This window comes from Anomaloglossus baeobatrachus, chromosome 7 (assembly GCF_048569485.1).
Source record: "Anomaloglossus baeobatrachus isolate aAnoBae1 chromosome 7, aAnoBae1.hap1, whole genome shotgun sequence".
Classification (NCBI taxonomy): Eukaryota; Metazoa; Chordata; class Amphibia; order Anura; family Aromobatidae; genus Anomaloglossus; species Anomaloglossus baeobatrachus.
Window position 1 is genome coordinate 263,410,276 of NC_134359.1, and position 72,089 is coordinate 263,482,364.

Sequence of the window (72,089 nt, forward strand, 5' to 3'; positions counted from 1 at the left end):
AGGGCCCTGTGTAGGTGCGTAGAACCACAAGGCGCAGAATAACTCCACACAGGCAGAATGTCTTTCAGGGTTTTTACTCACTTCAGGTGGCAGGGTGAGTAACCCGGGCGTAGCTGGGATGAACCAGGCTGGAACCAGGTATCCTTCAGGCTGACTTCTGATGGTGACTACCAACTCGCCTTCCTTAGCCCTTGGTGGTTTGGGGTGACCCCGACTTTTAGTCCCTATGGGGGTCACCCAGGGAAGTTGCTGAAGCCTCACTCCCCTTCGTTTGCCGTTTGCTTGTGGCCTGGACCAGCTCACTCCAGCTGCTTGCCTCCTGTGAGCTATGGGCCCTAACTGTGGCTACGTGGCTGCGGCTTTTGTGGTGTTGTGGTGTGGGCTTTGAGGGCCCCACACCGGCAGGTTTAGCAGGGAAAGGTGGATCTATCCCCACTCCGGGATCTGCCGCCCGTTTGGGCCTGGTTCTCCCTAGCAGTCTCCTTACTTCCCACTCTGTGCTCTCTCTCTAGCTGGAGATGGGTTTCGGGTAGCACTCCTAGGTGACCGTTCTCCCCCGTCGGTAGCCACTGCGCGGACGCTGTCAGACTACAGCAGCCCAGGGGAAGGGGTCAGCTCTCCTCGGAGCTCCCTGGACTCTGCTCTGAACCGGCTCACATCTGGGACCTTCACTGCTGCTCCTGTCAGAGCTTCACTTTCCTGCTCCTCACTCCTCCACACTCTGCTGCAGACTGTTTACTCCTCCTTCTCTTTTCCCTTTGTGCCTGCCTACGCCACCTAGCAACCAGGCTCTCTTACCACACCCCTTGAGAGGAGATGGAGGCTTTTGGCCCCCTCCACTATTCCAGTGGAGGTGAAGGCTTTTCCCCCTCCTGGGATCCCCAGGGGTCCTCTCATAGGTACATGTGTGAGACCTGATCACTATGCGCCTGTGTAGTCACACCTCGGTCAGCCTTCTGGATTACCTGTATTGTACTGTCCCCAGCATGGGTGCAGTACTCAGTGGTGCCTGACCAGGTCAGGGGCGCCACACTGTCACCACAGTGGGGAGGAGGAGCCGGCAGAGACAAGGGGAGGATAACATCTGCATCACCACCACACTCTGCCCCACCAAGTCATCTCCTGTCCCCATAGTGACGGTGGAACCAGGGGTAAGCCTGATAGCAAGGGCCACGACTACCAGGCCGGAGGCACCCCTGGCACCCCGTTACATGTGGCGTAGTCGGCAGGATCCGAGTCCCCTGCCAGGGACCCAGGAGGCTGGAGATCGGGTCGTGCCTGAAGCACAGGATCCGGACCAGGATACAAGATTTCCAGTCCTGTGGTGGGAAGAGAACCCAGTACCCGTAGCGTTGGACCGGGTACAAGATGGCGGCAAGGAGGCCGTTATCTGTGAGGAAGAAAAGGCGCGGAAAGTTGGCGCCGAAAGAAGAGCCTGGGGCTGGCCGGTGCCGAAGAGAAAGCATGGAGTACTCCGCCCAAAGAGGGGAGGCGCCAGCTCCAGGGCATGGAAGAAGAAGAAAAAGAAGTACCTCAGCGGAGGAGTCGAGATGGTGCGTGGGGCTGGGGGTGGAGTCTGTTTAAGAGCGGGAAACGAGGACCCGTCTCCACTCTACCCAGTCTCAGCATTGACACCGCCGCCGTTACCAGCAAGATTGTCAGGGGCAGCGACGTCTTCACCACCGAGAGGAGCTGCAGCAGCTGCGCCCGTGGAGCCACCCTACGCCCCTGCGTCCTTCCAGAGGATCCGTCGGCAGCCGGGACAATCCCTGGGGGCATACATCCAGGCCCAAGCGGAGGAATGGAGAAGGGCCTGACCCCCAGAGTAAGTCACCACTGCTGATCTGTTGTTTAAGTCCGGCGCCGTTTAGCCGGCAGAAGTTCTTTTAAAGTTTCACGGGCCGTTGCCCCCTTCTGTGTGTTTGTATGGGCAGTCGCCCCATCTAAGACCGGGAGCGCTGTTGCCAAGCCTCCGGGCGCCCATCTAAGACCGGGAGCGCTGTTGAGCCTCCGGGCGCTAGTTGAAAGAAAGACCGGGAGCGCTGCAGAAACCGCCGGGCGCGGGAGTGGTGCTCTCTGTGTGGGTGCTGCGCCTATTGTGGACGGTATTGCAGACTTTACGTGCTTCTGTGTGTTTTAAGTAAGAGCCGTGCCGGGAGGCTCGGGTTTTAAGAGGGGAGGTATGCAGTGGGTGAGCAGACCCCCTGCAAAAGGGAGCATAGTTAACCCGGAAATGTTATTAATAAAAATGTTTTATTTGTATGTGCATGTGTATTGTGTTAGGGTACCCCTAGTGGCCGGGTGGGACGGCTGTCACCACAGTGGGGAGGAGGAGCCGGCAGAGACAAGGGGAGGAGATAGCAAGGGTGTGAGGAAAAGATTAGATCAAGGGAGCAGTCGTGTCGGGGACAGGAGCGGAGCAGCAGAGCCGGGGCAGAGTGTGGGAGCTGGAAATTAGGGAAGCCGGTGAGAAAAGGAGCGGGCGGAACCTCATAGTGTGAAGCAGTCCGGTGTGGGTCCAGGCTGTGGGTAGCCAGAAGTGGGAGCCGGGCGAAGTGGAGTAGTCAGGCACATCCCCACTGGAGGGGACGCAAGGACAGGCTTCCCCCAGCTAAGAAAGCGTATCATCACCTTTATTGCTTTGTTTGGGACTTTTGTGAAGAATAAAAGAATGTTTGTTCATTGCATCGAACCCTGCCTGAAGAGTGTTTGTGCGCCGGATAACATCTGCATCACCACCACACTCTGCCCCACCAAGTCATCTCCTGTCCCCATAGTGACGGTGGAACCAGGGGTAAGCCTGATAGCAAGGGCCATGACTACCAGGCCGGAGGCACCCCTGGCACCCCGTTACACATTTATTAGCACAAAATAAAATAAATGGGAATATGTGTGTATATATATATATATATATATATATATATATATATATATTCCGTATATATACTGCATATATATATATATATATATATATATATATATTTATTAAATAAAGATATATGAGGAAAATCATAGTAAAGATTTCTACCAGGTTTTCCGTTTCTCTCTAAAATTAAGAAATTTACGGAACCGAACTCCCCGACATGCTGACATGCCCCGGCTCACACCTCGTCTTGGGATCAGCGGTGACGAGCCGGCAGCTTTTGTAGGTTTTTCTACAGTAAAATAATTTTCGATTGAATTAAATGAATCCACCGGTGTACAATGTTATGGCAAATCACTTAAATGGCCATTAACCAGCGTTAATGACTTTCTCAATTTATCACCTAAGCCCCAGTGATTATGAAGCTCCATTTATTTTCTCAGATCATGAATTCTGGTGCCAATAGCCTCAAAAGTAAAAAAAAAAAAAAAAAAAAAGTGGAATCTATATAAAATTGTACAAAACAAATTTTCCTTAAAATTGAGGGTAGTTTTGGTATGAAGTGTTACTATCGGGAACTGAAGACACTGTAGAATTACTTAAAATGTTGGATTTAAAAGTAACTTCTGTGATAAAAAAAGTTATTTGTTCCCCTGAAAAAAAATTCCTTTCTCTGGCAACTCAGTGTAATCATAAGGATATTAGTCTACTTCGCCACCAATATAAAATACTTCATGATCACTTTCAGTGCTCCTACAGTTGTAATTTATGCTTTAAAGTGAATCTATCAGCAGGTTTTTATTATGTAATCTGAGAACAGCATGATGTAGGGGCAGTGTATTGCCCGTACCGGCGTCCCTGCGCTGTCCTGGCCCTCTTTCCCAGAGGTGATGCCGGCACTTTCGACTTCCCCACCACCCAGCGATGACTACTTTGTCCCTAGTTCATGCTTCTGTTTCTCAGTGCTGGGCACGCTGCAAAGGCCACCTAGGGTGCGCACACAGACATGCCTCTTTTCTTAAAGCCTCAGTAAGCCCTGACCTGGAAGTGTCACTCAGCATGGAAGGCTCAGGAAGCCCTGACCTGGAAGTGCCACTCAGCATGGAAGGCTCAGGAAGCCCTGACCTGGAAGTGCCACTCAGCATGGAAGGCTCAAGAAGCCCTGACCTGGAAGTGCCACTCAGCATGGAAGGCTCAGGAAGCCCTGACCTGGAAGTGTCACTCAGCATGGAAGGCTCAGGAAGCCCTGACCTGGAAGTGTCACTCAGCATGGAAGGCTCAGGAAGCCCTGACCTGGAAGTGCCACTCAGCATGGAAGGCTCAGGAAGCCCTGACCTGGAAGTGCCACTCAGCATGGAAGGCTCAAGAAGCCCTGACCTGGAAGTGCCACTCAGCATGGAAGGCTCAGGAAGCCCTGACCTGGAAGTGTCACTCAGCATGGAAGGCTCAGGAAGCCCTGACCTGGAAGTGCCACTCAGCATGGAAGGCTCAGGAAGCCCTGACCTGGAAGTGACTCGCCCACCCCAGGGCTATGGGACACCCGGTGCCGGGCCGGACTAGTCCGGTGGTAGTCAGTGGTGGCTGGGCCCGGCTCCGTGGCCCTGGTGGGTGTCAGTTGAATATGTGGCTTGCTTGTTAATGGTTGTGTTCGTGACGCCACCTGTGGCATGCGGCTATTAAGCCGCCGCTGCTGTGTGAGGCCTCCGGGATGATGATATAGCAGCTATGGTAGTACTGCTCCCCACAGGTGGAGCAATGCCCGGGGCACAGTGGGTGCTTGTGAAAGTCTATGGTGCTGTGTGACTAACACGGTGCAGGGCCGACAGGCGAGGAAAGAACCAGGCACAAACAACAGTCTCTTTACCTTTTCCTCTTTTACTCTGGGAACAGTCCAGTCCTGGGAGACCGTTACAGGTGGTGATGGGGATCCGGTCGGCCTGGAAGTACTTGGGGTGATCTTTCTGGCCAGCTGAGTATGAGGCCTACTCCTGTACCTTTCTTGGTGATGATAGGACCCTGCTTCTCTGAATCCAGCAATGGCCCTCTTCGCTGCTGGGACCAACAGCACGTCCCTTCCCTCTGTAGGTGGCTGCGCAGGCCCACTCTCTGGTGCTTCCCCGCTGGGGTCCACACCGGGCCCTGATGCTGCAGCTGTACCTTGGATGTGTCTGGGCCAGGGGCTTGCAGCTCCCCTGCCCTTCGGATTCGGCTACCAGGGACGGATTTTATACCCTGGCAACCACAGACTCCGATGTCCGAGTCTCTCTGCTACCTCTCAGCTACTCCTGCTTCTCTGGGCCAAACTGCTCCAGCTCTAGACCCCAGATTCACAGGACAGCTCACTCTGTGTCTGTTCACTTCTGCTGCTCCCTACAGACTAACTAACTCCTCCCCCAGGTCAGGCTTAAGGAAGCTCCCTGAAACTTCAGGTTCAGAGCTCCCCCTACTGGCCTGAGGGAGAAACTGCGGTGGATGTTAACTTACTGGCCAGTAGATTTCCCCATTACCTCCAGGCTCAGCATTAACCCTCAGGAGGGCAATGCCGTTGTGGCGACCAGGTCCTAGGGCGCCACACTCCCCCTTAGTTAAATTCAGTACTCCCGGACTGTAGAAACAAAACATAACATGTCATACATTTCATCCCAATATGGGAGGCACATTCTCTTTAACGTTACAATCTTAAACATTTCTATAAGAGTCCAGTGTGGCTCCCTGCCGGGTGTCCATTACACTGCTCCATGGGGGACCCGCCGCGATCAAACCCCCAACGTAGGCTCTGGGCGTGCGTCAGAGCATTGATGACCCCACTCTATGCACGCCGGACGGGTTTTTCTTCAGGGGTGTTTGAGCACACTGGGGCTAACTATGAACAATTTAGGTGTTGGCCACCCATAGTCCAGTGGCCCAATTGTCCATTTTCGCAATCAAAGAAAAAAGAAAACATTTTGTGCACAACATGACAGACATTTTGCATAACTATTTACACTCTAATAAGTACTCTTTACTTTATACAGTAGACTCCCTATACCTTAGAGGGGGTTGTCCCCGAGTGCTGCGCTGGGACCTACGTAGCTCTGGTGTTTGCCCCTGACTACGTGGTGCATCTTCTATCTCAGCACTACAGGTGGGCCTAACCCCAATAGGTAAGCGTGATGGTTGCCTTTGTGGTCTAGGAGTCGCCAAGGGTATGACAGGTTCACCACTGACAGGGGGTTGATCCTCCTGTTCCACTGCTGGCGTGTCATCTCGTGCTGGAGCGGACGATTCTTTAGGTGGATCCGGAACCTTTTCTGTTTCTGGCTCGACCAACTGCGGAAACGCCAAAACTGGTACCACTATGGCATTGTTGATTCGGGTCCAAGTTTTGGGGAACTTCCCAAGGATGGTTTGAATCATCTCCCCTTCTTTCTCTTGACTTTGGGGACTTCCTTGTACTCCTTCCATTTCTCTTTGGATTCGGCACCGTTCAGGGCACGCTTTCAGGCGGTCTCGGGAAATTGCTTGACAGGTCTTGCCTTCATCTTTGCTTATGAGGCATACCTTACTATTGTCAAAGTTGGAGGGGATAATGGTGTAGGGCTCGTTTTCCCACTGATCATCCAACTTATGCGTCTTCCGCTTCTTCTTGAGGACTTGTTCTCCAGGTGCTAAGGGAGTTGCTGGGGCTGTTTGATTGTAATGCTGTTCTTGTCTCGTTCTTGCTTGAGACAGGCTCCTTTCCACGCACTCCTGGACCTTACGGTACCGCTGCTGCCGTTCTGCATCCCAATCCTCTATTTCTTGAACCGCCTCAGGCGACACAGTCCCCATCTCAAAGTCTACAGGCAACTTGCCTGGTCTGGCTCGCATCAGGTAAGCGGGGCTGCAGTTGGTCGAATTCACTGGGATGTGGTTGTACAAGTCTACCAGATCTGGCAACTTTTCTGGCCATTGGTTCCTCTCTTCCAGCGGTAGGGTCTTCAGCATATCAATAACCACATGGTTCATTTTCTCGCACAGTCCATTGGTCTGGGGGTGGTACGGTGTGGTTCGAATTTTCTTACAACCGTACATGTTACAGAACTCTTGGAACACTTCAGCCTCGAATGCAGGACCCTGATCCGTCAGTACCCTTTCCGGATAGCCGTGCGGTCGACAAAAGGATGCCTGGAACGCTCTAGCTGCCGTCCTGGCTGTCTGGTCCTTCACAGGCACTACTACCAGGAAACGAGAGTAATGGTCCACAATGGTGAGGGCGTACACATAGCCTGACCGGCTTGGTGTTAACTTCACGTGGTCCAGGGCCACCAACTCCAGGGGCTGCTTCGTGACAATTGGCTGTAGGGGAGACCTTTGGCTGGCATCATCCTTCCGCCTCAAGTTACACGGGCCACAGTCTCGGCACCATTTCTCGATCATCTTTCTCATGTGCACCCAGTAGAACCGATCACGGAGTAAGGCCTCCAACTTCTTCCACCCGAAGTGCCCTGCGTTATCATGATACGCTGCTAGGACCATTGGAGCATCCCTCTGCGGAACCACTATCTGCCAGACAAGTTCATTTGTTCGATAGTTGACATATCTCTTGCAGAGCTTGCCCTGGTAGGTGAACAGTCGTCCCCTCTCCTTCCACAGCTGCTGGGCTTCCTCTGGAGCGTCTGGGCCAAGATGGGTCTCAGCTTGCGCTAGCTTCTCTTTGACCAATCGCACGGCCGGGTCACCATTCTGTGTTTCTTCCCAATTATGGTGGAGTAATGGATTGACCGAGACCTCGTGCTGGTTTAAGCGCTTCACTCCCACAGCATGCTCACACTGTGAAACACCCTGGTGATGGAAAGCCGGTAACTCTATCTCTTCGAGTTCATCCAGGTCTTCTCCAGACTCGGGTAAGTGAGGCATTCTGGACAGCGCATCAGCATTGTTATTCTTCTTGCCAGCCCGATACTTGATGGTAAAGTCAAAGTTAGACAGCCGGGCCATCCATCGCTGTTCCATCGCACCTAACTTGGCTGTTGCCAGGTGTGTCAACGGATTGTTGTCCGTGAAGATGGTAAACTTGGCCGATGCCAGATAGTGCTTGAAGCGTTCAGTCACTGCCCACACAATAGCGAGGAACTCCAGCTTGAAGGAACTGTAGTTTTCTGGATTCCTTTCCGTGGGCCGAAGCTTCCTACTGGCGTACGCTATTACCCTCTCTCTGCCTCCCTGTACCTGGGACAGAACTGCTCCCAGTCCCACGTTGCTGGCGTCTGTGTACAGTATAAACGGTTGGCTGTAGTCAGGGTAGGCCAGAATTTCTTCTCCCGTGAGAGCCCCTTTCAGCCGGACAAAGGATGTTTCCAGTTGGCTGCTCCATTCAAATGGAGGGCTCTGCTTCTTAGCCTGCTTCGGCTGGCCCACCAGGAGATCTTGAAGGGGCGCTGCTATCTTGGTGAACCCATCAATGAACCTTCGGTAGTAGCCCACCAGTCCAAGGAACTGCCGCACCTCCTTCACCGTGGTGGGTCTTGGCCAGTCCTTGATTACCGTGACTTTCTCCGGATCAGGTGCCACGCCTTCTGCGCTGACCACATGACCCAGGTACTGTACCTTTGGCTTCAAGAGGTGACATTTGGACGGCTTGATCTTCAGGCCATATTTCGACAAGGACTCAAACACTTCTGCTAAGTGCTTCAGGTGGTCCTCATAAGTCTTGGAGTAGACTATTACGTCATCCAGGTACAGCAGCACGGTTTCGAAGTTGTGGTGGCCCAAGCAGCACTCCATCAACCTTTGGAATGTCCCTGGGGCGTTGCAGAGCCCGAATGGCATACAATTGAACTCACAGAGACCCATTGGTGTCGTGAATGCAGTCTTCTCCTTGTCCGCCTCTGCCACGGGAACCTGCCAATACCCACTGGTGAGATCCAAGGTGGAGAAATAGTTAGCTGACTTTAAGGCTGTTAGTGACTCCTCTATTCTGGGTAGTGGATAGGCATCTTTATGTGTAATGCGGTTAATTTGCCTGTAATCTACACACATTCTCATTGTACCATCTTTTTTCTTTACGAGCACTAGTGGAGCTGCCCAGGGGCTACAACTATCTCTGATAACCCCAGCCTCCTTCATTTCCCGTAACATTTCCTTGGCACACTGATACTGTGCGGGGGGTACAGGGCGGTATCTTTCTTTAATGGGATGATGATCACCCGTGGGGATTTGATGTTGAACCCCTTTCACCTGCCCAAAATCTAGGGGGTGTTTGCTGAAGACCCGCTCGTACTCCTGTACCACCCGGTAAACCCCATGCTTTTGGTGTGAGGGGGTGGAGTCGGTGCCCACATGTAATTTTTGGCACCAGTCTTCCGGCTGCCCCTTGGAGCCATTGTCTTCCGCCTGGTCGGACGGGATCAAGGGTTCCACTGCTTTAATGGTATTGTTGCTGACAGTGTACAATTTTGCCACAGTGGCATACCGGGGCAATTTGGCCTCCTCCTCCCCACAATTCAGGACACGGACGGGCACTCTCCCCTTGCGGACGTCCGCTACCCCTCTGGCTATCAGGACTCCAGGCCTACTGTCTGAATACATTGGTTCTACCAAGGCATGGTAATCCTGACCCTTGAGGCCTATTGCTGCCCGACACCATATCAACATTTCACTTCTTGGGGGTATTACAATGGGGAGGGGGTCACTTACCCTCACACTGCCAATTTCTCCTCCGGCCAGCTCTACCTGCTGCCTCCTCATCAGGGCTCTGATCTCCCTCTGTAGGACACGCTGCTGCCCGGAGCTGGCAGTTTCAGACGCCTGTTGTAACAAAATTATCACTTCGGCAATACAATTTTCTATCACATTTGTACCAAGAGTTAGCAGTGGGTCAGATTCTTTGCGATCAATATCTACAATTATCATCCCCTGACATGGCAATTCCACCCGCCCCACTTTAATGGTTACTTCTTTGTACCCAATCTGAGGTAAGGGCTGACCATTACTGGCCACAATTGTTAAATCATCATCTGGGCCATGGTCAATGTCTGAATCGGCCCAATATCTTTTGTACAGTTTGTGGGGGATGGTTGTTACCTGGGACCCCGTATCCAGGAGGGCATTCAAAGGGATCCCATCCAGCACAATAGGAAGGACCGGTCGTCCTCCCACATACTTGCTGCGGCTGGGGGTTGAGCCGGGCTTCCTTACACCTGGGGGTCGGCTCCTGGCCCCAGGCTCGGCCCATTTAAAGGACAGCGTCGTGCAATGTGGCCCGCCTGGTTGCAGTTGCGGCAGATCGGTTGTCCTGTTGAATCGTACCGGTCTGTGTCTCTGCCTCGGGTCGGCGGAATCCTTCTCTGTCGCATCCATGGGACGTCCTCTGGGCTGGAGGCCAACTCGATTTTCGCAGGCGAGGGGGTCATTTGTAGAGACTGCACGGTCTTGGCAAGGGCAGCCACAGTCTTGGTCAGCTCCTGGACCTGTTGTCTGAGCTCCGCAGTGGGATCCTTATCCAGGGACTGCGCCTCAGCCCCTGCAGCGGATCGTGTTGCAGGCACCACCCCGGGGTACGTGATAGCAGGAGGCCGGAGGGGTACTGGGTCATTCGGCGTAGATTCTCTCAGTACCCTGATGGCCTGGTCCTTAAACTTGGCAAAGTCCAGAGCAGGGTTCTGCAGGACCAGGATACGCAGCTGGGTCCTGTGGGCATCTGACAGGAGCCCCTCTATGAACTGCTCAGTTAGGAGTTTGTCTTCTTCACGTACACTCTCTGGGTCCACCTGTTTAACTGCTTTCAGGGCCTCTTGCAGGTTTAGGGCATAGTCCCTTATGCTGTCTGTGGCCCGCTGCTTGCACCCAAAGAATCTCATCTTTATCTCTGCTGCGGTGCGAGTGTCAAACGTACTCTTTAGCTTGGCCAGTATCTGGGCTGCTGTCCCTTTATCTGTATCAGGCCATGACTTCGCTTCACGCTGGGCTGCGCCGGCTAGCTGTCCCATTAATATGCCCACCTTCTGGCTCTCAGTCAGCGGATACACCCGGAATAAGCTGTGCAGGCTTTCTCTGAAGTCACTCAAGGTATGGGACTCCCCGGAGTATTGCGGCAGCCATTCTGCTCCCGGTATGTATGGCATGGTGATCGGCATTACCGGCGCTACAGTGGGGGCCGGGGCGACGGCGACTGGGATTGCTTCTGCTGGTGCTGCGGCGTCTCGGGCTATGGCAGCCACCTGCCCTCCCTCTGAGTCGGACATCTTCCTCCCCCTTAGTGAACCTTACCAGGCTCCGTTCACTTTTCAAATTTTCTTCCGGGTCGCGCGGGGTTAACAGCGCTCTGCTCTGATGGCGCGCTCCCTTCGCGCTTTTTGTCAGGCACGCCCCCCTTCTTCCTGCGCTCGGCGAGGCTAATGGCGGCGGTGGTCTGCAGCCAGTACACAGTCTTTTAAGCACAATTCCGGCAGGCGCACAGTACCCGGTGGGACCGGGCACGAAATCCTGTTCGTGACGCCAAAGTTGACTCGCCCACCCCAGGGCTATGGGACACCCGGTGCCGGGCCGGACTAGTCCGGTGGTAGTCAGTGGTGGCTGGGCCCGGCTCCGTGGCCCTGGTGGGTGTCAGTTGAATATGTGGCTTGCTTGTTAATGGTTGTGTTCGTGACGCCACCTGTGGCATGCGGCTATTAAGCCGCCGCTGCTGTGTGAGGCCTCCGGGATGATGATATAGCAGCTATGGTAGTACTGCTCCCCACAGGTGGAGCAATGCCCGGGGCACAGTGGGTGCTTGTGAAAGTCTATGGTGCTGTGTGACTAACACGGTGCAGGGCCGACAGGCGAGGAAAGAACCAGGCACAAACAACAGTCTCTTTACCTTTTCCTCTTTTACTCTGGGAACAGTCCAGTCCTGGGAGACCGTTACAGGTGGTGATGGGGATCCGGTCGGCCTGGAAGTACTTGGGGTGATCTTTCTGGCCAGCTGAGTATGAGGCCTACTCCTGTACCTTTCTTGGTGATGATAGGACCCTGCTTCTCTGAATCCAGCAATGGCCCTCTTCGCTGCTGGGACCAACAGCACGTCCCTTCCCTCTGTAGGTGGCTGCGCAGGCCCACTCTCTGGTGCTTCCCCGCTGGGGTCCACACCGGGCCCTGATGCTGCAGCTGTACCTTGGATGTGTCTGGGCCAGGGGCTTGCAGCTCCCCTGCCCTTCGGATTCGGCTACCAGGGACGGATTTTATACCCTGGCAACCACAGACTCCGATGTCCGAGTCTCTCTGCTACCTCTCAGCTACTCCTGCTTCTCTGGGCCAAACTGCTCCAGCTCTAGACCCCAGATTCACAGGACAGCTCACTCTGTGTCTGTTCACTTCTGCTGCTCCCTACAGACTAACTAACTCCTCCCCCAGGTCAGGCTTAAGGAAGCTCCCTGAAACTTCAGGTTCAGAGCTCCCCCTACTGGCCTGAGGGAGAAACTGCGGTGGATGTTAACTTACTGGCCAGTAGATTTCCCCATTACCTCCAGGCTCAGCATTAACCCTCAGGAGGGCAATGCCGTTGTGGCGACCAGGTCCTAGGGCGCCACAGAAGTGCCACTCAGCATGGAAGGCTCAAGAAGCCCTGACCTGGAAGTGCCACTCAGCATGGCTGAGAATCATCAGGTATTTAAGGCACCTTCCCCTTTAGGGAGGTGCCTGGGCAATATGTTCTATACGTTGTTAGTTCTAAGGTCCTCAGTGCTGCTGCTGTTACTGTGCTGTTGCTGATTTCTATCTGTGTTTCAGTGCATGACCAGTCCGCTGCTGCTACTGCAAGTCTGTGAACGAAGGAAGCGGGCACTCCAGTGAAAGACTCCTAAAATTTCTGAATGGCTCTCATCGGGAAAAAAAATGCTAGTGTTTGGCTGCCGATTTCTTTAAATGTATGTTCACCTGGGTGTGAATACATATTTAATAGGGATACATTTGGGATCCATAAAAGTTGTCTCTTTTTGGTGAACGGAGTGAAATGTTCCAGATCACAAAAAAGAGCCAGAGTGCCTATTACTTCGGGAAATCCCATTCCATGGAAAGCTACACCCCAGAACATGAAACATCCAGGCAAGCAACACTGTCTAAATGGCCAAAGTGTCCCTTCACATCTCCTTACTTCGAACAGAGTATGAGGATAAAAGAAGAGACGTCGCAGTATTCTGTAATCGTGTTGAGCGTGTGATTATGGTGGGACCGGCCTTATTTACAACCATAAGACCACCGTAACACCCATGCTATGTGAACTCCATCAGACGTCCTTATTTTTTGTATTCATAGGACCATCAATCATACTCTACTTGTTAACTCTGCCTTTCTTTCGCCTGCCAGCTCAGGCTTCAGTTTCAGCCGGAACTTGATTCCCTGCAGGATTTTCCTCATTATACATCCCCCTTTCCCTCCAACCCTTTTCTTCCTGCCCGTCTCTCATCTTCATAATTTTTCATTTGCTCTGCACGCTCTACCTGGAATTCAAAAGGTTCTGTGCCATTTGGGGGCTCCATAATTGTCCATTTAAAAGAGGATGCCAAAGTAAAACACAAGCGGCTCGGCTTTGGATTTAATCAGCGTAGACCAGTTTACCGTGTTTTCACCGGGGGGTCCCCCTCTAAAATGAACCTTGATGTCATCATATTCATTTTCTTAATTTAATTTATATCTGAGAAAATCCGTCATAGCTAATAATTAAAATACTACAAATACCAATCATATAAAAGTAATTAGTGTTAAATTTCCCTATAGGAAAAAAGAGGCATTATAGATGCAAAAGAGGGAAATATCTCATCTGAATGTAGTCCAGTATATTTCACAAAGTAAAACATGGGCACTCCCATCAATAAGACATTTCAGTGATTGGTTGGTTATGGCAGCCTTATGTTAGAAGGTGGCATGAAATAATATACTGGCATCAGCGTATCAGATTATGTAAGGCCACCACTCCTTTGACAAATGGAATGATAACACCCAATTGTCTCTCTCTATATATATATATATACTAGAAGGTGGCCCGATTCTAACGCATCGGGTATTCTAGAATTTACGTATTGTGTAGTTAATCTATGATTTTTGTTATATATATATATATATATATATATATATATATATATATGTATATATATATATATATATATATATATATATATATATATATATATATATATATATATATATACAGTGCCTACAAGTAGTATTCAACCCCCTGCAGATTTAGCAGGTTTACACATTCGGAATTAACTTGGCATTGTGACATTTGGACTGTAGATCAGCCTGGAAGTGTGAAATGCACTGCAGCAAAAAAAAATGTTATTTCTTTTTTTTTTTCAAATTGTGAAAAGTTTATTCAGAGGGTCATTTATTATTCAACCCCTCAAACCACCAGAATTCTGTTTGGTTCCCCTAAAGTATTAAGAAGTATTTCAGGCACCAAGAACAATGAGCTTCACATGTTTGGATTAATTATCTCTTTTTCCAGCCTTTTCTGACTAATTAAGACCCTCCCCAAACTTGTGAACAGCACTCATACTTGGTCAACATGGGAAAGACAAAGGAGCATTCCAAGGCCATCAGAGACAAGATCGTGGAGGGTCACAAGGCTGGCAAGGGGTACAAAACCCTTTCCAAGGAGTTGGGCCTACCTGTCTCCACTGTTGGGAGCATCATCCGGAAGTGGGAGGCTTATGGAACTACTGTTAGCCTTCCACGGCCTGGACAGCCTTTGAAAGTTTCCACCCGTGCCGAGGCCAGGCTTGTCCGAAGAGTCAAGGCTAACCCAAGGACAACAAGGAAGGAGCTCCGGGAAGATCTCATGGCAGTGGGGACATTGGTTTCAGTCAATACCATAAGTAACGTACTCCACCGCAATGGTCTCCATTCCAGATGAGCCCGTAAGGTACCTTTACTTTCAAAGCGTCATGTCAAGGCTCGTCTACAGTTTGCTCATGATCACTTGGAGGACTCTGAGACAGACTGGTTCAAGGTTCTCTGGTCTGATGAGACCAAGATCGAGATCTTTGGTGCCAACCACACACGTGACGTTTGGAGACTGGATGGCACTGCATACGACCCCAAGAATACCATCCCTACAGTCAAGCATGGTGGTGGCAGCATCATGCTGTGGGGCTGTTTCTCAGCCAAGGGGCCTGGCCATCTGGTCCGCATCCATGGGAAGATGGATAGCACGGCCTACCTGGAGATTTTGGCCAAGAACCTCCGCTCCTCCATCAAGGATCTTAAGATGGGTCGTCATTTCATCTTCCAACAAGACAACGACCCAAAGCACACAGCCAAGAAAACCAAGGCCTGGCTCAAGAGGGAAAAAATCAAGGTGTTGCAGTGGCCTAGTCAGTCTCCTGACCTTAACCCAATTGAAAACTTGTGGAAGGAGCTCAAGATTAAAGTCCACATGAGACACCCAAAGAACCTAGATAACTTGGAGAAGATCTGCATGGAGGAGTGGGCCAAGATAACTCCAGAGACCTGTGCCGGCCTGATCAGGTCTTATAAAAGACGATTATTAGCTGTAATTGCAAACAAGGGTTATTCCACAAAATATTAAACCTAGGGGTTGAATAATAATTGACCCACACTTTTATGTTGAAAATGTATTAAAATTTAACTGAGCAACATAACTTGGTGGTTTGTAAGATTTATGCATCTGTTAATAAATCCTGCTCTTGTTTGAAGTTTGCAGGCTCTAACTTATTTGCATCTTATCAAACCTGGTAAATCTGCAGGGGGTTGAATACTACTTGTAGGCACTGTATATATATATATATATATATATATTGTTGTGTGTAGTTGCCAGTGTTTGTGTAGGGTGCTGTAAATGTTCTGGGTGTTGTCTGGGTGGGGGTGTGTGAGAGCGGTGTTGTATGTGTGTTGCGTTGTGTGTGTTGCGTTGTTTGTGGAGCGCTGTGTGTCTACAGAGTTCTGTGTGTGTGGTGCTGTGTGTGTTGCGCGGTTTGTGTGTGTGTGTGGTGTGTTTTGGGGGGAGGTATGTTTTGTGCAGTGTGTGTTGCGCGGTATGTGAGTATATTTATCTATGCCGCGGTGTTTGTGTGTTGGGTGTTGTGTGTGTGCGGCGTTGTCTGTGTGTGTGTGGGTGTCTGTGTAGGGCGGTGTTTGTGGTTCCCAGTGTGTGTGTGGTGTGTTGTGTGGGTGTGGCGGTGTGTGTGTTTTGGGGGGAGGTGTGCACCCCTCATCGTGCTCCATCCCCCATGCTGCGCACCCCTCATCGTGCTCCATCCCCCATGCTGCGCACCCCCCATCATGCTCCATCCCCCATGCTGCGCACCCCCCATCGTGCGCAGCTGCCCCCATCTCTCTCCCTGTCTGTGTCTCTCTCTTTGTCTTTCTCTGTTTCTCTCTCTGTCTCTCTCTGTCTTTGTTTCTCTCTTTGTCTCTCTCTGTCTGTCTTTCTCTATCCATCTCTCCACCGAAATCATATTACCCCAAGCTAGTATAAGCTTCTTATACTAAGAATGTCCCTCATTCCTATAGCAACCACTCACAGCTCAAATTAATGACCTGCAGCTTCCAGCTCCATTGGCTTTAATGTAAGCAGGTTTTTTGACGAATAACTGTAAAGCGCGGGGTTAAATTTTCACCTCAAAACATATCACGCTTCCCCTATGACGTTCCCTGAGTTAAGTGAGGTGTCTGTACAAAATTTTGTGATTGTAAATGCAACGGTGCGGATTCCTTTAGGGGACATACATGCACACACATACACACACACACATAAACACACACATATACACACATATGTCGCGGGCGGAGGAGGGGACGCTGCGCTCACCCACTGCTCGGGTCCGGCTGCTGCTGCTGCTCAGTGGTGGCTTGAGCGGTGGGCCGGATCCCGGGGTCTCGTGCGACGTTCCTCGCCCATGAGTGAAAGGGGGGATTGGTGTGTGGTTTGGGGGATATTGTCCGTGACGCCACCCACGGTTGTGGTGAAGCTGTGACACCACCGCTGCTCTGGACGGGGATCCCGGGAGCGATGACAGGGAGCAGCTTGGATGTTGGTTCTCCCCTCCGTGGGTAGGGGGTTGGTTGTCCTGGGGCCCCGGTGAGGGTTTGGGGATGACAGGCGGGTTACGGGGCTTGGTGAGGTGCATGGTCGCGCGGGCAGCGCTGTGCCGCACGGCACGGTGGTACTCACTCAGCCAGTAATCCACACAGAGTCTCTGGTCAAACAAACGGCTGGATGGACGGGTCCCACAGGCGGCTGCGGCTGCTCTCTTCCCGGCAGGTTGATGGTGACTGCCTTTCCCTGCACCTGTGTTGTGTTTACGGTTCCAATGGCTTCCCACCGGTAACCCGTTCCCCAGCTTGGATGGTTGCTGAGGGAGCCCCTTTTGCCCGCAGGCTCTGGCCCTGGGAACTGTAGCCTTGGCGGTGACTGTGTTTACCTCTACGGTGTGAGCTGTTGCCTTCAATCGGGTCTTGGCTGCTGGGAAACCCCGGAGGTTCCCTTCGCTAACGGATTTGACCGGTTTTACGGCGACTCCTAGCCTGGTCGGGGTCCGTAGGCCCTGCCGGATGGTGCTGGCTTCTCTTTGTTCCCCGGTCCGGTACCGGTGGGCCACCGCCCGACCCCGGTCCTTACGGTTCACTCCAATCGGCCTCGCCTGCAGACGGTCACCACCGTCTGCCAACCTTGCTGTATGTGCCCGGGCCACACACCCGGACATGGTCAGTCTCCTCTACTACCACTTTCCTCTCCACAACTCAACTCCTTCACTTCCTCACTCTCTCCTCTCCAAAACTGATCTGAACACTTTTCCCGCCTCCAGAACTCCTCGGTGGGTGGGACCAACCGCCTGGCCCACCCCCTGGTGTGGACATCAGCCCCTGGAGGAAGGCAACAAGGGTTTGTGTTTGGCTTCGGTGTGCCTAGCCGGGGTGTAGGGTGTGTTGGTGTAGTACCTGTGACGACCTGGCTTGTCCATGGCGCCACACATACGTACACACATACATAAATACACACACACACACACACACACACACACACACACACACACACACACACTCAGCTTCATATATTAAAATTCCAGGAGGAGTAACACAGGGATGGCAAAAAAGCAGAGAACTAAAAATAATAATTTTAATGTGACAACCAATTCATTTTTATCCTGATTTTTCTGCCGAGCATTTCTCTGTCCTCACGAGGCCCCGGTGGCATGAAGCAGCGAGCCGCCCTCCTAGAGAGAAAATATTCAGGTTCCTTCCATAAATCGGAGACCTTTCTTTTCAGCCGAGCAAATCACCTTCTGGAGTAACTATAGCATTCAGCGTTTTATTAACAAGACAGACGTTTTTACCATGTAATTCTACTTGCTCGGCAGCGAGTCACAAGTGGGAACAAGTCGACAGATCGAGCCATCTTTGTTAGAAATGGGGACGGATTGAACAAAAATATAGAGGGACGTTCAAAAGTTTTCATTACTGATCTCGCTACAAATCAATTCTGCTGCCCATTTACAAGAGGAAAAATATACAAGATGAACAGCACAATATGTAGAAATTGCCAAAAAACTATGAGAGTAGGAGTGGAAAATTAGGTGCAAAATTTATAGGACAAGGACTGCTTTAAAGTATTTGTCCAATGTAAAATTGGATTTGTATGATTGACTGTGTATGGAAAATTGCTTAAGCTATTCAAAATCATGGGGGATTGTAAGATAAGTGCTGTTTTCATGTTTCGTGTGTGCAAATTGGCTATTTTTTGGGGGCAAGAAAGCTGTCTCTCTCGAGCCACCATTTGGAGTCAAGTTTTCTCATGTTCTATCTTTAGGAGTTCACCGCCTCCCTTCTTCTTGTTATTCCACTCTCCAGAGGTTGGTGTGCACCTGGAGACTGACAACTCAGACGGGCAGGATGGTCGCGCTATTAGTCCAAAATGTGCGCTCTTCCATGGTTCACAATAAGCGTGGAGAGCGCGTTCCGACCAACAAATATCTGAATGCACAACAAAAACACACCACAACAACACCACAAACAGGGGAGACACCGGGAATACAATTGCAACGGTGGGCCCTGACTCTAGAGAGAAGGTAGATGGACACTCCTGCCCTTACCTGGCGGTGTACCCTGCACTCCTAGCCAGACCCTATAAAGGCTTTGCACCTGTTGCCGAGCAGGAATACCTGAAACCCTGAAAAATCTCTTCTATAGACCTGGCTAGGGAGAGGGGGGTAAGGTACACTAGACTCATCACTTTACTAATACAACAGGAGGGTAGGTGAGACAAACAGGGGAAAAAAACAACCAAAATGGATATCTGGACGAATCCACAGCAGCTCCTTCCACCAAGTCGGCTAGCATAAAAAAGGCTTTGTATAATCAGCAAGGATTGCTGGGAAACCCTGCTACTTAAACACTAAGGGGTGTGGTTACAGAGCAGCTGCAGCTGACCTGCACTAGAGGAGAGCTGCTAGCAGCAAAACTGACATTAACTGTTTCTGCACTAAGTGAAACAAAACAACATTTAAATGAAGAGTCCAGATGGAGATGAGAGGCTCCAGTCCTAAAGCTATCACTAGTCTCCAAACACAGGATGATGACTGTGACTTTAGGAGGAGCACTGAACCTGACCGGACTAGGGATCCTGCTAGCTTCAGAGCAGTGCTAGCATGCAAGTACACACTTGCAAGCAATGCTTGCAAAGGCAAAGAGCTTACAAGCAACTAACTTTTGCTCAAGACTCAAGAAACCAGCCACATCTGATACTCTACAAAGATGGTCAGTAAACCTTTCAATCGACAAAAATTATAACACTAAAACCAGTACATTGCAAAGTTGCTTGATTTTACTGGACCAAATCAGAGCTTACTGCAATTAGAGAAAAAAACCCATATACAGATTCAGGAATCATACTCATTACTATTGTTTGAGATGGTGGAGGTTACTCCTGCAGTGTCAGCCTCCGGTCACCAGAGTTCTCTTAGGAAAAGAAACAAGAAGCTTTGGTAGATCTGGTGGCTTAAGAAGAGCTGCAGGAGTGAGCACATGCAAGGGCGAGTTCCATAACATCCTCCTAAGCATATTTTCCTTTAAGTACCTAAGACTGTCCAAAGTTTCATAGAGACCTGTTCCAGTAACATGTGTTTAAGACAAAGGGCGGCTTTGCACGTTGCGATATTGCACGTGCGATGTCGGTGGGGTCAAATCGAAAGTGACGCACATCCGGCGTCGCAGTCGATATCGCAACGTGTAAAACCTTTTTGATACGATGAACGAGCGCAAAAGCGTCGTTATCGTATCATCGCTGCAGCCTCCGACATTTCCATAATGCCGGTGCAGCGACAGGTCCGATGTTGTTCCTCGCTCCAGCGGCAGCACACATCGCTGTGTGTAAAGCCGCAGGAGCGAGGAACTTCAACTTACCTGCCGCCGGCTGCAATGAGAAGGACGGAGGTGGGCGGGATGTTTACATCCTGCTCATCTCCGCCCCTCCGCTTCAATTGGCCGCCTGCCGTGTGACGTCACTGTGACGCCGCACGACCCGCCCCCTAAGGAAGGAGGCGGGTCGCCGGCCAGAGGGACGTCGCACGGCAGGTATGTGGGTGTAAAGCTGCCGTAGCGATAATAATCACTACGGCAGCTTTCACTAGATATCGAACGTGCGACGGGGGCGGGACTATCGCTGCAGCATCGGTAACACATTGTTACCGATGTTGCAATGTGCAAAGCCCGCCAAAGAGTGTTTTTTGGGGATGACTAAATTTGGATGCAGTTTCGGATTCCCCAGAAGACTTCTGTTGTGTCTTGTGAGGAAGGCTTCTTAGTCGACTGACGTCTGTTCTGCGCAGCGAGTGACAGATTCATCACTGCATCCTCGTCCACTCAGCTAACGGCAGACTGTACTACTCGCAACCTCTTCACTGACCAAGTTAAGGTCGGTAAGTCCTGAGCTCAGGCCCCGACATAGAGAACTCAGTGAATGTGTGCACGCAGACTTAGCATTTGACACCAAAAGTAGTTAGGCTGAAATCTTGTGAGAACAGAACTTTGTGACCATGAGCAAAGCGCTCACAGTAAAAGAGACTTCATTCAGTTTTCTTAATCAAACCTTCTTTTGAAGTGACTCCTTGGGCGAGAAGAAAAAGGCAGGTGATAGAAAACTTTGTGAACCATTGTGCTGCACCACCAAAGGGCCAGCTTGTGCACTCATCTATTGGCCTGATCTTCATATATTAATAGCTTGGTTGCTGCATTAGGCAGAATCACTAGTTAGGTAAATTGCTTAGTTATCACCTTGAATATTCCAGGTCCATATTGGTTGTGCAGCACAGGGGTCGTAGTCAATCCTAACCAGGTGTGTGTTAGATTTTTTACTGGATGTTCATTTGCGTTACTCAGAACAGTACATCTTTAGTAAAGTAAAGTTCTTTGTCCATGGTCCATTGTATCCTGGGGAGATCACACTGGCAAATGGTTTACAATTGCATACAAGGCTACTAGTAGTGTGATTTAGCGGTCTTTGAGGTCTATGAGGTAATAATGCTTTTAAAGACCAAGCAATGCTTCTTGGGTAAAGATAAAGCTTAGGTCTTTCAAATGGACAATGACCTGAAGCATACTGCCTGGCTGCATTCTTGTTCATTTCTGTGTCTACATATGGGGATGAGGAGTGATGTACTGCAGGATGGGCTGAGGAGTGATGTTCTGCAGGATGGGCTGAGGAGTGATGTATTGCAGGACAGGGCTGAGGAGTGATGTACTGCAGGACAGGGCTGAGGAGTGATGTACTGCAGGACGAGGCTGAGGAGTGATGTACTGCAGGATGGGCTGAGAGGTGTGATGTACTGCAGGATGGGCTGAGAGGAGTGATGTATTGCAGGATGGGGCTGAGAAGTGATGTACTGCAGGACACAGCTGAGGAGTGATGTACTGTAGGACACGGCTGAGAGGAGTGATGTACTGCAGGATGGGCTGAGGGGTGATGTACTGCAGGATGGGCTGAGGAGTGATGTACTGCAGGATGGGCTGAGGAGTGATGTACTGCAGGATGGGCTGAGGAGTGATGTACTACAGGATGGGCCGAGGAGTGATGTACTGCGGAATGGGCTGTGGATTGATGATCTGCAGGATGGGCTGTGTAGTGATGTACTGCAGAATGGGCTGAGGATTGATGAACTGCAGGATGGGCTGAGGATTGATGAACTGCAGGATGTGGCTAAGGAGTGATGTACTGCAGGATAGGCTGAGGGGTGATGTACTGCAGGATGGGCTGAGGAGTGATGTACTGCAGGATGGGCTGAGGAGGGATGTACTGCAGGATGGGCTGAGGAGTGATGTACTACAGGATGGGCCGAGGAGTGATGTACTGCGGAATGGGCTGAGGATTGATGATCTGCAGGATGGGCTGTGTAGTGATGTACTGCAGAATGGGCTGAGGATTGATGAACTGCAGGATGGGCTGAGGATTGATGAACTGCAGGATGTGGCTAAGGAGTGATGTACTGCAGGATGAACTGAGGAGTGATGTACTGCGGGATGGGCTGAGGATTGATGATCTGCAGGATGGGCTGTGGAGTGATGTACTGCAGGATGGGCTGAGGATTGATGATCTGCAGGATGGGCTGTGGAGTGATGTACTGCATGATGGGCTGAGGAGTGATGTACTGCAGGATGGGGCTGAGGAGTGATGTACTGCGGGATGGGCTGAGGATTGATGATCTGCAGGATGGGCTGAGTAGTGATATACTGCATGATGGGCTGAGGAGTGATGTACTGCAGGATGGGCTGAGGAGTGATGTTCTGCAGTAAGTGTCTGTATATAACAGGATAAGAGAGTTGATGTTTTGTGCAAAATATGAGAACAGAACTAAAATAATCAAATGGAAAGTTGTTGTAAGCCCCTGCCCCCCTTGTTCTGCGCCCTGTGTCCTGCGATCCCCATAATAAAGGTTATTAGAGTCTTTTATATATTTATTCTTTTATATATTTATTGTACATAGTTTTTGTCTTGGGCTGTATGACACCAGACGCGGCCACCATCACATCTCCAGGGGTCTCTCCCGGATTTCTAAATATTAAGATATTCTATTTAGTTCATGATCTGTCACTCAGTTTCCCCAGAATCCTCGGTGGCCGATCTGCGGCTCCAGAGCTGTGAATTGGGGGCGGCCATCGATCGCACATTTGCCTTTTATAGAACTAAGTCCTCTGCTTTGTAACTAGACGTGAAAACTGAGACATTTGTGCGCCGCTGTTTTCAGATGATGATGACGGCCGGGATCAGAATGGAACATTCATGTCTGTTCTCACTGTGGTGACATCATAGGTTTATGACATCATGGAATATGCAAATTATAGCCGACCTTACCGATGACTACATAAAGGGGTGACACTCACTTTCCTAGGTCATCACTTTGTGAGGTCACAATGATCAAAGAGTCTAAAAATCCACTCCTAAGAGCCTAACAGCCATTATACTTCATAAAGGAACAGGACGATGGACCGAGCTACGCAAGCAAGAAAGAAGAAAGAGGAGCCCTTGGAAAAGAAACCGTGGAGCCCCTGGATTATACACCGTGGAGCCCCTTTATTATACACCGTGGAGCCCCTGGATTATACACCGTGGAACCCCTGGATTATACACCGTGGAGCCCCTGGATTATACAATGTGAAGCCCTGCGCCTTTACTGCCTTTTTGGGTAGTAACCAGGATAGGAACGCCCCACAACGCAGGACCAGGAGCATCGTGAGAACCTGGTGACCGTATCACTGCTCGTTATCCGCTAATGTCATGTAAACCTTTGCTGGGCAATTTATCAAGGCTGGGGCTTTTCTGCGCCGACCTTCATGACGCGCCCCCTGGAGTAAGATCTGTCAGGGATATTTTACACCACTTTTGCTCAATATATTATACTGAGCTCTGCTCACTTTTTTATTTAAAAAGATGAAAGAGCCGGTGTAAAAGGGGAAAAGTGATCACATGTAAGGTGTGCGGGACGATTTCAGGATTTCAGACAGTTTTACAACACTTTTCTGGTGCTGGTCCCCCTGACCTAAAATCGGCAGCCTCATAAAGTGTATCGTATATGGAGATGTCGAGTTCTGGTCAGGGTTGTGTCCAAGGGACCACGAAAGAAGAAACATTATAATTAATGTTATAAGTTGTTTGTTAATTTGTACAGATTTGTGTTAGTATTGATAGTTGGGGTTTATTTCAGTTAGGGTTGTTTTGGCCTCACTAGCCTCAAGCTCGATCCTCCGGCCAGCAGCTACTCTGTAGATGCAACCCTGGGCCTGTGGTAAGGCTTTATCCATTCACTGGGGTGTAATGGTGTCGGCCAGGGTTCCTATTGAACCTACAGAATGGAGTAGCTTGTGTGAAGTCTGTCTGAGGAAGCCTTATGACTCATAAGTTATGAGCTGATGGCCTTAGACAGACCCCAACATTTAGTAAAAAAGCTTTTGTTAGTTTTTTTCAATTAGGGATAATACAGTCACTCTAGTGTTAAGCTCCTAATTCCTTTTGTGTAAAAGACATTTTACAGTGTGAGCAATGAGATGATGGATCTCTCTGCCACATTATCCTATGGTCATGGAGGCCTGTGCGCCTTTCTTGACTATTTGAAGGTTATTGGCACTAGATTCTGTTATGGGACGTTGATCCAGGGAACTAGTCTGATTGCCAGATGTGGAGTCGGGAAGGAATTTTTCCCCTAATATGGGGCAATTGTCATTTGCCTCATGAGGTTTTCGCCTTCCTCTGGATCAACACATTAGCTTTTAGGTTGAACTTGTGTCTTTCAACCTTAAGGCTATGAAACTGTCCATCTATTGAGGTTCAAAGGTCTATGCCAGGGTTCCTTTGGAGTGTTTTGCTCCAAGTCTGTGCTGGAAGCCTTTTTGAGCCAAGTGCCTCAAAATTCTTTATTTAGGAAAGTAGCATTAGTTAGAATTTATTTTGGTGAGGGTTGGCTGTTGTGTACCCACTCTAGCCTTAAGCTCGCTCCTCCGGCCAGCAGCTACTTTGTAGATGCAATCCTGGCTCTGTGATAAGTCTTTATCACTGTATAGGGGTGCAAGATTCAAATCTAGGGTTCCTTTGGAACCTGAAGGATAGAGAGGCTAGTGCCAAGTCTGTCTGAGGAAGCCTTTTTCCTTCAACGGTGTGAGCAATGAGATGATGGATCTCTCCATCACATTATCTTACGGTCATGGAGGCCTGTGCGCCTTCCTTGACTATTTGCAGGTTATTGGCACTAGATTATGGGACGTTGATCCAGGGAACTAGTCTGATTGCCATGTGTGGAGTCGGGAAGGAATTTTTCCCCTAATATGGGGCAATTGTTTTTTGCCTCATGGGGTTTTTGCCTTCCTCTGGATCAACACATTAGCTTTTAGGCTGAAGTTGTGTCTTTCAACCTTAAGGCTATGAAGCTGTTCCTGGGGCCGACGGCCTCAGACAGATCCCAACATTCAGGGGAAAAAAGGTTTAGTTAAAGAGGGAGAAATTAAAAGTAAAGCTCTAGAAACATAAACTAAAATCCCCCAAAATGTATAAGTTCCAAATAATATAATATAGAGCAAAAGTATTATCCTGTCCGGTCCCATGTCAGGCCATTAGTCTGTGATCTGGGCAGATTAATGCTGTTGCTCTTCTATATGAAATTGGAAATTTTGGGGAATTTTAGTTTTTTTTTCTGTAGCTTTGCTGTTAATTTTAGGGTAGGGACTCGCAAGACATGAGGACCCTTGACGTGGGTTGCGAGCTTTGTGTATTTTGGCCAAAATATCAACCAATGCCACAGAAATTTATTATATATTGTTTTTCCATGTTATATTTATTTGTATACAGGCGCTGGGCTCTTCATGTGTGTGACCAGCGCCCTATAGAAGCCTTATCTAATACTGAGCAGTCACCCCCTCCATGAATCGGGAGGTTGTGAGTGGTGGTCTCATCAGTATTTTGCCTCCATCTTTAGTGCAGCATTTTCTGTGAGCCGGGCAGGTAAATTCTGCTGCCCCTTTTTTTTCCTATATTGCTCTTATGAAATTTTAGGAAATTTTAATTCCTTATTCTGTGGCTTTTGCTTTTAATTTTAGCAATGGGACTCACAAAACAATGAGGACCCTTGACAGTTGTGTTTTTTGGCCAAAATATCGACCAATACCTCATATATTAATTACTGGCTGTACTACTGGTTTTCGCCCGGGTTAATAACTGCTGTTAACAAAATAGAATGTATTAACAAAAATGTATTCTGCACACAAAAACCACAAAACAAGTAGACATGTAATTATAATGTCTGTTTCCCCCTCTGTATATCTCTCTCTGTCTCTCTCTCTATCTCTTTGTCTGTCTGTCTCTTTCCCTGTCTGTCTCTGACTGTCTGTCTCTTTCTCCGTCTGTCTCAATCTCTTTCCCTGTCTATCTATCTCTTTCCCCGTCTGTCTCTGTCTCTGTCACTTTCCCTGTCTGTCTCTTTCCCTGCCTGTCTCTTTCCCTCTCTTTCCCTGTCTGTCTCTTTCCCTGTTTCCCTCTGTCACTTTCCATGTGTCTGTCTCTTTACCTGTCTTTGTCTGTCTCTTTACCTGTCTTTGTCTGCCTCTTACCCTGTCTGTCTCTTTCCCTGTCTGTCTGTTTCCCTGTGTCTGTCTCTGTCTCTTTGTCTGTGTCTGTCTCTTAACCTGTCTCTTTCTTTCCATGTCTGTCTCTTTCCCTGTCAGTCTGTCTCTTTGTCTGTGTCTGTCTCTTTGTGTCTGTCTCTTACCCTGTCTATGTCTGTTTCTTACCCTCTGTCTGTCTCTTTCCCTGTCTGCATTGTGACACGCCAACATTCCATTTATTGCGTGGCTGCGCATTCTTCTGAAGTTCTGTCTGCACTGTGGCTCCCAGCTCCATTCGCTTTAATGGAGGCAGGTGTTTTGGTGAATAACTGTAAAGCGCGGGGATAATATTTCCCCTCAAAAGATAGACTATGATGCTCTCGTGGTCCAGAAGTGTGAGTGTGCAAAATTTTGTGGCTGTAGCTGCGACGGTGCAGATACCAATCCCGGACATAAATACACACACACACACACACACACACACACATACATACACACATACATACACACATTCAGCTTTATATATTAGATATATTGTACATACGTATATACAGTCAGGGCCAGAAATATTTGGACAGTGACACAAGTTTTATTTTAGCTGTTTACAAAAACATGTTCAGAAATACAATTATATATATAATATGGGCTGAAAGCGCACACTCCCTGCTGCAATATGAGAGTTTTCACATCCAAATCGGAGAAAGGGTTTAGGAATCATAGCTCTGTAATGCATAGCCTCCTCTTTTTCAAGGGACCAAAAGTAATTGGACAAGGGACTCTAAGGACTGCAATTAACTCTGAAGGCGTCTCCCTCATTAACCTGTAATCAATGAAGTAGTTAAAAGGTCTGGGGTTGATTACAGGTGTGTGGTTTTGCATTTCGAAGCTGTTGCTGTGACCAGACAACATGCGGTCTAAGGAACTCTCAATTGAGGTGAAGCAGAACATCCTGAGGCTGAAAAAAAAGAAAAAATCCATCAGAGAGATAGCAGACATGCTTGGAGTAGCAAAATCAACAGTCGGGTACATTCTGAGAAAAAAGGAATTGACTGGTGAGCTTAGGAACTCAAAAAGGCCTGGGCGTCCACGGATGACAACAGTGGTGGATGATCGCCGCATACTTTCTTTGGTGAAGAAGAACCCGTTCACAACATCAACTGAAGTCCAGAACACTCTCAGTGAAGTAGATGTATCTGTCTCTAAGTCAACAGTAAAGAGAAGACTCCATGAAAGTAAATACAAAGGGTTCACATCTAGATGCAAACCATTCATCAATTCCAAAAATAGACAGGCCAGAGTTAAATTTGCTGAAAAACACCTCATGAAGCCAGCTCAGTTCTGGAAAAGTATTCTATGGACAGATGAGACAAAGATCAACCTGTACCAGAATGATGGGAAGAAAAAAGTTTGGAGAAGAAAGGGAACGGCACATGATCCAAGGCACACCACATCCTCTGTAAAACATGGTGGAGGCAACGTGATGGCATGGGCATGCATGGCTTTCAATGGCACTGGGTCACTAGTGTTTATTGATGACATAACATCAGACAAGAGTAGCCGGATGAATTCTGAAGTGTACCGGGATATACTTTCAGCCCAGATTCAGCCAAATGCCGCAAAGTTGATCGGACGGCGCTTCATAGTACAGATGGACAATGACTCCAAGCATACAGCCAAAGCTACCCAGGAGTTCATGAGTGCAAAAAAGTGGAACATTCTGCAATGGCCAAATCAATCACCAGATCTTAACCCAATTGAGCATGCATTTCACTTGCTTAAATCCAGACTTAAGACAGAAAGACCCACAAACAAGCAAGACCTGAAGGCTGCGGCTGTAAAGGCCTGGCAAAGCATTAAGAAGGAGGAAACCCAGCGTTTGGTGATGTCCATGGGTTCCAGACTTAAGGCAGTGATTGCCTCCAAAGGATTCGCAACAAAATATTGAAAATAAAATTATTTTGTTTGGGTTTGGTTTATTTGTCCAATTACTTTTGACCTCCTAAAATGTGGAGTGTTTGTAAAGAAATGTGTCCAATTCCTACAATTTCTATCAGATATTTTTGTTCAAACCTTCAAATTAAACGTTACAATCTGCACTTGAATTCTGTTGTAGAGGTTTCATTTCAAATCCAATGTGGTGGCATGCAGAGCCCAACTCGCGAAAATTGTGTCACTGTCCAAATATTTCTGGACCTAACTGTATGTAACCTATTTTTTATTTTGACACTTTCATTAGTAAATGATTGTGTCAGAATATATGCATCGTGCACATGTGAATTTATTTAGGCCCTGTGCGCACTAGCCGTTTTTACCTGTGGATTTACCCGCGTTTTTGCTGCGGAAATTTCTTAAGAAATGTTTGAAATCTTTCTGCAGACATTTCCCAGCAAAACCTATGGGGAAAAAAATATCTGTGCGCACACTGCGTTTTTTTCTCAAGAAAATTCTTTCTGAAGATTTTCTTGAGAAAATTTCTTGAGAAAATGTGCATGTCCCTTCTTTTCCGCAGGTACCTGCGGTATACCCCCGGTATTTCACTCCATTCACTGTAATGTAATCGCGAAATATCGGGGGTATACCGCAGGTAGCGAATGATGTGCGGTATACCCCCGGTATAGCCGCGATTTACCTGCGGTAATGCTCATCGCTGCCTGCAGTTTTGCAGGAAGTGATGTCATTATGCCAGGAAGAGGAAGCGGAGGAGAGTAAACACACACGTCACACTCCCTGGACGCCGCACAGAAGCACTTCCGTGTGACCTCCAGGTGCCCATGCAGTCTGTGTCCCGCTCCATCCCCGCCGCTGTCTGCACTGCTGTGTGTCAGTGTCTGCCCGCAGTATCAGCAGCTTGTCACCCTGCAGCGCAGGCAGACACTGACACACAGCAGTGCGTGCAGCCACGGGGATGCCGAGCGCTGCTGTCAGGAGGTTAGATGAGATCATTACCTGCTGTGATGATCTCCTGCCTCCTGACGTCACCGCGGTCACTGCTGTCTAGCCCGTCTCGCGGGCGGCCCGAGACTGTCACTAGTGGTGACGTCACGGGCTCTCGCGATACTGGTGACAACGCGACGGGCATAGAAGTCAGTGACAGCGCTGACGTCAGTAGTACAGGAGATGATCACAGCAGGTAATGATCTCATCTATCCTCCTGACAGCAGCGCTCGGCATCCCCTGCAGTGACCTGGGCTATTGATGTTAGCTCAGGTCACTGCATTGGATTACGCCGGACGTGGAATTGATTGTTCTTTTCAATAAATTGGTGAAAGAGGGAATGTTTTGGGCAGTGTTTTTTCAAATAAAACTTTTTTTGGTGTCTATTTTTTATTTCTTACTGACTGGGTTGGTGATGTCGGGTATCTGATAGACGCGTTACATCACGAACCTCAGGGCTTGATGCCTGGTGACATTACACATCTGGCATCAACCCTGTATATTACCTCGTTTGCCAACGCACCAGGGCAACGGGATGAGTTTGGGCGAAGCGCCAGGATTGGCACGTCTAATGGATGCGCCACTTCTGGGGCGGCTGCAGCCTGCTATTTTTAGGCTGGGGAGTGTCCAATAACAGTGGACCTCCCTAGTCTGAGAATACCAGACCACAGCTGTCCGCTTTACCTTGGCTGGTGATCCAACTTGGGGGGGACCCCACGTTTTTTGTTTTAAATTATTTATTTAATGTAAAATAACAGCGTGGGGTGCCCTCTGTTTTGGATTACCAGCCAAGGTAAAGCTGCCAGCTGTGGTTTGCAGGCTGCAGCCATCTGCTTTACCCTAGCTGGCTACAAAAGATAGGGGGGACCCCACATCAGTTTTTTTTAATTATTTATTTATTTTATGGCTAAATACAAGGCTAGGCACCCTTTAGTGCCACATGAAAGTCACAAAAGGGTGCCAGCTTAGAAAATGCAGGGAGGTAGGACATTATATAGGTCTTTCTCATCTATCTATCTCTCTATCTATTCATCTATCCATCTTTCCCTCTATCCATTATCTGTCTGTCTATCGATTATCTATCTATTATCTATATTATTTATTGCAGTTACAGCATAAAAAAAACGCAGGGACCAACCTGCGGAAAAACCGCGGCAAAACCGCGGTAAAACCGCGGCAAAACCGCTGGAAAAATGCATGCGTTTTTCCCGCGGTTTTGGTGCGGTTTTTTACCGCAGGTGCGGTAATCTTCAACTCCCAGAAGTTTCTCAAGAAATTTTCTTGAGAAAAATCACTTTTCTAGTGCACACATTGTGAGTTCAGGGTGACAGCTGTTAGCTAATAAGGTGATATTCCCACTGATGAGTTTACATTACATTCCAGTGTGAATAGCATTCAAAATGATATGGCCTATGGACTGAATATGGTGTAAGAATGAGAAAATCTAAATTTCAGATTTAAATCATTATTATTCAGATATCTGATGAAGTTCGGTATGATTGTTATGTTGCCCCCCCCCAGATATTGAGGATGTCAGCGATATAGTGGCCATACTAAATGACGTCAGACAAAAAAAAGGGATTATTGTCTGAATAAATAAAACATTCCTCCCACCATGCTATGTATTAAATAGCCAAAGATTGTAACACCTTCCAACTGTATAAAAAACTATCTATTAAATAAAAAAAGTGTGATAATAATAATAATTATAATAATAATAATAAAAAAAATACTCTGTAGCAGACATAGTGAATTGTTTCAGATCGTCCCGATATTTCCTGTATTTGTTGAGATGATGTTCTAATGCTTTTAGGGCTAAAGTTTATGGAATACTTTGCTTAGATTGCACGTAAGCAGACTATTGTAGAGTGCCTGGGTGTTAGTCGTAGGTAAGGGTTTTACTCTGGACGCCCCGGCACACTACATAAAAGAAATGTTCCTGGCTGGGTATGTGGACTTGTCTTGTGTGGACTGTACGCCCGAGTAGGTCACATGTTGCTGTTGGCATCTGCTGGCCAGGACCAAATGACGATTCGCTTCCACAAGGAGACCAACAGTTCAGTTTCAGCAACAACTGGATCATCTTCATCAACTTTATACACAAGATAGCGGGTGCATATCTTCCAATACGTGTCAGTTGCACAAAGAATATTCAGACATATTTGCAATTCTCGCTGGATTGTTTCCGGTCTTACTGGTCTTGTGAGTCCCAGCACAACCCAGCCTAACGCTACAGTCCAATATGTCACTTTGCCTTGCCGCAGTTCCCCGTCTCTTCTCTTCATAGAGGGGGCGCTAAGGGGTTTTGCTACTACAGCCAGAGTAGAGCCTTGTGATCCCAGGCACTTTAAAGGCCACATCTGTTCTCGTAGATGAGGGGCAAAAGGGGTAGCCAGCCATGCCAAAGAAGAGCCTTGCGCTCTCAGACGCTAGGGTAGATTCTGCCTGAGAAATTCAACTTTGCTCGCGTACTAGTCCATTCTGACTCCTTACCTTTCAGACTTTGGGCCTTGTCGCTAAAGTCCCATCCTCTGAACTTTTCTATCTGGGGCCACTCCATTTGAAGGTTGCTCTGTAGCCTCAGTATTGTTTCGCATTCTGCGTCTTGCCCAACACTCAAGTATCTCGCTATCTTGTCTCTGGTCTCCTCTCTCCTTGACCACCCACCTACTTTACATCTGCACTTATCACACATTGGGTCTTCGCTAATGTTGTAGAACAAACTGTCTCTTTCCCTATCAACTAACCCCTCCCATTTTGGGCTGGTCCCAACACCTAAAGGCTGATTTACACGCAGTGACATCGCTAGCGATGTCGCTGGTGAAAGCAACCGCCTCCGTTGGTTGTGCGTCATGGGAAAATCGCTGCCCGTGGCGCACAACATCGCTAGGACCCGCCACACGTACTTACCTGCCTAGCGACGTCTCTATGGCCGGCAAACCGCCTCCTTTCTAAGGGGGCTGTTCGTGCGGCGTCACAGCGACGTCACATGGCAGCCATCAAATAGAAGCGGAGGGGCGGAGAGCAGCCGAAAGAAAGTGACGGCCACCTCGTTGCCGGAAGACGCAGGTAAGGTGTTGTTCCTCGTTCCTGGGGTGTCACACGTAGCGATGTGTGCTGCCTCAGGAACGACGAACAACCTGCGTCCTGCAACAGCAACGATATTTGGGATTAGAACGACGTGTCAACGATCAATGATTAGGTGAGTAATTTTGATCATTAGTGGTCCTTCGTATGTTTCACATGCAACGACGTCGCTAACGAGGCCGGATGTGCGTAACGAATTCCGTGACTCCAACGACATCTCGTTAGCGATGTTGTTGCGTGTAAAGCCCCCTTTACTATTACTTATCCTATAGTCTAGTAACTACATATACAAGTGCTATGCCATATACATTATAACATATTACCCTATTACATATAATCTTACTGTACACTACACAGGAACACATTACAATACATCACATTACCATCACAGTTCACATGTGACCATTTATAAAAGACGCATTAACACAGTTCATATTACACTACACAAGAATAGAACAATGTGTTTGGTGTCTTCCGGGAAAGAAAAATGTGCACAGTAGATATCACTGTCCATGTCCACCATGCACCCGATTTTGTCAGATTTTTTAATAACAAGATATTTATTGTTTTTGAGTCACTGAATGGCATTACAATGTGAATGGGATAGATTTCTTTGTTGTTTAATTCTCAGTTTTTTTGTGCATTGCTTTGAGTTCTCTTCCAACCACAAGAGCTAAGACCTAAGAGCTGAGGTTGCTAATTGCCTCGTGCAGCTGTCTCCTCCTTATTTAAAGCATGGCTTCCTTCCTGTATGTGCCGATGATAGCTTCAGCTTTAGCTCCAGCGATGCAGGTCTTGGGGATTTTCCTGTGTATGGTGATCCATACTGCACTTCTGAGAGGTTTGAGCGTTCCCCTGTTTTGTGTTATTTCCCGCCCCTTTTCCATTGTTCACCACTACACATAGTGTCTCTTCTTTGTGTTTGAGTGCTGTCTGTATGAGTTCCCATTCTCCCTTGTCTGTGTCATTTTGTGGGTTTTGTATTTGTGTTTTCCAGTCTGCCCCGAGGGTGTGGGAGAGAGGGAGTCACACCAGGGTCTGAACAGGAGTTAGGGTCACACTGGGGGCACAGACCTGTTTACCATCAAACTTACCTCCAAGATAAGGGACAGCCTAGGGTCTCTAGTCTGAGGGCAAGCCTAAGGGCCCCTGTCCCATCATTACATACCCTGTTTCACCCCGTGACAAGTGTACCTACTACATCTTGTGTATAATTGTCAACCAGAGACCGCACAGTAAAGAATGGTTGTTTAAAAAGAACTATCAGCCTCTGTCTAAGTTGCCTCCACGATCCAGTCCTGGCCTGCCTAAAACAGAAACATCATCAGGCCTCCTGAAAAGGTATGGACAGCATCGTACCAGTCCACACACCCAGCTAGGACCACAACACATGTAAAGTGGGGCTGGAGGGAATGCCTCACCTGTGACTACTGCCCCGTGCCCCCGCTTCTCCACACCAATGATTTTTCCGCCCCTGAGTTACATCCCTGCTGACCGCCATTATGCCATGCTCAAAAGTAATACAAAACGTATGGAATAACCAATTTTGACCACCTGCTTTATATCGGCTATCTACGCTGTTCCTAGGACGTTATTGTAGGACGCAGTTTTTGGTGTCATATACACAAAGTAGAACATTAGGGAAAATCCCAGGATTCGTGTCTAATCAGATCGTTATTAACACTGTTACAATTGCTCTATCCTTGCTGACAATTTATTATAAAAAGTCATCCAGCGTTTAGCAATTAGATTAGTGTTAACAACGATTTGATCAGATGGGGATCCGAACATTGCTTTTCTGGGCCTCACTATGCCCTATGGAGTTGTCTTTTTGTTATACTTATAAACATGGAAAAAGCACAAAGATGCTGTTGTGACTCTTCTATCTACTCCATTCGGAAATCATCCAGACTTTAGGGGATCAGGAGGCACAGAACGAGGATAAACAGATGCTTTACGGAGCACTGATGGCCATCAGCGGACAAGATCATGCTAAAAGTCAACTGGGTCCATCAGCGTGTGCCCTAATTAATTTTGTAGTCTGTCTAAATTAAAGAGTAATCTTATCTAAAGCATTCCTGGCTTATCTTCACTATACCTATCTTGAGGCTGTGGGTCCATCAGATGGGAGGGGATCAGAAACCCCCGTTTTTTAAACAATTGTGTTTCTCAGTGTCACGACAACAAGCGTGGTGAGCACGTTCAGACCAAAAAGAGTCTGGTGCTCAACGATAAAATCACCAAAACAAAATCACAAAGAAGGTGGAACACAATAACAACAGTGGGCTCTAGCGCTAGTGAGAGGATAGATGGGACACCTTCTATCCTCACCTGTAGCCATCCCTACTTTCCTCACCAGTCTCTATGCAGTCTCTGCAACTGTCACCAGGCAGCACCCTAAGGCCCTGGGAAGACGCTCTTGACTAGTGAGAGGCAGGTGAGGTTCACTAAACCCACTGCTGCACAAATGAGACAAAAGGGTAGGGGAGATAAACAGGGGAAAAATTGCAACAAAAATGGATAAAGTCCAGCTTCTGGAACACTCCAACTCAGCTCATTCCACCAAGGGGGCCATTATACAAATGGATTTGTATCTACAGCAGGGATTGCTGGGTAACACCTCTATTTAAACCTGAAGGGCATGACTACAAAGTAAATGCAGCTGAAACACTGTCAGCTAGGAACTGCTGGAAAAGCTGCCAGCAACAAAACTGACCTTACCCATTTCAGCACTAAAAGAAACAAAACACATTTAAAAGTAGAGAGCCAGATGGAGATGAGAGGCTCCAGTCCAAAGGCTGCCACTAGACTCCAACAACAGAGAGACGGTAGTGACTCTCAGAGGCAGGAACCCAACCTAATGGACAGATCTGGCATATATTGTTGGTTACCAGAATTGTTCAAAATGGTAATATCCTTCAATAATTTTGTTGACCGATGGGTATGCAGTTAAGTTGAGTGCGTTTGAGGATGGGCATATATAAAGAGTACACGTGTCCATAAAAAAATTGGTCTCCATGTAATTTCTTGGCTCAGATTTTAGTGGGAAAAAAATGTAAGAGATAGTTGTCAACCATATTGGGTTATGGCAATTAGAGAGGACATGTCACATGCCGTAAATGCAAGTGTTTTATCTGGTCTAAATGCCACATTTTTATTTCTCTGTTCCACAGATGTGCTACCCCTTCTCCCTTTTTGCACCCTTTGTGTACATATTGTCTTGTTAGCCTTGGAGGATTGATCCTCTATTCTTTCCTGCAGGCGTCTTTTTGAGGATCATATCCTCAAAATTAGACTTAGCGCAAAGAGGAAGATTGACATATCTTAGGTTTATTTTTATGTGGATGTTCGTATACATTTAAAAATCACTCTAAATTTATAGTTCTGAAGGCAGAAACACTATTAGTGAGCCAAACTTCTTTCAAGAGCATGTTTTTTTCTTGCAATGTATCCTATTACAATCACCAGCATGTATAATATACACACACACACACACACACACCCACACACGCACACACCCACACACGCACACACCCACACACGCACACACACACACACACACACAGTGCAGACCAAACGTTTGGACACACCTTCTTATTCAAAGAGTTTTCTTTATTTTCATGACTCTGAAAATTGTAGATTCACATTGAAGGCATCAAACCTATGAATTAACACATGTGGAATGAAATACTTAAAAAAGTGTGAAACAACTGAAAATATGTCTTATAGTCTAGGTTCTTCAAAGTAGCCACCTTTCACTTTGATTACTGCTTTGCACACTCTTGGCATTCTCTTGATGAGCTTCAAGAGGTAATCACCGGAAATGGTTTTCCCTTCACAGGTGTGCCCTGTCAGGTTTAATAAGTGGGATTTCTTGCCTTATAAATGGGGTTGGGACCATCAGTTGTGTTGTGCAGACGTCTGGTGGATACACAGCTGATAGTCCTACTGAATAGACTGTTAGACTTTGTATTATGGCAAGAAAAATGCAGCTAAGTAAAGAAAAACGAGTGGCCATTAGTGATGAGCGAGCATGCTTGTCACTACTCGGTACTCGCACGAGTATCGCTGTACTCGGGCTGCTCGGCGGGGACCGAGTAATCTCGCGATACTCGTGCTTTACTCGTGGTCTTCATTTCTGCATGTTGGCGCTCTTTTGAGAGCCAGCCCTCATGCAGGGATTGGCTGGCAGACCACTGCAATGCCACAGCCCTGTTAGTTGTGGAATTGCAGTGATTGGCCGGCCTGCACAGCGTGACCGAGCCTTTATATCGGCCGGCGCGCTGTGCTCTGCTCACAGCTATTCTGACAGTGAGTGTAGGGAGAGTGTCGCTGATTCAGGGAAAGCTTTGCGGCCCTTTATAGCTTTTTCAGTTGCAGGGCTGCAAACAGTGTGACCAAAAGTCCTTCTCAGGACTATTCTAGTTGTATACAGGCAGGCAGGGTATAGCCAGGTCGGCGTACAGTAGCAGAGTCCTTCTCAGGACTATTGTTGCTATATACAGGCAGGGTATAGCCAGGTCTGAATACAGGCTAGTGACCAAAAGAGTCCTTGTCAGGACTATTGTAGCAGTATACAGGCAGGCAGGCAGGCAGGGTAGTGGTGACCGTATACCAGCCTTCATATCTGGGGCTGGTGTACACAGTGTAAAACAGTCCAGATAGTGTCTGACTTGTCTGTACTGTAATTGTCGCTCCCCAAAAAAACCTGTTAGGTTATTATTGCGTCCGTGCTTGGTTTTTAAAACCGCACGTGTGTGCCTGTTGGTGGCAGCGTACAGGTGCACTGGTGTGCGTTTTTACCAAACTATTATATAACGCACAAGTGTAGTGTATAATACACGTCAGTCAGCAGTGGCTGATAGTGTCAGAGTTCTTAATTTTTGCTCCTAAAACCTGTGTTAGGTTATTATTGCGTCCGTGCTTGGTTTTTAAAACCGCACGTGTGTGCCTGTTGGTGGCAGCGTACAGGTGCACTGGTGTGCGTTTTTACCAAACTATTATATAACGCACAAGTGTAGTGTATAATACACGTCAGTCAGCAGTGGCTGATAGTGTCAGAGTTCTTAATTTTTGCTCCTAAAACCTGTGTTAGGTTATTATTGCGTCCGTGCTTGGTTTTTAAAACCGCACGTGTGTGCCTGTTGGTGGCAGCGTACAGGTGCACTGGTGTGCGTTTTTACCAAACTATTATATAACGCACAAGTGTAGTGTATAATACACGTCAGTCAGCAGTGGCTGATAGTGTCAGAGTTCTTAATTTTTGCTCCTAAAACCTGTGTTAGGTTATTATTGCGTCCGTGCTTGGTTTTTAAAACCGCACGTGTGTGCCTGTTGGTGGCAGCGTACAGGTGCACTGGTGTGCGTTTTTACCAAACTATTATATAACGCACAAGTGTAGTGTATAATACACGTCAGTCAGCAGTGGCTGATAGTGTCAGAGTTCTTAATTTTTGCTCCTAAAACCTGTGTTAGGTTATTATTGCGTCCGTGCTTGCATTTAAAAACCGCACGTGTGTGCCTGTCGGTGGCAGCGTACAGGTGCACTTGTGTGCAATTTCCAGAAACTTTGATATAACGCACAAGTAGTGAATATACACGTCAGCAGTGCACAGCATTGCAAAATGCGCAAGGGCATTGGCAAGGAACAAGGAAGTGGACGTGATGGTGGTGCAGGCAGAGGCCGAGGTCGTGGGCAAGCTCTAATTTCGCCACAACAAAGGGCCACATCTAGTCGCTCGCACGTCCTGTCCCAAATTCTTGGGGACCGCAGCAGTACACCGCTCTTGAACCAAGACCAGTGTCAACAGGTTGTTAGTTGGATAGCGGATAATGCTTCCAGTCAGATTGGCACCACCACAAACACTCTGTCTTCCACACGGTCAAGTGTCAGTAGCCGTGATACTGCACCGCACATTTCTGAACCTGATCCTCCTTCCTACCACCAGGCTGAGTACACGTCCTCCTCGGACATTAATGATCCCACACTTGGACACTCGGAAGAGCTGTTCACGTTTCCATTCACACATTCTGGCCTCTCGCCAGCTCATATTGAAGTGGGTCATGAGGAGATCGTCTGTACAGATGGCCAAATATTTGAGCAGCCACGTTCTCACGAAGTTGGCAACGTGTCTCAACAAGTGGTGGACGATGATGAGACACAATTGTCAGCAAGTCAGGAGGAGGAGCAGGGTGCGGAAGAGGAAGACGACGTGGTGGATGATCCAGTAACTGACCCAACCTGGCAGGAGGATATGCAGAGCGAGGACAGCAGTGCACAGGGGGAGGGAGGCGTAGCATCACAACAGGCAGTAAGAAGCAGGGTGGTGGCCCCAGGCAGAAGTCAGGCAACCGTTCCCCGGAACAACACGACGACACAAGGTGCCTGTACAAATGTTAGGTCTTCACGAGTCTGGCAGTTTTTTAAGTTGGATCCAGATGATTCAAAAAAGGCCATTTGCAACACCTGCCGTGCCAGCATCAGCAGGGGTACCAAAACTAGCAGCCTGACCACCACCAGCATGATCAGGCACATGTCAGCCAAGCACCCGACTTTGTGGGAAGTACAACAGAGTCGAGGAGCAGTGCTTGCTGATGTCACTGCTACGTCTTCGCTGGTTGTGCATGCGAGCCAATCCTCTGTCCATGCTGCCTGCGAACAAGCCTCCTCCACTCCTGCACCTGCAGTTGCCTACGCAGAAAGAACACCATCATCAAGCACGTCCTTGTCCCAGCGCAGCGTTCAGTTATCCATTCAGCAAACCTTTGAACGCAGGCGCAAATACACTGCCAACACCCCACATGCCACAGTTCTAAATGCTAACATTTCGCGACTGCTTGCGCTGGAAATGTTGCCTTTTAGGCTGGTGGAGACAGAAGCATTCCGTGACCTGATGGCGGCAGCTGTCCCACGTTACTCGGTCCCCAGCCGCCACTATTTCTCCCGGTGTGCCGTCCCCGCGTTGCATAACCACGTGTCACAAAACATCACACGTGCCCTGAACAACGCTGTTTCACCCAAGGTCCACCTAACCACAGACACGTGGACAAGTGCTTGTGGGCAAGGCCGCTACATCTCGTTGACGGCACACTGGGTTAATATTGTGGAAGCTGGGACCCAGTCTGAGCGAGGGACGGAACACGTCCTTCCCACACCAAGGTTTGCAGGCCCTACCTCAGTCAGTGTTTCACCCACACTCTACAGCTCCGGAATGTCATGCTCTTCAGCCTCCTCCTCCTCCTGCGCATCCTCATCCACTGTGCCCTCCACACCAGTCACAAGCTGGAAGCACTGCAGCACTGCCTCGGCGAAGCGGCAACAGGCTGTGCTGAAGCTAATCTGCATAGGTGACAAACCCCACAATGCAGAAGAGCTGTGGACAGCTCTGAAACAGCAGGCAGATCACTGGCTCACACCTCTGAACCTAAAGCCAGGAAAGGTCGTTTGTGACAATGGCCGGAACCTGGTGGCGGCTTTGAGGCGAGGCCAGCTGACACATGTTCCATGCGTGGCCCATGTGCTCAACCTCGTGGTTCAGCGGTTTATAAAGTCATACCCAGAGCTGTCTGATCTGCTGGTAAAAGTTCGCCGCCTGTCTGCACATTTTCGAAAGTCACCTACTGCTTCAGCCGGCCTTGCCGGCTTTCAGCGCCGTTTGCATCTTCCGGCTCACAGACTGGTGTGTGATGTCCCCACGCGTTGGAATTCAACTCTGCACATGTTGGTCAGGATATGTGAGCAGAAGAGGGCAGTTGTTGAGTACCTGCATCACCTAAGCCGTCGGGAAATGGGTCAAACTCCACACATAACACCTGAGGAGTGGAGATGGATGTCAGACCTATGTACCATCCTCCAAAACTTTGAGGACTCCACCAAGATGGTGAGTGGTGATGACGCCATTATTAGCGTCACCATACCGCTACTCTGCCTTCTAAAACGGTCCCTGCTGAAAAACAAACATGATGCATTGCAGGCGGAGCGCGATGAGTTGCAGCAAGAAACAGTAGTGGGTGTGGGTGATAACACACAGCCCAGCCTCGTCTCATCACAACGTGCAGTGGAGGACTATGACGAGGAGGAGGATGAAGACATGGAGCAACTCTCCGGCCAAATTGAGGATATGACATGCACACCAGTCATATCCTCGATTCAGCGTGGCTGGCCAGAGGACAGGGTAGATGAGGAGGAGGAGGAGGAGGAGGAGGAGGAGGACAGCATGTTCAGTCATCTTGTTGGTCAGGCTACTGAAGTCCTGGCTGTTAAGAGTCTGGCGCACATGGCTGACTTTATGGTAAGCTGCCTGTCTCGTGACCCTCGCGTTAAGAACATCTTGGCCGACAATCATTACTGGTTGGTAACACTGTTAGACCCACGCTACAAGGAGAACTTTTTGTCTCTTATTCCCGTGGAGGAGAGGTCAACCAAAATGCAGCAGTTTCGGAAGGCCATACTCACGGAAGTAGGCAAAGCATTCCCCTCACAAAACGCTAGCGGCATAGGTCAGGAATCAGTGGACAACCGAGGCGTACAGCCGAGAGAGGCACAAGTCCAATCCGCCAGAGGTAGGGGAACAGTCTTTAAGATGTGGGACAGTTTTCTCAGCCCCTCACGTACCACAGCCCCTGAGGTGCGGGGTAGTGCCACAAGAAATCCTAAGTTTGCCCAGATGCTGAAGGAGTACCTTGCAGATCGAACAACTGTACTCCGACATTCCTCTGTGCCTTACAATTATTGGGTATCCAAGCTGGACACGTGGCATGAATTGGCTCTCTACGCCTTGGAAGTCCTGGCCTGCCCTGCTGCTAGCGTTTTGTCAGAGCGTGTTTTTAGTGCCGCAGGTGGAATCATTACAGATAAACGCACCCGCCTGTCAACTGAAAATGCTGACAGGCTGACTCTGATAAAGATGAACAAGGGTTGGATTGGGCCAGACTTCACCACACCACCAGCAAATGAGAGCGGAATTTAAAGTTTGCCATGTACCTCCACTCACCCATGGGTACACTTCTCGACTTTGGATAATCGCTGGACTGCTCCTCCTTCTCCTCATGCGCCATCATGATGACCGTTACAATAGTTAGGTCTTTGTTTCAGGTATACCCCCAGTGGTAAATTTTTTCGCCCATTCTTTGCAGAATGGACATTACAACGACAGGAGACCCGCTCCTTTGCAATGGGAACAATGTTTTGAGGCCCTCATGCACGTCTCTACCCAGGGACAACGTGGAGCCTCCCAATTTTTGGCTGCCCTGCCTAAGGGCTATACTGAAATACACCCACTTCCTTAAAATGGACACTTAATGTTTTGAGGCCCTCATGCACGTCTCTACCCAGGGACAATGTGGAGCCTCCCAATTTTTGGCTGCCCTGCCTAAGGGCTATACTGAAATAGACCCACTTCCTTAAAATGGACACTTAATGTTTTGAGGCCCTCATGCACGTCTCTACCCAGGGACAATGTGGAGCCTCCCAATTTTTGGCTGCCCTGCCTAAGGGCTATACTGAAATACACCCACTTCCTTAAAATGGACACTTAATGTTTTGAGGCCATCATGCACGTCTCTACCCAGGGACAATGTGGAGCCTCCCAATTTTTGGCTGCCCTGGCAAAGGGCTATACTGAAATACACCCACTTCCTTAAAATGGACACTTAATGTTTTGAGGCCCTCATGCACGTCTCTACCCAGGGACAATGTGGAGCCTCCCAATTTTTGGCTGCCCTGCCTAAGGGCTATACTGAAATACACCCACTTCCTTAAAATGGACACTTAATGTTTTGAGGCCATCATGCACGTCTCTACCCAGGGACAACGTGGAGCCTCCCAATTTTTGGCTGCCCTGGCAAAGGGCTATACTGAAATAGACCCACTTCCTTACAATGGGCACTTCAGGTTTAAAGGCCATCATGCACGTCTCTATCCAGGGACAATGTGGAGCCTCCCAATTTTTGGCTGCCCTGCCTAAGGGCTATACTATAATACACCCACTTCCTGACAATGGACACTTAATGTTTTGAGGCCCTCATGCATGTCTGTATGCAGGGGCATTGGTGAACCTCACAATTTTGGACTGCCCTGGCAAAGGAAAATACTACAAAGACTCACTTCCTCAAAATGGGCACATTAGACTCAAGAGGCCTTCATGTACGTCTCTTCTCAGGGACATCGGAGTGCCACACAATGTTTTCACTTAAAATCTTTCATGTATTAATCTCAAAAAGTAACATACACCAGATCTATCTCACTATTGGGTATGTGCCCTTAACATTTCCGCCATGAAAAATCATTTTGGGGTCATTTTGGAAGGTTTTCTGGTGAGTCCGTAAAAATGGCGTAAAACGCGGACAAAATTGTTCACAGCTGTGACTTTTGAGTGATAAATGCTTCAAGGGGTCTTCCCCATGCTGTTGCCATGTCATTTGAGCACTCTTCTGAGACTTTTGTGCCATTTTTAGGGTTTCTCCATGCTGCCGGGAGGTCATTTCACAAAAATACTCGGGTCTCCCATAGGATAACATTGGGCTCGTTGCTCGGGCCGAGTACACGAGTATCTTGGGAGGCTCGGCCCGAGCTTCGAGCACCCGAGCTTTTTAGTACTCGCTCATCACTAGTGGCCATCATTACTTTAAGAAATGAAGGTCAGTCAGTCCGAAAAATTGGGAAAACTTTGAAAGTGTCCCCAAGTGCAGTGCAAAAACCATCAAACGCTACAAAGAAACTGGCTCACATGAGGAAAGGAAGACCAAGAGTCACCTCTGCTGCAGAGGATAAGTTTATCCGAGTCACCAGCCTCAGAAATCGCAGGTTAACAGCAGCTCAGATTAGAGACCAGGTCAATGCCACACAGAGATCTAGCAGCAGACACATCTCTAGAACTACTGTTAAGAGGAGACTTTGTGCAGCAGGCCTTCATGGTATAATAGCTGCTAGGAAACCACTGCTAAGGACAGGCAACAAGCAGAAGAGACTTGTTTGGGCTAAAGAACGCAAGGAATGGATATTAGACCAGTGGAAATCTGTGCTTTGGTCTCATGAGTCAAAATTTGAGATCTTTGTATCCAACCTGCCTGGTTCCCACCGTGAAGCATGGAGGAGGAGGTGTGATGGTGTGGGGGTGCTTTGCTGGTGACACTGTTGGGGATTTATTCAAAATTGAAGGCATACTGAACCAGCATGGCTACCACAGCATCTTGCAGCGGCATGCTATTCCATCCGGTTTGCATTTGGTTAGACCATCATTTATTTTTCAACAGGACAATGACCCCAAACACACCTCCAGGCTGTGTAAGGGCTATTTGACTAAGAAGGAGAGTGATGGGGTGCTACGCCAGATGACCTGGTCTCCACAGTCACCAGTCCTGAATCCAATCGAGATGGTTTGGGGTGAGCTGGACCGCAGAGTGAAGGCAAAAGGGCCAACAAGTGCTAAGCATCTCAGGGAACTCCTTCAAGACTGTTGGAAGACCATTTCCGGTGACTACCTCTTGAAGCTCATCAAGAGAATGCCAAGAGTGTGCAAAGCAGTAATCAAAGCAAAAGGCGGAAACTTTGAAGAACCTAGAATATAAGACACATTTTCAGTTGTTTCACAATTTTTTGTTAAGTATTTTATTCCATATGTTTTAATTCATAGTTTTGATGCCTTCAATGTGAATCTACAATTTTCAGAGTCATGAAAATAAAGAAAACTCTTTGAATGAGAAGGTGTGTCCAAACATTTGGTTTGTACTGTGTATATATATATATATATATATATATATATATACACACACACACACACACACACACACACACACACACACACACTGTGTGCAGAATTATTAGGCAAATGAGTAGTTTGATCACATGATACTTTTTATACATGTTGTCCTACTCCAAGCTGTATAGGCTGAGAGCCAACTACCAATTACGTAAATCAGGTGATGTGCATCTCTGTAATGAGGCGGGGTGCGGGGTAATGACATCATCACCCTATATAAGGTGTGCTTAATTATTAGGCAACTTCCTTTCCTTTGACAAAATGGGTCAGAAGAGACATTTAACGGGCTCTGAAAAGTCCAAAATTCTGAGATGTCTTGCAGAGGGATGCAGCAGTCTTGAAATTGCCAAACTTTCTAAGCGTGATCACCGAACAATCAAGCATTTCATGGCAAATAGTCAACAGGGTCGCAAGAAGCGTGTTGGGCAAAAAAGGCGCAAAATAACTGCCCATGAATTCAGGAAAATCAAGCGTGAAGCTGCCAAGATGCCATTTGCCACCAGTTTGGCCATATTTCAGAACTGCAAAGTTACTGGAGTATCAAAAAGCACAAGGTGTGCCATACTCAGGGACATGGCCAAGGTAAGGAAGGCTGAAAAACCACCACCTTCAAACAAGAAACATAAGATAAAACGTCAAGACTGGGCCAAGAAATATCTTAAGACTGATTTTTCAAAGGTTTTATGGACTGATGAAATGAGAGTGACTCTTGATGGGCCAGATGGATGGGCCAGAGGCTGATCAGTAAAGGGCAGAGAGCTCCACTCCGACTCAGACGCCAGCAAGGTGGAGGTGGGTACTGGTATGGGCTGGTATCATCAAAGATGAACTTGTGGGACCTTTTCGGGTTGAGGATGGAGTGAAGCTCAACTCCCAGACCTACTGCCAGTTTCTGAAAGACAACTTCTTCAAGCAGTGGTACAGGAAGAAGTCGGTATCGTTCAAGAAAAACATGATTTTCATCCAGGACAATGCTCCATCACATGCATCCAACTACTCCACAGCGTGGCTGGCCAGAAAAGGTCTAAAAGATGAAAAATAATGACATGGCCCCCTTGTTCACCTGATCTGAACCCCATAGAGAACCTGTGGTCCCTCATAAAATGTAAGATATACAAGTACGGAAAACAGTACACCTCTCGGAACAGTGTCTGGAGGCTGTGGTGGCTGCTGCACGCAATGTTGATCGTAAACAGATGAAGCAACTGACAGAATCTATGGATGGTAGGCTGCTGAGTGTCATCATAAAGAAAGGGGGCTATATCGGTACCTAATTTTTTGGGGTTTTGTTTTTGCATGTCAGAAATGTTTATTTCTAAATATTGTGCACTTATATTGGTTTACCTGGTGAAAATAAACAAGTGAGATGGGAATATATTTGGTTTTTATTAAGTTGCCTAATAATTCTGCACAGTAATAGTTACCTGCACAAACAGATATCCTCCTAAGATAGCCAAATCTAAAAAAAAAACACTCCAACTTCGAAAAATATTAAGCTTTGAGTCTTTTGGGTTGATTGAGAACATAGTTGTTGATCAATAAAAAAAATCCTCTAAAATACAACTTACCTAATAATTCTGCACACTGTGTAAACTTAAACAGAGCTCAACCTTTTGACAACCAATTTTACACCTCTCTCCTACAAGGAATGGTTGAGTAGCAAAAACAAGTTTAGTACTGCCTTACGAGAAGCTATTAAGGTAGTACTGTAAATAAGAAACAGTAAGTGGTGCGACAAGCCCCCTACATTGAGAATATGATCACCACAAAACATATTTAACAAGATAGCCCTAAAGTACCCTTCATAATACCCTGTAATCCTTCTCTGCAGAAACTCATACATATGAATTATGCTCTTATGGAATGTTTAATTGCAGTACCCTTAACCCTGATATGTTATTGTGCAAGTGACTTCTTGTTGTATATGTACAATCTAATCCCTTGGAGAGTTAATCCTGATGAATGGGCGACTGATTGCATCCCTTAGACTGGTAAAAGCACTCACAGTGTTATGTGTATCGGAAACCAGTGAGTGGTCCAGAGTGTGGACTCTATCCACCCGGTATAATGGAAAACTAATAGATAAAATTGAATGTGTAATATTGAGAAACACTCCAGGATAAGCACATTTTTTTTTAGCCATTGATGGTTTTAAAATACTCATCCTTCATCCATCACCACCACTACGGATCCGGCACAGGCAGCTCTGGGGATGTGCAAGGGCTCCGGAAGCAGTGTCTGTTCTATTTGATGTTACAAAGACCACTGCAGCCTGTGATTGGCTGCAGCAGTCAGGTAACTAGAAGACCCTTGTCACGAACCACCGGGGGGTCACTCAGAAATCCCCCGCGCTGGCTACCAGTACGTCACAATCGGGGGGTAACAAGTGGGGGTCGCCCCTCCTTTATACCTCCCGACCGACAGACAGAGCACGTGATGCGCTCTCTAGCGCCCCTCTTATAGTCAGGCCAATTATGGAATTGCCCGACAATAAGCAAGGAGGCCGCTATACTACTTATGCCGATTATTGAAGGGTCCCCGGTGAGAGTAGGGTATATATTCCCCCGACCTCCGCGGGCGGAATATATAAAACCTCCCCGAATCTCACTGGCCTCCCCACAATAATCCTTGGCACAAACTCGCTGCCACCAACCGCTTCACGGTAACTATTAGCCGAACACACAGACGTGGGATTCGAGATCGAGATAACAGAACAGCCCAAGATTAATTATATAATTTAATCAGCCTAAAGCACACTAGAAACTACAATATATACAATAGGAGATCTACAGAATACACATATGTCAGAGTACAGTTACAGATAAAGCATGGTTTACAAACAGGCATACACAGTTCCAGCAGTTACCTTGTGCGTCTGGCCACAGGGGGGCGCTGTAGACCAGGTTTCTAGGATCCTTCCCACAGATGTTTCCTACACGTGACCCCCAGCGAAAGAACACTGGAAAATGGCCGAAGTAGGGTTATCAACCTGGGCAAATCCAGGTCCCCTCCTACCTTAGTGACCTCACAGGGAGCACTGCTCCACCCCTGGCTGGAGTTATGGACAATATCCACAACATGGAATATGGGCCATAACTTTGCCTGGGAGCGTCGTAGGCGGACGCCAACGCTCTCATTGTGACAGTTATGAATTTAGCTACAGAACGAGAGGACTCATGACTTGTCTACTAGTTCCCCATTGGCTGATATCACGCCTGGGGTACTTCCCAATGTCCTACTCCCATAAAAAAGGTGTGCCAGCATCGTCCGCATGCAGAGACACCATTTTTATGGTTGCCACATTTATCGGAAATATGGCTTGCGAGATATGAACCATATTTTACTGGAGTCGTTCTGTCTGGATACTTCCAAGCTTGCTAATTAGATAGCAGCCCCTACCACAGGGTCACGGCAGGGAGTCATCCTGTGTCCATTGTTCCCACATCATCTAATCTCCATATCACAGGAGATGGCCATGGAGGTGTAAGTGGAACACAGACCAGTTCCTTTGACACCTATCTGCTAAACAAACCGTTTATCCCTGTGGTAAATTTTCTGATTGAAGGAGTTGTGTGAAGGAAAGGGGGGGTGACACCAGGAGAGGGCTTCCTGATATAACTTGAATATCATGATTTATCGTCATATCTCCGGATTTACCTCACACCTCCCCCCTTTTGAGGGCGCTAGGGGGCAGCACACTCCGGTGTTCCCCCGTGCGCCCGTCCGCGACCTCTCCTTGTCGGGACAGCCCGTCTGCGTTACCGTGGTCACGGCCCCTTTTGTGTCGAATGGTGAAGTTGTATTGCTGGAGCGCCAGGCTCCATCGCAACAACCTGCCATTCGTCCCGGAGACAGTGTGTAACCAGCTGAGGGGATTGTGGTCCGTCTCCACGATGAAGTGGCGCCCGTATAGATAGGGTTGCAGACGCTGCAGGGCCCACACTATGGCCAGGCACTCCTTTTCCATCGTGGAATAGGCCACTTCCCTTGGTAACAGCTTCCTGCTCAGGTACAAGACTGGGTGCTCTTGGCTCGCAGAGTCCACCTGGCTGAGCACCGCACCGAGGCCGAAGTCACTGGCGTCGGTCTGTACTACAAACGGCCGCGTGAAGTCGGCTGCCTGTAGCACGGGCGGGCTGGACAGGGCGTCCTTTAGGGCCCGGAAGGCTGTCTCGCAGTCCATTGTCCAATCGACTGCAGAGGGCAGCTTCTTCTTGATGAGGTCCGTCAAGGGCTTTGCCAGGCTACTATAGCCTGGAACAAACCTCCTATAGTACCCAGCGGTCCCCAAGAAGGACATCACCTGCTTCTTGGTCCTGGGGGTGGGCCAGGATGCGATGGCTTCCACTTTCTCAGGCTCGGGCTTCAGTGTTCTCCCGCCTACCCGGTGACCGAGGTACTGGACCTCGCTCATGGCCAGCTGACACTTTCCCGGCTTGATGGTCAAACCTGCCTGGTGGATCCGCCTGAGCACCTGTGCTAGATGCTCTAGGTGATCTTCCCAGGTGGGACTGAAGACGGCAATGTCATCCAGGTACGCGGCCGCGTACCCTTCAAGTCCCTTGAGCAGGGTGTTGACCATCCGCTGGAAAGTGGCAGGGGCATTCCTCATCCCGAATGGCATCACCGTGGACTCGTACAGTCCAAATGGGGTAATAAAGGCAGAGCGTTTCTTGGCCTTGCGAGTCAGGGGGATCTGCCAATATCCCCGGCTCAGATCCATGATGGTCAGGTACTGAGCCCCGGCCAACTGATCGAGCAGGTCATCGATGCGTGGCATTGGGTACGCATCGGCGACTGTGACAGCATTGAGCCCCCTGTAGTCCACGCAGAACCGAGTGGTTCGGTCCTTCTTAGGGACGAGGACTACAGGCGAGGCCCAAGCGCTGTTGGATGCCTGGATCACCCCCAGCTTCAGCATCTCGTCAATCTCCTGGCGCATGTGTTGCTGCACCTCCAGGGAAACCCGATATGCTGAACGCCGGATCGGGGGATGATCCCCAGTGTCCACGTGATGGACAGCCAAGTCAGTCCTTCCGGGCTGGTTGGTAAACAACCCCCAGAAGGGGTGTAGGGTGGCCCACAGCTGGGACCATTGGTCCTCCAAGAGCTGGTGGCCAACCTCCACATCCTCAATGGATCCGCCTGCCCTAACCTGGGCTAGCATATCCAAGAGGGTTTCCGCTTCTCCCTCCTCGGGCAGGTTGCACACGGGGAGCGCACATGCCTCCCGCTCATGATGTGCCTTCATCATGTTCACATGGAAGGGCTTCCGCCTTCCACGGGCAGGGTCCAGGGTGACCAGGTACGTCACAGGGTTGAGCTGCTGGTACACGAGGTATGGGCCTTCCCAGGCTGCCTGAAGCTTGTCCTGTGGTACGGGGACCAGTACCCACACCTTTTGACCCACTTGGTAGGTCCTCTCACAAGCGTTCTGGTCGTACCAACGCTTCTGATCGGCCTGGGCTTGAGCCATATTGTCGTGTACCAGTTGCGTCAAGGCCTGCATTTTGTCCCGGAAGCGCATGACATACTCGATAACCGACACTCCAGGGGTGGCCAAATCCCCTTCCCAAGCCTCTTTCACCAGAGCCAGGGGGCCCCGCACACGTCGCCCGTACAGGAGCTCAAACGGTGAGAATCCTGTTGAGGCCTGTGGAACCTCCCGGTAAGCAAATAACAGGTGTGGGAGATACCGCTCCCAGTCACGCCCATGGGAGTCGACCAACATCTTAAGCATCTGCTTTAAGGTGCCATTAAACCGCTCGCACAGGCCATTAGTCTGTGGATGGTACGGGCTGGCCACCAGATGTCGCACCTGGACTTGCTTACAGAGGGCCTCCATCAGCTGGGACATGAATTGGGTCCCCCGGTCAGTGAGCATTTCCTGGGGAAAACCCACTCGGGAGAAAATCTCCAGCAATGCGGTGGCCACCTTGTCATCCCGAATGGACGACAAGGCCACTGCTTCTGGGTACCGGGTGGCATAGTCCACTACCGTCAGTATGAAGCGTTTCCCGGAGCTGCTGGGGATGGCCAGCGGGCCGACCAGATCCACAGCCACCCTCCTGAAAGGCTCATCGATGATGGGCAGAGATACCAGTGGGGCTTTGGGGTGTGGCCCCGCCTTCCCCACTCTCTGACAGGTTTCACACGAACGGCAGTAGGCAGCCACATCGGCCCCCATTTTTGGCCAGTAGAAATGCTGGTTTAACCTGGCCTTGGTCTTAGCGATCCCTAGGTGTCCGGCCATCAGAATCTCATGTGCGATCCGCAACAACTCCGTTCGGAACGGATAGGGTACCACTAACTGTCGGTCCCTGGGCCACGCCTCCGGTGAACCCTGCTGGCCCGTGACCCGGTACAGCCGTCCTTGGTCCCAGACCACTCGCTCCGGGTCCGAGTCCGAGGGAGGCTGTGCCGCCTGCTCCTTAAGAGCTTTCAGGCTGTCGTCAGCTTCTAACGCTGCCTGAAACCCCTGACTAGATGTGGCCAGAATCGAAGAGACTGTCACATCTTCAGTCAGTACCCCGGGACCTGTGTCCTGGCCTCCACCTGACTCGGCTGCCACTTGGTCAGAAGGGGAAGAGCTATCGGACCTCCGGGAGGCCCCTTGGCTTCCAGCACTCCCACTGCGGGTGACAGCGGCCACAGCTGCTGCGACCGTGGGTCGTGCCTGCTCCTCCTCCGTTCCTGACCAAGTCGCCGGTTCAGGCAGACCTACCTGGCTTCCTGACACCCCGGTTGTGGGGGAACCCTGCACCGAGATCTTACCTGGGAGCACTTCCGCTCCGGGACCGGCCCCAATCTCACCTGCCTGTTCCCCCCCTGCAGCAACAGAACCCCGCTGTGAAATCTCTGGGGACCCCACATTTGCTGTGGTAGCCCCCACCCCACACACTGGTCCTCCCCCTGCAGCACCCTGCTCTCTGCTTATCCCTGCAGAGGGCAACAGATCCCAGCTCACTGGCTGATCACTTGTAGAGGCATTGTCACACCTTTCTCTGACCCCCTCCCCTGTCACAGCTGCAGCTGAGTGTGTGTCTATGGTGTCTATGCAAGCAGAAAAATCAGAGTTCACTCCCTCCTCCCTTACATCATTCATAGATAACACATTAACATTGTCAGGAGTCATGTCAGTACTGGCTGAAGGTTCAGCCTTTGGGGGGGGCCCAAACTGGGAGGTTATCTGCCCCAAATCTGTCCCAAGTAGCACGTTTGCGGGGATCCGATCAGTTACCCCCACCTCCCTCACCCCTCGCCCTGCGCCCCAGTCCACATAAATGCCAGCAACAGGCAGCGCCGGGTCAATGCCTCCAATCCCGGAGACAGCGAGGGTTTTTCCAGGTATCAAGTCTTGGGGGGACACCATCTCAGGCCGCACCAGAGTCACCTCCGAGGCGCTGTCTCGCAGTCCTATGGTCACAGACCGGCCGACGGTGACAGGTTGGAAGCTGTCCAGGGACCTACCACCACCCCCACCCACACAATACACCTTGGGCGGCCCTTGGGACGGGGACGGAGCCGGGGCCTTGGGACGCTGAGGGCACATGGCCTTGAAGTGTCCAGGTAGGTTGCACTGGTGGCACCGTCTTGGCTCTGCCACGGGCCTGGAGAGGGGAGTTGAGGGGGACACCCCCCTGCAGTCTAGGGGCAGGTGGGGCAGTCGTAGAATTCATCTTACCCCCTCTCCAGGTGCTGCTGGTGGCTGCTCTCCTGGCCTCAGGAGCCCGATTGTTGGTGTAGTCATCGGCCAGGGCAGCTGTAGCCGTGGACCCCTTTGGCTTCTGGTCTCGGATGAACTGGCGGAGATCCTCAGGGCAGTTCCACAAGAGTTGCTCCGTGATGAACAAGTCCAGGATCTCCGGTCCGGTGGAAAGCTGCAGGCCTTGGGTCCAGTGGTCGGCAGCTCGGGCAAGTGCCCGCCGGTGGTCAGCCCAGGAGTCCTTTGGTCCCTTTTGCAGGGTCCGGAACTTCTTGCGGTAGGACTCCGGAGTGAGGTTGTACTGTTGGATCAGGGCCCGCTTGATGGTGTCGTAGCCCTGATCTGCCTCAGTAGGCAAGTCCCCAAGGATTTCCAGGGCCTTACCCCTTAAACGGGGGGTCAGGTATTTGGCCCACTGGTCCTTGTCCAGATGGTGCTGCAGGCAAGTCCGTTCAAAAGCAGTCAGGAAAGAGTCCAAGTCTCCATCCTTCTCCAGCACTGGGAAGTCCTCAACACGGACCTTTGGAAGTTTGGTGTCTTGAAGGTCACGGGTGGCTGATGAGGGCCGGAGCTGAGCTAGCTGCAGTTGGTAGTCACGCTCTGCCTGTTGCTGTCGCTCCGCAGCCTCACGCTCTGCCTGGCGCTCTCGCTCTTTACGCGCTGCCTGCCGCTCCGCAGCCTCAGCCTCACACGCTGCCCTGCGCTCTGCAGCTTCACGTTCTGCCCTGCGCTCTGCCATGAGTTCCTTGTAGCCCTCCCGGTCTCCAGCCTGGAGTAGGGCCATAGCCATTTGAAGAAGGCTATCCGAGCCTCCCAGGCTCGGTGGAATGGCACGTGGTGATCTGCGGCCCGCTGCGGAGCCTGGTGATTCACTGTCCATTGCAGAGCGGAGGGCTGGCATCTGGCTCGTTGAGGACCCTTGGGTGAGCTGCTCCTCATCTTGTCCATAATTGCCAGGTTGTGCAATGTCCTCTGCAGAGCTGTTCTCTGGCGTCGGGCTCTTGGAGGGCTCGTGGACAACCTCCTCATCGTCTCTGGCCTGAGCATCGGCCATTCCTTTGGCTTTGCTCCTGGTGCCATCAGCCATTCTTGCAGACTTTGGTCACTGACACAGAACTGCCACCTGATGCCTCCACACACCTTACAGTATCTGCACTCTGACACTCTAGTGTTGGTCTGGTCTGAAGACCCCGGCAGCCACAGCTGCTGCAGGCAGTCTTTAGTGTCTGGGAGTATGGGTCTCACACTCACACACACTATTATCTCGATCCCACCGCTATGCCACCAATATGTCACGAACCACCGGGGGGGTCACTCAGAAATCCCCCGCGCTGGCTACCAGTACGTCACAATCGGGGGGTAACAAGTGGGGGTCGCCCCTCCTTTATACCTCCCGACCGACAGACAGAGCACGTGATGCGCTCTCTAGCGCCCCTCTTATAGTCAGGCCAATTATGGAATTGCCCGACAATAAGCAAGGAGGCCGCTATACTACTTATGCCGATTATTGAAGGGTCCCCGGTGAGAGTAGGGTATATATTCCCCCGACCTCCGCGGGCGGAATATATAAAACCTCCCCGAATCTCACTGGCCTCCCCACAATAATCCTTGGCACAAACTCGCTGCCACCAACCGCTTCACGGTAACTATTAGCCGAACACACAGACGTGGGATTCGAGATCGAGATAACAGAACAGCCCAAGATTAATTATATAATTTAATCAGCCTAAAGCACACTAGAAACTACAATATATACAATAGGAGATCTACAGAATATACATATGTCAGAGTACAGTTACAGATAAAGCATGGTTTACAAACAGGCATACACAGTTCCAGCAGTTACCTTGTGCGTCTGGCCACAGGGGGGCGCTGTAGACCAGGTTTCTAGGATCCTTCCCACAGATGTTTCCTACACGTGACCCCCAGCGAAAGAACACTGGAAAATGGCCGAAGTAGGGTTATCAACCTGGGCAAATCCAGGTCCCCTCCTACCTTAGTGACCTCACAGGGAGCACTGCTCCACCCCTGGCTGGAGTTATGGACAATATCCACAACATGGAATATGGGCCATAACTTTGCCTGGGAGCATCGTAGGCGGACGCCAACGCTCTCATTGTGACAGTTATGAATTTAGCTACAGAACGAGAGGACTCATGACTTGTCTACTAGTTCCCCATTGGCTGATATCACGCCTGGGGTACTTCCCAATGTCCTACTCCCATAAAAAAGGTGTGCCAGCATCGTCCGCATGCAGAGACACCATTTTTATGGTTGCCACATTTATCGGAAATATGGCTTGCGAGATATGAACCATATTTTACTGGAGTCGTTCTGTCTGGATACTTCCAAGCTTGCTAATTAGATAGCAGCCCCTACCACAGGGTCACGGCAGGGAGTCATCCTGTGTCCATTGTTCCCACATCATCTAATCTCCATATCACAGGAGATGGCCATGGAGGTGTAAGTGGAACACAGACCAGTTCCTTTGACACCTATCTGCTAAACAAACCGTTTATCCCTGTGGTAAATTTTCTGATTGAAGGAGTTGTGTGAAGGAAAGGGGGGGTGACACCAGGAGAGGGCTTCCTGATATAACTTGAATATCATGATTTATCGTCATATCTCCGGATTTACCTCACAACCCTGGCATTAGAGAATCATCCTATGACGCGCTGCTCTAGTCACCTGACTGCTGCAGGCAATCACAAGCTGCAGTGGTCACGTAACTTACAATCGGAGCCGACCAACACTGGATCCCCGGGGGGTGCTAAAGGGTGAGTTTGTCTCTGTTTATTATCTTAAAACCGTGCCTAAAAAATAAATAAAATTCACGTGATAGAAAACCACTCTAGACTTAAGACTAGTGTTGAGCGGACCTGGATCGGCAAAATCCGGATCCACACGGTTTGAGTGGCAGATCCGAGTCCGACCCGATCGTGGGATTCCGGGTGCACGATCCGGATCCGATTTTTTTTTCTCTCTCTCTCTCTTCTCTCTCTCTTCTCTCTCCTCTTTCTCCTCTCTCCCGCTCCCCATTGACATATATGGTGCCGGATTCCGGATCGGATCCGGACTTCTTTCTCAACCCGCCGCGGATCCGCCGGACCCAGATTATTCCCAATCCGCTCAACTCTACTTAGAACCCGTCACCCAAGGGATGGGGAATAGTTACTCTCCATGGTATTCTTTACCCCTTCACCCCCTGGCGATTTTCTGTTTTTGTTTTTTTGCTCCCCCTCTTCCAAGAGCCGTAACTTTTATATTTTTCAGTCAATCTTGCCATATGAGGGCTACATTTTTCAGGGATGAGTTGTCATTTTTAATGAAATCATTAGTTTTACCATATAATGTACTGGAAAACAGCAAAAAATTTTCCAAATTCCAAAATTCAGAACTGCACAGCTCTGATCAGATGAAATGCTGCTCTCCTCTTTCAGCAGCTGGTGTGTCGGCTATATCAGTAACTACCTCATGATAGAGACAGAAGTCATTGTAGCGCTCCTGAGTACATCAGGGTGCTACAGGGAACTGCATCTGACTCGCCCACCCCAGGGCTATGGGACACCCGGTGCCGGGCCGGACTAGTCCGGTGGTAGTCAGTGGTGGCTGGGCCCGGCTCCGTGGCCCTGGTGGGTGTCAGTAGAATATGTGGCTGACGACTTTAAGTTTGTGTTCGTGACGCCACCTGTGGTATGCGGCTAATGAGCCGCCGCTGCTGTGTGAGGCCTCCGGGGTGATGATATAGCAGCAATGGTGGTACTGCTCCCCACAGGTGGAGCGGTGCCCCGGGACACAGTTGGTGCTTGTGGAAGTCTATGGTGTTGTGTGACTAACACGGTGCAGGGCCGACAAGCAATGAAAGAAACAGGCACAAACGGTAGTCTCTTTACCTTCTCCTCTTTTACTCGGCAGAAGTTTAGTCCAGGGAGACCGTCACAGATGGTAAAGATGGTCCGGCCGGCCTGGAGGTGCCTGGGGTGATCTTTGGCCAGTTGAGTATGAGGCCTACTCCCTAATCTTTCTTTGCTGTTTTAGGACACTGCACTTTGGGTTCGCAGTTGCCCTCTTGCTGCTGGGACTGGTGGTTCGTCCCTTTTTCTGTGTGGTAGACTGCGCAGGCCCTCTCTGGTGCTTCTCTGCTGGAGTCCGCACCGGGCCCTTGGGATGCAGCTGTACCTTCAGATTACTTCTGGGCCAGGGGGCTTGCAGCTCTCCTGCCCTGCGGATTCAGCTACCAGGGATGGATTTTATGCCCTGGCAAGCACAGACTCCGATGTCCGAGTCTCTTCTGTGCCTCTCTGCACCTCTTGCTTCACTGGGCCAAGCTATCCCAGCTCTAGGCCCCAGTTCTACAAGGCAGCACTACTCTCCGTCTGTCCTCTTTCACTCCTGTCTACAGACTAACCACTACTTCCTCCCTCCAGCCAGACTTAAGGAATCCTCCCTGAAATTCCAGGTTCAGAGCTCCCTCTGCTGGCCGGAGGGAGAACTGTGTTGGGTGTTAACTTACTGGCCAATAGATCTCCCAATTACCTCCAGGCTCAGCATTAACCCTTTGGGAGGGCAATGCTGTTGTGGCGACCAGGTCCTGGGGTGCCACACTCCCCCTTAGTTAAATTCAGTACTCCCGGACTGTAGAAACAAACATGACATGCTAGAACATTTCATCCCATTATGGGAGGCGCATTACTTGAACGTTACAAACTTAAACATTACTATAAGAGTCCAGTGTGGCTCCCTGCCGGGTGTCCATTACACTGCTCCATGGGGGACCCGCCGCGATCAAACCCCCAACGTAGGCTCTGGGCGTGCGTCAGAGCATTGATGACCCCACTCTATGCACGCCGGACGGGTTTTTCTTCAGGGGTGTTGAGCACACTGGTGCTAACTATGAACAATTTAGGTGTTGGCCACCCATAGTCCAGTGGCCCAATTGTCCATTTTCGCAATCAAAGAAAAAGAAAAACATTTTGTACACAACATTACAGACATTTCGCATAACTATTTACATTCTAATAAGTACTCCTTCTTTTTCCCTTATACAGTTGACTCTCTATACCTTGGAGGGGGTTGTCCCCGAGTGCTGCGTTGAGACCTGCGTAGCTCTGGTGTTTGCCCCTGACTACTTGGTGTGTCTTCTACCTCAGCACTACAGGTAGGCCTAACCCCGATAGGTAAGCGTGATGATTGCCTATGTGGTCTAAGAGTCGCCAAGGGTATGACAGGTTCACCACTGACAGGGGGTTGATCCTCCTGTTCCACTGCTGGCGTGTCATCTCGTGTTGGAGCGGACGGTTCTTTAGGTGGATCCGGAACCTCTTCTGTTTCTGGCTCGACCAACTGCGGAAACGTCAAAACTGGTACCACCACTGAAAGTTTTGGGGAATTTTCCAAGGATTGTTTGGATCATCTCCCCCTCTTTCTCTTGACTTTGGGGACTTCCTTGTACTTCTTCCATTTCTCTTTGGATTCTGCACCGTTCAGGGCACGCTTTCAGGCGGTCTCGAGAGACTGCTTGATAGGTCTTGCCTTCATCCTTGCTTATGAGGCATACCTTACTGTTGTCAAAGTTGGAGGGGATAATGGTGTAGGGCTCGTTTTCCCACTGATCATCCAATTTATGCGTCCTCCGCTTCTTTTTGAGGACTTGTTCTCCAGGTGCTAAGGGAGTTGCTGGGGCTGTTTGATTGTAATGCTGCTCTTGTCTCGTTCTTGCTTGAGACAGGGCCCTCTCTACGCATTCCTGGACCTTACGGTACCGCTGCTGCCGCTCTGTATCCCAATCTTCCATTTCCTGAACCGCCTCAGGTGACACAGTCCCCATCTCAAAGTCTACAGGTAACTTGCCAGGTCTGGCTCGCATCAGGTAAGCAGGGCTGCAGTTGGTCGAATTTACCGGGATATGGTTGTACAAGTCTACCAGATCTGGTAACTTTTCTGGCCATTGGTTTCTTTCTTCCAAAGGTAGAGTCTTGAGCATGTCAATAACCACATGGTTCATCTTCTCGCACAATCCATTGGTTTGGGGGTGGTACGGTGTGGTTCTGATTTTCTTACAACCGTACAGGTTACAGAACTCTTGGAACACTTCTGCCTCGAATGCAGGACCCTGATCAGTCAGTACCCTTTCAGGGTAACCGTGAGGTCGACAAAAGTAGGCCTGAAATGCTCTCGCTGCTGTTCTGGCTGTCTGGTCCTTCACGGGCACTACTACCAGGAAACGGGAGTAATGGTCCACAATGGTGAGGGCGTACACATAGCCTGACCGGCTTGGTGTTAACTTCACGTGGTCCAGGGCCACCAACTCCAGGGGCTGCTTCGTGACAATTGGCTGTAGGGGAGACCTCTGGCTGGCATCATCTTTCCGCCTCAGGTTACACGGACCACAGTCTCGGCACCACTTCTCAACGGTCTTTCTCATGTGTACCCAGTAGAACCGATCACGCAGTAGGGTCTCCAACTTCTTCCACCCGAAGTGTCCTGCATTATCATGATAAGCGGCCAGGACCATTGGAGCATCCCTCTGTGGAACCACTATCTGCCAGACGAGTTCATTTGTTCGCCAGTTGACATATCTCTTGCAGAGCTTGCCTTGGTACGTGAACAGTCGTCCCCGCTCCTTCCACAGCTGCTGGGCTTCTTCTGGAGCATCTGGGCCAAGGTGGGTCTCAGCTTGTGCTAGTTTTTCTTTGACCAATCGCACGGCCGGGTCACCGTTCTGTGTCTCTTCCCAATTATGGTGAAGTAACGGGTTGACCGAGACCTCGTGCTGGCTCGAGCGCTTCACTCCTACAGCATGCTCACACTGGGAAACACCTTGGTGATGGAAAGCCGGTAACTCTATCTCTTCGAGTTCATCCAGGTCTTCTCCAGACTCAGGTAAGTGCGGCATTCTGGACAGCGCATCAGCATTGTTATTCTTCTTGCCAGCCCGATACTTGATGGTAAAGTCAAAGTTAGACAGCCGGGCCATCCATCGCTGTTCCAACGCACCTAACTTGGCTGTTGCCAGGTGTGTCAACGGATTGTTGTCCGTGAAGATGGTGAACTTGGCCGATGCCAGATAGTGCTTGAAGCGTTCAGTCACTGCCCAAACAATAGCGAGGAACTCCAGCTTGAAGGAACTGTAGTTTTCTGGATTCCTTTCTGTGGGCCGAAGCTTCCTACTGGCGTACGCTATCACCCTCTCTCTGCCTCCCTGCACCTGGGACAGAACTGCTCCCAGGCCCACGTTGCTGGCATCTGTATACAGTACAAACGGCTGGCTGTAGTCAGGGTAGGCCAGAATTTCTTCTCCCGTGAGAGCCCCTTTCAGCCGGACAAAGGATGCTTCTAGTTGGCTGCTCCATTCAAATGGAGGGCTCTGCTTCTTAGCCTGCTTTGGCTGGCCCACCAGGAGATCTTGAAGGGGCGCTGCTATCTTTGTGAAACCATCAATGAACCTTCGGTAGTAGCCCACCAGCCCAAGGAACTGCCGCACCTCTTTTACCGTCGTGGGTCTTGGCCAGTCCTTGATTACGGTGACTTTCTCCGGATCAGGTGCCACACCTTCTGCGCTGACCACATGACCCAGGTACTGTACCTTTGGCTTCAAGAGGTGGCATTTGGACGGCTTGATCTTCAGGCCATATTTCGACAAAGACTCAAACACTTCTGCTAAGTGCTTCAGGTGGTCTTCATAAGTCTTGGAGTAGACTATGACGTCATCCAGGTACAACAGCACGGTTTCAAAGTTGTGGTGGCCCAAGCAGCACTCCATCAACCTTTGGAATGTCCCTGGGGCGTTGCAGAGCCCGAATGGCATACAGTTGAACTCGCAGAGGCCCATTGGCGTCGTGAATGCAGTCTTCTCCTTGTCCGCCTCTGCCACGGGAACCTGCCAATACCCACTGGTGAGATCCAAGGTGGAGAAATAGTTAGCTGACTTTAAGGCTGTTAGTGACTCCTCTATTCTGGGCAGTGGATAAGCATCTTTATGTGTAATGCGGTTAATTTGCCTGTAATCTACACACATTCTCATTGTACTATCTTTTTTCTTTACGAGCACTAGTGGAGCTGCCCAGGGGCTACAGCTATCTCTGATAACCCCAGCCTCCTTCATTTCCCGCAACATTTCTTTGGCACGCTGATACTGTGCGGGGGGTACAGGGCAGTATCTCTCTTTAATGGGATGATGATCACCCGTGGGGATTTGATGTTTAACCCCTTTCACCTGCCCAAAATCTAGGGGGTGTTTGCTGAAGACCCGCTCGTACTCCTGTACCACCCGGTAAACCCCATGCTTTTGGTGTGAGGGGGTGGAGTCGGTGCCCACATGTAATTTTTGGCACCAGTCTTCTAGCTGCCCCTTGGAGCCATTGTCTTCCGCCTGGTCGGACGGGATCAAGGGTTCCACTGCTTTGATGGTATTGTTGCTGACAGTGTACAGTTTTGCTACAGTGGCGTACCGGGGCAATTTGGCTTCCTCCTCCCCACAATTCAGGACACGGACGGGCACTCTCCCCTTGCGGACGTCTGCTACCCCTCTGGCTATCAGGACTCCAGGCCTACTGTCTGAATACACCGGTTCTACCAAGGCATGGTAATCCTGACCCTTGAGGCCTATTGCTGCCCGACACCATATCAACATTTCACTTCTTGGGGGTATTGCAATGGGGAGGGGGTCACTTACCCTCACACTGCCAATTTCTCCTCCGGCCAGCTCTACCTGCTGCCTCCTCATCAGGGCTCTGATCTCCCTCTGTAGGGCACGCTGCTGCCCGGAGCTGGCAGTTTCAGACGCCTGTTGCAACAAAATTATCACTTCGGCAATACAATTTTCTATCACATTTGTACCAATGGTTAGCAGTGGGTCAGATTCTTTGCGATCAATATCTACAATTATCATCCCCTGACATGGCAATTCTACCCGCCCCACTTTAATGGTTACTTCTTTATACCCAATTTGAGGTAAGGGCTGACCATTACTGGCCACAATTGTTAAATCATCATCTGGGCCATGGTCAATGTCTAAATCAGCCCAATATCTTTTGTACAGTTTATAGGGGATGGTTGTTACCTGGGACCCCGTATCCAGGAGGGCATTCAAAGGGATCCCATCCAGCACAATATGAAGGACCGGGCGTCCTCCCACATACTTGCTGCGGCTGGGGGTTGAGCCGGGCTTCCTTACACCTGGGGGTTGGCTCCTGGCCCCAGGCTCGGCCCATTTAAAGGACAGCGTCGTGCAATGTGGCCCGCCTGGCTGCAGCGGCGGCAGATCGGTTGTCCTGTTGAATCATACCGGTCTGTGTCTTTTCCTCGGGTCGGCGGAATCCTCCTCTGTCGCATCCATGGGACGTCATCTGGGCTGGAGGCCAACTCGATTCTTGCAGGCGATGGGGTCACTTGTAGAGACTGCACGGTCTTGGCAAGGGCAGCTACAGTCTTGGTCAGCTCCTGGACCTGCTGTCTGAGCTCTGCAGTGGGATCCCTATCCAGGGACTGCGCCTCAGCTCGCGTTGCAGGCACCACCCCGGGGTACGTGATAGCAAGAGGCCGGAGGGGTACTGGGTCATTCGGTGTAGATTCTCTCAGTACCCGGATGGCCTGGTCCTTAAACTTTGCAAAGTCCAGAGCAGGGTTCTGCAGGACCATGATACGCAGCTGGGTCCTGTGGGCATCTGACAGGAGCCCTTCTATGAACTGCTCAGTTAGGAGTTTGTGTTCTACACGTACACTCTCTGGGTCCACCTGTTTAACTGCTTTCAGAGCCTCCTGCAAGTTTAAGGCATAGTCCCGTATGCTGTCTGTGGCCCGCTGCTTGCACCCAAAGAATCTCATCTTTATCTCTGCTGCGGTGCGGGTGTCAAAAGTACTCTTTAGCTTGGCCAATATCTGGGTCACTGTCCCTTTATCTGTATCAGGCCAAGACTTCACTTCACGCTGGGCCGCGCCGGCTAGCTGTCCCATTAATATGCCCACCTTCTGGCTCTCAGTCAGAGGATACACCCGGAACAAGCTGTGCAGGCTTTCTCTGAAGTCGCTCAAGGTATGGGACTCCCCGGAGTACTGCGGCAGCCATTCTGCTCCCGGGATGTACGGCATTGTGATCGGCATTACCGGCGCTACAGCGGGGGCTGGGGTGACGGCGACTGGGTTTGCTTCGGCTGGTGCTGCGGCGTCTCTGGCTATGGCAGCCACCTGCTCTCCCTCTGAGTCGGACATCTTCCTCCCCCTTAGTGAACCTTACCAGGCTCCGTTCACTTTTCAAATTTCCTTCTGGGTCGCGCGGGGTTAACAGCGCTCTGCTCTGATGGCGCGCTCCCTTTGCGCTCTTTGTCAGGCACGCCCCCCTTCTTCCTGCGCTCGGCGAGGCTAATGGCGGCGGCAGTTTGCAGACACTACACAGTCTTTTAAACACAATTCCTGCAGGCGCACAGGACCCGGTGGGACCGGGCACGAAATCCTGTTCACAGCGCCAAAAGTTGACTCGCCCACCCCAGGGCTATGGGACACCCGGTGCCGGGCCGGACTAGTCCGGTGGTAGTCAGTGGTGGCTGGGCCCGGCTCCGTGGCCCTGGTGGGTGTCAGTAGAATATGTGGCTGACGACTTTAAGTTTGTGTTCGTGACGCCACCTGTGGTATGCGGCTAATGAGCCGCCGCTGCTGTGTGAGGCCTCCGGGGTGATGATATAGCAGCAATGGTGGTACTGCTCCCCACAGGTGGAGCGGTGCCCCGGGACACAGTTGGTGCTTGTGGAAGTCTATGGTGTTGTGTGACTAACACGGTGCAGGGCCGACAAGCAATGAAAGAAACAGGCACAAACGGTAGTCTCTTTACCTTCTCCTCTTTTACTCGGCAGAAGCTTAGTCCAGGGAGACCGTCACAGATGGTAAAGATGGTCCGGCCGGCCTGGAGGTGCCTGGGGTGATCTTTGGCCAGTTGAGTATGAGGCCTACTCCCTAATCTTTCTTTGCTGTTTTAGGACACTGCACTTTGGGTTCGCAGTTGCCCTCTTGCTGCTGGGACTGGTGGTTCGTCCCTTTTTCTGTGTGGTAGACTGCGCAGGCCCTCTCTGGTGCTTCTCTGCTGGAGTCCGCACCGGGCCCTTGGGATGCAGCTGTACCTTCAGATTACTTCTGGGCCAGGGGGCTTGCAGCTCTCCTGCCCTCCGGATTCAGCTACCAGGGATGGATTTTATGCCCTGGCAACCACAGACTCCGATGTCCGAGTCTCTTCTGTGCCTCTCTGCACCTCTTGCTTCACTGGGCCAAGCTATCCCAGCTCTAGGCCCCAGTTCTACAAGGCAGCACTACTCTCCGTCTGTCCTCTTTCACTCCTGTCTACAGACTAACCACTACTTCCTCCCTCCAGCCAGACTTAAGGAATCCTCCCTGAAATTCCAGGTTCAGAGCTCCCTCTGCTGGCCGGAGGGAGAACTGTGTTGGGTGTTAACTTACTGGCCAATAGATCTCCCAATTACCTCCAGGCTCAGCATTAACCCTTTGGGAGGGCAATGCTGTTGTGGCGACCAGGTCCTGGGGCGCCACACATCCTTTTTCCCCAGTGTGCAGGACCTACCCCCCATGGTTCAAGGTTCCAAGAAACAAGTGTCACCTCCATCAGCACCACAAACCCCAACCCACACCTCACACAATGACCTGTCAGACACACCAGTGGGTTGGTCTAGCTGGAACAGGGCCACTCACCTAGGGGTCAGGCAGACTGGTGGAAGGGACCAAGTCAGAGTAGTGAGAGCTCTCAAAGTGAGAGGAGCTGGAGTGTTAGCTCCCAGGGAGCTAGAAAGACTGAAGTTGGGTTGCAGACAGTGGGTCGGGACCAGAGGAGTCGGTGACCAGGTTCAGGGACTAACAGAACTGACCGGTACCAAACACGACGGGGTACAGGATCCTAGGTCAGGAGCAAATTCAACTTCCTGGAAATTAACCTGCAGAGGAAGGGGGCCTTCAGGGACCTTCCTACAGCTCAGAGACTGAGGGCATCAGCACACCGAAGGGGACAGGGTTTTCCAGACAAACCAACCCACTCAGATCCCAAGTGCAAGCCCTTAGGAGCAAAACTTCACTTAAAAACTGAAGAACTGGCCCTTACGGCTTCAAGCTATAAGGACCCACACAGACACAAAACAGTGCACGGAGGCAGGTTCTGAACTACTAGTGACACCGGTGGTACCAGGGTCCGGGACGTGCTCCAGGCAGCGGCAGCTGTACACAGAGACTTGTTTAAGAACAGTGTGTGCCTCCGTTTATCTCCACCTATACAGGGATCGCTGCTGGCTTACCCCGACTTGACTTATGCGGGCGTCACAAGAGACGATCTATCGTGCGATAAGTCGTCGGGGTCACGGTTTTCGTGACGCACATCCGGCATCGTTTACGACATCGTCCCGTGTGACACCTACGAGCGTCGCAGGCAGAACGTTCGCAAATTGTGTATTGTTGACACGTCGCTCATGTTTAAAAAGTCGTTAATTTTTCTTTGCGCCGGTTGTTCATCGTACCCAGGGCAGCACACATCGCTACGTGTGACACCCCGGGAACGATGAGCACAGCTTACCTGCATCCCGCGGCTCCCGCCGGCTATGCGGAAGGAAGGAGGTGGGCGGGATGTTGGCCGGCCACTGTGTGACGTTGCTGTGATGCCGAAAGTCCCACCCCCTTCAGGAAGTGGATATTCGCCACCCACAGCGAGATCGCTCAGCAGGTAAGTACGTGTGACGGCGGTTCAACGACTTTGTGCGCCTCGGGCAATAAATTGCCCGTGACGCACAAACGACAGGGGCGGGTACATCGCTCGTGCTATCGCATGATAGACCGTATGGTGTGACGCCCGCATTAGGACGTACTGGGTGCGTCCTATGTCTTTAAGAGGTTAAGTATTATTCTAATTATTTGCTTTCAAAATGAAAAATTAGGCATATTTCTTAAGAATGCCCTTCTATTTTGCTGCTGTAGAGTCTATGCAACTCTTGTACATAGCTGGCTGTGCTGCTGCTTTTGACATACAGTATGTCCTCTGGTCTCTCCCTTGTTCCCTTCCTTCTCTTAATTTTACAGTACCCACACATATTAAAGCAAAGTTTGTAAAACCTCAAAATTTTTGCCAAGACCAGCTGACTACATTTTGTTCAAGTTGAATTTTAATGACTTTTAATACATTTTCAATTCTTATGTTCTCTGGTGAGAGAAGCCATTGATAGACATACGGTATCTGGCAGCACTTTAGTTGTACCGCCCCGGGGCTCGGCCGGCTCCCGAGCCGCTCGGATCTGTGCTCGTCGGTGTGTGGCTCGAGCTCTCCATGGACCCGGGGGTCACGTCGCTCCGAAAGGGGGTTGGCGCTACACGTAGGGACTTCGGTGGGGAGATCCACGGCCGGAGCCGCGGTGGTTTGTAGGGGATTTAAGTTCGTGACGCCACCCACGGGTTGTGGTGAATGGATGGACACCACCGCTGCCGTTGACTAGGCTCCCGGGGACGGTGTTGCGCAGCTTGGTGTTGACCCCCTCCGTGGGTAGGGGGGATGATGGTCCCGGGGGCCCGAGTGAGGTGCTGAGTCGAAGGGATGGATGCGTGCTGGGGTGTCGATGCGATGCGGTGTGGTGCGCATCCCGAAGGCACTTGTGTACTCACTATGATAAACACGCTGGAGTCTCTGGTAAACCAAAAAAGATGGTGAACGGTGCCCGCAGCCGGCTGCAATTTCCCCTTAACAGGTTGGTGGTTTCCGCCTTTCTCCTGCACCTCACTTGTGTAGAAATCACGACTCCTATGCCTGAGCAACGGTAGTCCACTCCCCGGCTTGTTATGTGTCGGGAGAGCCCTCTTTGCCTGCAGACGCTGGCCCCTCGGGTCTCTATGCCTGGGCGATGGCTTTACCCCTATGGTTGGGCTGTTGTCTTCAGTTGGGTCTTATGTGGGAAAGGTCCTAAAGTCCAGTCCTCAATCAGTTGATTTGACTCAGCCCAGTTGGTTCTGGGCCTCATACTGGGTCTGAGTACCCCTCCTGGTGCTCCGGTTTCCAATCGGTTCCCTGGTTCAGTACCGGTGGGCCACCGCCCGTCCCCGGTCCCTACGGTTCCACCGGCTGTAATCCCAGCTCCTGCAGACGGCCACCACCGTATGCCTCCTTGCCAGAGGTGACTGGGCTCCAACCCAGACACCTGGTGTAGACTTTTGGCAGGCCTGAGCACAGGTCTGCCCTTGAACTTGACTTCTCTCACTCCTCTGTCAAAGCTCAACTCTCACTCTCTGTTTTCCCGCCTCCGGGCCTGTGAACTCCTCGGTGGGTGGAGCCAACCGCCTGGCTCTGCCCCCCTGGTGTGAACATCAAACCCAGAGGGTGGTGACAAGGTTTTGTAGTTTGGCTGCTGTCACCTTGCTAAGGGGGAGGGTGTGTGTGTGCATGGGACTACCTGGGACGACCTGGCTAGTCCAGGGAGTCACATAGTCTCTGGTCTCCAATCAAACAGAATGTGAAGAAAGGAGAGAGGAAATATTTAACTATTCAGGTAGGCCAGATAACGCAGGTTGTCGATAGGGGGAAGTAAAACATATGACGGTCTGTAGGGAGAAAGTGGAGCGACCACACAAACATGTAGAGAGAGAAAGCTCGCAGAGCAGAAGAAGGTTGGGTAATAATCACACAATCCTCAGTATGAGTTTTCGAAGTCACAGCACAGAGATTCCTCAAGGGCCATAGAAGGAGAAATCGCTCCAGGAATGAAACTGTTCTGATACATGAGAGCTAGTAAAGTCAGCATCATCATGGACACATAGAACTCACATCCAGCATTTATTACTGGGAGGGGGACAGCACCATATTAGAAAAGTGTGAAACTAGGATTGGGTGTAGAAAATAAATGAGTGGCTTCAACCTTTAGAAATACATCTATGTACCAGATGCTGTCAAAGTGGTTGTCTCACCATATCAACTCTGTCCAAATGGTCTATTAAGGCATTGAAAGTCATACAGGGGGCTCCTAACTATGGATCCCACTGTTCTACAATTCCCCTTTGGTGGCTCCCACTTTTTTATCCATTATTTGGAGATCTTTTCATTAATATGACCTGCATATAAGGTTCTAGTACCCTTGCAGTGGCCTCTATAGTAGAAATGTGTTGTCACGCTGGAAGTGATGGGACTCCCGACGAACGACGCAACACAAAGGGAAAACCAGGGAAGCAATACATCTGAAGGCCCTGGTGCTAGGGAGAGGGACCGCTTTTTTATCCATTATGTGGAGATCTTTGCATTAATATTTCCTGCATATAATGTTCTATTACCCTTGCAGTGGCCTCTATAGTGGAAATGTGTTGTCACGCTGGAAGTGATAGGACTCCCGATGAACGGCGCAACACAAAGGGAAAACCAGTGAAGCAATACATCTGAAGGCCCTGGTGCTAGGGAGAAGGAAAGCGTGGTCACCTCCACTCACCTGAGACTTATCCCTGCACTCCGTAACATTCTTAGATGGGTTCTCCCCCCTTGCGCTGTCACATGCCTAGGTGCTCGCTGGCCCTGAACTCACCCTGACTAGAGAAGGCCAGTGAGACGCTAGTCTCACCACTACCATAACACAACATGAAAAAGGTAAGACAAATAGATGGGAAAAGACACAACAAATAACACTCCACAGCTTCTCCTCCAGGAACTTCTCACAATCTCAGTGACAAACACTTGAGCTAAAGTTTTAATGTTAGGGGGAGCGGGTAAGGCAATGAAGTGCACTATTTTACGAAACCTATCAATTACTACTAAAATTACAGTTTTTCCAGGGGATGAAGGTGTGCCGCCCCCATACCAGCAGCCGGCGCTGCTCATGTCTGGGCCTTCTGTGGTGGTGGCTCGAGGGTCTCCGGACCTGGGGGTCTCGTGGACATGCCGAATAAAAAGGGGGACGTAGATGTACGGGGTAGGCCGTAGTAAGTTTGTGACGCAACCCACGGTGTGTGGTGAAGTGGGACACCACCGCTGCTGTTGTAGGGCACCCGGGGGGGATGTTGTGGCAGTTAGTTGTTAACCCCTCCGTGGGTAAGGATGGTAGCCCCGGGACCCGGTGTCTCTGTGCAGGGTATAGCGACCACAGGGAGTGTTTGTGTACTCACAGTTAATAAACCACACAAGTCTCTGGTAAACCAAGGTGCTGGTGGCCGGTGCCATGGCCGGTTGCATTTGGGTCCCCCACCTGGCTGGTGGTCTCTATCCTTTTCTCTGCACTGTTTGTGTAAGGTGGACTTCCTAGCGTGAAACTCAGGAGTCGGCTCCCGGCTGGATGTGGCCTAAGGAGCCGTGCCCGCAGATGCTGGCCCATGGGATCTATGGGCCCTGGCGGTGAACTCTTATCCCTATCGGTGGGCTGTTGTCTTCTATGAGGAACTTTGGGTGGGACAGAACCTCTAGTCCGGGCCTCAATCGGTGAATTAACCAGTCAGCTTGTTTCCGGTTCTGGCTTCAGGGTCTGAGTACCCCCCTTTGTGCTACGGTTTCCGGGTCGGTTCCCCGTGTCAGTACCGGCGGGCTACAACCCTGTGTCGCGGGCGGAGAAGGGGAAGCCGCACTCTCCCTACTGCTCGGGTCCGGCTGGCACTGCGGCCTGCTGCCGCTGCTCGGTGGCTCGAGCGACGGGCCGGATCCCGGGGACTCGAGCGGCGCTCCTCGCCCGTGAGTGAAACGGGGATTGGTGTTTTGGGATAGTTTATTGTCCGTGACGCCACCCACGGTTGTGGTGATTTGTTAACACCACCGCTGCTCTGTATGGGGAGCCCGGGAGTGATGGTACGGAGCAGCCACTTGTTGATGTGCCCCTCCGTGGGTAGGGGTTGGTGCTCCCGGGGCCCAGTGATGGGGTTGGAATGGTGGACAGGCGGGTATGGGGCCTGTGGAGGTGCAGGGGCGCAGGGGCAGCGCTGTGCCGCACGGCACGGAGGTACTCACTCAGCCAGTAACCACGACACAGTTCTCGGTAAACAAACGGCTGGTTGGACGGGTCCCTCGGACGGTTCACGGTGCTGCGGTTCCCTGCAGTTAGCGGTGACAGTCTCTTCCCTGCACCTATAAAAGTCTCTTTGGAAGCGATGGATCCCCACCGGTTACCCACTCCTCGGCTTCAAGCTGGGCCGAAGGAGCTCTACTCTTGCCCGCAGGCGCTGGCCCTGGGAAACTGGTGCCCTGGCGGTGGCGGTGTCTCCCCTTCACGGTCGGGCTGTTGCCTTCAATCGGGACTTGGTTGTTAGGAGACAGACGTCCCCTTCACTGACGGATTTGGCAAATTATGGCGACTCCTAGCCTTGCCGGGATCCGAAAGGCCCCTGCCCCGGTGCTGACTGTCCTTCGTATACTGCTCCAGTACCGCCGGGTCACCACCCGTCCGCGGTCCTTCCAGCAACCTCCAGACAGTCCCACTGCTGACTATCACCGCCGTCTGCTGACCTTGCTGTCACAGTCCGGGGCACACACCCGGACCAACTTCAGGCTTTTCTACTCTCCTTTCTGTCACTTCAGCTTTTCTCTTTAGCTCCACTACTACTTCACTTCTTTCTACTTTCACTTCCCTCACTCAACTCCTCCACTCGACTCCTCTCAACTCAACTCTGTTCTGCCTGGTTCTCCCGCCTCCAGGGCTGTGAACTCCTCGGTGGGCGGAGCCAACCGCCTGGCCCACCCCCTGGTGTGGACATCAGCCCCTGGAGGAAGGCAACAAGGATTTTGGTTAGCTTAGGTGTTCCTGCAGGGAATGTGGGGTGCGTGTGGTGTTGTGACCTGTGACCCCTGGCTTGCCCAGGGCATCACATTCCCCCTTAGCAAAACGCAGACCGTCCTCGGGCTGCCTGTCCAACACCGGTTTTATTTTCCTTTTGTTTTTCTGAAAAGATAGAACGGTAACATATTTACAAATTATGGCATCATCCCACAGCGGGAGGTTCATTTCTTAAACGTTGCAAACGGTGTACGGTTACGGTTTCCGCTCTCTCCCACCCAAGCAACCTGGCCCTGATGCTGCCCCTAAAGCCCAGGCAGCACCCCTTGACCCCAGTCCAGCACAAGTTACCCGAGCGGGATCTGTCCTTCCCCTCCAGAGGGTAGCCACCGGTTCCTATGGTGGCTGGGACCCAGCCTGCTCTGCTGGGGGCCCTCCCTCCAACCTGCCTCTCCGGAGACGGTAATTGCGGAAACGGTAACGGTGACACAACTTATTTACAAGCCACTAACGTTTGTGGTTGCCCTGCAAGTTCACGGGCTTGTCCATGAGCAGTTCCTCATGCAAAACACTTTTTAAACGGTCCCCACGGGGACAACTGTGCCGGCAACGGCCAGTTTCCAATCACGGTTGCAGACAATCAGGTTACTGTTCGGTAATCATTTTTCATTTTTCAAACTCAAAACACACACACTGGTGGTCCCAACGGGGACGGTGCAACGGCATCCCGCTGCCACTCTTTCTCACATAAATGCGGGCATGCACATCCGCAACTCCCGCTCAGGAGCCAGGCCCACCTGGGTGCCCTCGGCGCCGGCTACGACCAGCCTCTCATACTGCCGTGGGCCCCACCAATCAGTGGCCTGCTCTGGGTCAGCCTGTGTGGGGGACGGGCCCAGCTGGAGTCCCTCCGTGTCGGCTACAACCGGCACCTTCAGCAATGAGGGACCCCGCTGTGACATGGCCTGCTCTGCCTCCTGGCAGCTACATCCCCGCCGTGCCTCAGCCAAGGCCCGGTGCCTGGGAGCGGTCAACGTGACTTGCGGTGTTGGCGTTTGATCGAGGATTGCCTCCGCTGCGGCCGGGCGGACTGCCGGGGCCGTCATCATCTCCGTCGCGGCTGGGATGGAAGCCGGGATGGGTGCCAGGGTGGTGGTAAAGGTAAGGCCCGGGGGCCGCATGTCTGGGCCCTCTCCCACAGATGCTGCGGGCTCCGCTACCGGTGGCAGGGGTAACGGGTCGGTCGGGGCGTTGGCCGCAGGCATGGGCAGTGAGGGAGGTAGCGTGGTGGACGGCAGCAGGCCGGGCTCCTCAGCCGTATAGACCGATCCCTCGGGGACATAGGGGCGTGGGTCGCTTACCCGCTCCTCTGAGACCACCTCCACTTCGGATGCCCAAACGGTTGCGGCCAGGCCCTTCATCTCCGACGTCCACTTCGCCAGCATGAAGTGGACTTAGGCCTGGAGCTTCTGGCACATCTTGCTTCTGGATCCAGGAACGTGTTTCAGCAGAGTCCTGGCGTCCCTGCACGCTACAGCGCTAGTTACATGCGGCTGCGACCACCGCTCTTCCAGCGGCTCCGTCGGGCGCAGACATCTTGCTTCCGTCCCCCTTAGCTTCTTTCCGGCCCCTCCCCTATCGGGGCGGGGTTTTGGCCTTCGCGCCTCTGCTACTCGAGAAGACGCTCAAGCGGGAACTTTTCGCGCCAAAGATGGCGGCTTCTGAAATTTTCCGGCCGGATACCTCCGGCAGTCACAAGGCGCACCTCTACCCAACGGCAGAGCGGTAAGATCCTGTTCGTGACGCCAAGTTGTCGCGGGCGGAGGAGGGGACGCCGCGCTCTCCCTACTGCTCGGGTCCGGCTGGCACTGCGGCCTGCTGCCGCTGCTCGGTGGCTCGAGCGACGGGCCGGATCCCGGGGACTCGAGCGGCGCTCCTCGCCCGTGAGTGATAAGGGGATTGGTGTTTTGGGATAGTTTATTGTCCGTGACGCCACCCACAGTTGTGGTGATTTGTTAACACCACCGCTGCTCTGTATGGGGAGCCCGGGAGTGATGGTACGGAGCAGCCACTTGTTGATGTGCCCCTCCGTGGGTAGGGGTTGGTGCTCCCGGGGCCCAGTGATGGGGTTGGAATGGTGGACAGGCGGGTATGGGGCCTGTGGAGGTGCAGGGGCGCAGGGGCAGCGCTGTGCCGCACGGCACAGAGGTACTCACTCAGCCAGTAACCACGACACAGTTCTCGGTAAACAAACGGCTGGTTGGACGGGTCCCTCGGACGGTTCACGGTGCTGCGGTTCCCTGCAGTTAGCGGTGACGGTCTCTTCCCTGCACCTATAAAAGTCTCTTTGGTAGCGATGGATCCCCACCGGTTACCCACTCCTCGGCTTCAAGCTGGGCCGAAGGAGCTCTACTCTTGCCCGCAGGCGCTGGCCCTGGGAAACTGGTGCCCTGGCGGTGGCGGTGTCTCCCCTTCACGGTCGGGCTGTTGCCTTTAAT